A 60,948-nucleotide genomic window follows, 5' to 3' on the forward strand; every position below is an offset into this window, starting at 1 on the left:
ACGCAGCACTTTGAGCTTTCTCAAGAACCAGTGAGGTTCATTCTCGTGTTACGCAGCACGTTTGAGCTTCAGCAAGAACCAGTAAGGTTCATTCTCGTGTTACGCAGCACGTTTGAGCTTCCTCAAGAACCAGTGAGGTTCATTCTCGTGTTACGCAGCACGTTTGAGCTTCAGCAAGAACCAGTGAGGTTCATTCTCGTGTTACGCAGCACGTTTGAGCTTTCTCAAGAACCAGTGAGGTTCATTCTCATGTTACGCAGCACGTTTGAGCTTCAGCAAGAACCAGTGAGGTTCATTCTCGTGTTAGGCAACACGTTTGAGCTTCAGCAAGAACCAGTGAGGTTCATTCTCATGTTACGCAGCACGTTTGAGCTTCCTCAAGAACCAGTGAGGTTCATTCTCGTGTTACGCAGCACGTTTGAGCTTCCTCAAGAACCAGTGAGGTTCATTCTCATGTTAAGCAGCACGTTTGAGCTTTCTCAAGAACCTAGTAGAATCTTACTGATTCTATGTCAGAACGCCGCCTCATTATTGGCCAGCTCCTGCGTCAGCATCACACACATGCTTCATGGTGCTCACATGAACAGCATCAGCCAATACAGAGCTGTACTGTAATTTTAACATAAACACAGGGCTTAAAGTGAAAAAAAATCCTGAGCCTGAACTTTCTGTGGCTCAACCAGGACTTTTACCAAGCCCGTTTTTCAGGCATGAAAACGGGTCAGAGGTGAAAAAGGTGAGAAGGATATTACCCCTTTAGGGCGGTCCGGGGGCATGATCCCCCAGGAAGAAAATTTTGAAAATTCCATATTTTAAAGCATCAATCTGATGCATTTTGAGATGCATTTTTTTTGCCAACCTTGGGAGAGCTGGAGAAACTTAACTTCAGCCATGAGTCAAAAATATTATGGCCTCCTTACTTAGTATTATGCAAGCCATTTCATGCCAGCCTGTCACTGGGTCTAACATTTACAGTATATGAGGCACAATGTGGTAAGGGCACCACAAATGGCTTAATCCAAAACCCCCACAAGATATGGTGGACATGCTGTAACTCGTCTACTCTCCCATCGTGATTGACAGCCAATACAATGTTATGTAATTCAGATTTGAATACATTTTATTGGCAAAGATAACACCGCGTGTCTTTCCCGTGCACACCTGTCTCACCGCGCGCACGGCTGCAGAAGGGAGGCACGTAGCGGAGGGGGGATGGTCCGACACTGTGCTCTCGTGCGGGGTCCCGGGGATGGACAGATCCGATGCACCGGATGAATTCATGAGCGCCGGTGATAAGCGCGGCAACGCAGCGTCCCCGTTCGCCCGACTTTACTCCACAGAATGAGCATATAAACTCTACACTCACTGTGGATCAGTCGTAGAACTTGCTGCTCTTCGCCTCTTTATCCGATGACTCGTCTGGTCCAGAGCCATAGAGAGAAAGAGTTGCGACACTCCCATAGACCTCCGTTGTAAAAAATGGCGGCGCTTTTAACCGCCTACTTCCGGGATTTGAAGATCGGATTAGTTCCAAACACTGTCATTTGGGCGTTGGACACCATTCATTTACATTGCTGCGCGTCGAGTTGTTCCAGAGTTAAGTTGCTGAAATATCGACCTCTTTTGAATTGTCAACTGTCTATATTGTATCAGAGGCCCTTTGCTATGCTTATACTGGTCTTCATTTGTATATGCACAGCGTAATTATTTATATTTTATGTTGGTTGTTTCAACCAATTTTCAAGCACTGCCTGCTAGCTAGTGCGACTTCGTCAGCTGTGACAGTAAGAGTTCGGTAATGGATCGCTACCACCTTTATAGCAACTTTTATTTAATTTAATTTTTTGGGATATACTAACTTTTCATTATGTTTTATTGTCTTGAGTGAAGCGGCTTGTGAGAACAATGCTGGACCTCTAGGATTGTTATGGCCATCACCAGTCCTGTCTGTTTCATGGATCACCTGCCCCTGGTTTTTGTTTTTCTTGTTCACACACACTCACACATTTTTGTTGTCTGTCATTTTTAATAAAAAATATTTAAGCGAACTCTGAACGGACCGCCACGGCAGACCTCTTTGCGTGATCACGAAGGTAGGCTAATGGCTGAATTCATAAGCAAAATCAGGGGAATCAATAGTCTAATACAGCCCAGTTGTGCTAAAATAAATATCATGAGACGTCCATCATCAGATGAGTGATATGGAAAAGTTAAGTTAGAGCCGCTAAAGCCAGTGCTACTACCCATGCGAACATGAACAATAAGCTTTTCCCTCCAAAAATATAGCCTAAAACTTATCTCCAAATGCAAAACTGACATTAACAAAATGCAATAGTGCAATAACAGCTGAAAAAGTACTTGGGTGTGTGTTTTATTTTATATTTACCGTTCAATAATGCAATCGCTGCTGTCTGTCCCATAGAAGAACATGACAGCCAGCGTATGTTTTGGAACTATTGGGGCTTACATGAACCACGTGACAGCCATAGCGGCGACATCAAAGAGTGTCGCAACTCTTTCTCTCTATGGCTCTGGTCTGGTCGATCATTAGCGTCCATTTTGCAAAACTTCTTTTGCATAATCCACAACAACAGGCCTGTCTTCCACCTGCCCTGCGCCCATCGCCGCTTCTTTTAGATGTTTAAAGTTGTAAATAAGCCATTAACACTAGCTACAGCATCCGCGTTCATTGTTTTGGTTTCCGAGAGAAGCACGTTAGAGCGAGGCTGCGTGTGAGATGCATTCAGGGACCGTAAGAAGTGCGGGAAAGGCAAGGGGTTTTTTTTCACAAATGCGCGGAAAATCGGGACAAATATATAACAGTCGAGTTCTCCAGTGGGTGGCAATAGTGGTGACAGGTAGGTTGAAGGGGACCGGTGTGTTATTCAAGTCAGATTAAAGTGCCTCCGACTGTAATTTGCAGCCTGATAAATAAATTTTGCCTGCCCTCAAGCCGGAAATCCGACCCCCCGCCGGAATACTTTAACCCTGTAAACAGCATAGGAGACTGAGGTAGATGAGAAGAAATAGTTGAATAAAGTTGTTATTTTTGTTTGTTTTTTGCGCACAAAAAGTATTCTCGTTGCTTCATAACATTAAGGTTGAACCACTGTAGTAACATGGAATATTTTAACAATGTCTTTACTACCTTTCTGGGCCTTTAAAGTAGTAATTACATTGCAGTCTATGGGAGGTCAGAAAGCTCTATGAAAATATCTTCATTTTTGTTCCGAAGATTAACGAAGGTCTTACGGTTTGAAACGACATGAGGGTGAGTAATTAACGACATCATTTTCATTTTTGGGTGAACTAACCCTTTAAGCCCATCTATGTTTTTGTATGAATACTATGTAAATCAGTTGGTCTCCCAGCTGTATGTTCTTCTCCCTTGATGCTGCTTATCTTGGTAAGAGTCAACATATCAAGTGTATAAAAAGGCAATATAGATTGTAGAATGTCTTTGTTGTGGAGCCTCCAGGACGGACTGTTTCAGTGAGGAGCAGTTCAGAGCTGCTGGAAAGACAAACAGCATCTTCAGAGATCTTTATCTGTAGTTACGCATGTGGTTATATGAAGGAAGTCACAGGGAACAACACTATGTTTAAGTGTTTTTTCCAAGTACTTCAGAATGAATATTATAGCAGTGAACCAAACTGATGACTGTCAGGAATATTTCTGTCCAGAGAGATCTGTTTCTTTCTCTGTCTATGTGATTCTGTATGTGGCCGCAGCAGCTGTGTCTCTTCTGACCGTGTGTGGAAACCTGCTGGTCATCATCTCTGTTAGTCACTTCAAGCAGCTCCACACTCCTGCTAACATCCTCATCCTCTCTTTAGCTGCGTCTGATCTGCTGGTCGGAGTTTTTGTGATGCCACTTCACTTGATTTTGCTCATTGAGTCATGTTGGATTTCTGGACCAGTGATGTGCTCGGTTTTCAATTTTTTTACTTTTCATGCAACATGCGTGTCTGTTCACACTGTGGCTCTAATAGCAGTTGATCGGTTTTTGGCTTTACATTCTCCTTTTTTTTACTCAGAGAAAATCTCACCCACTGTGATCTACATAGCAACTTTATTTAACTGGCTGTTTTCACTCCTTTATAACTTCACTCTGCTCTTCATTAATGGAAACTTCACTGTCATGTGTCCAGGAGAATGTTTTTATATTGTAGTTGGGGTTTCATCCTTCATTGATCTCTTGATTGTGTTTCTTATGCCATGTACACTCATCATAATATTATACACTCATGTTTTTGTCATTGTTAGGAAACATGTGACTGCTATAAGAGCCCTTCAGGTTCACAACAGCAAAGAATCCTCTAAAAACAGAGTCAGTGACAAATCAGAGCGAAAAGCTGCAAAACTGCTGGGGATTCTGGTCTTTGTGTTTCTCCTGTGTTTACTGCCATATTATATTTGTTCTTTAGTGATTCCATATGATCAAGCTGACTTCTTTTATGTCAGAGATGTTACAGTAATATTTTTCTTCCTGAACTCCACCATTAATCCCATAATTTACGCCTTATTCTATCCCTGGTTTCAGAAAAGCTTAAAATTAATTTTCACATTTAAAGTGTTTAATGAAGACTCCTCTCTGATGAATGTGCAGTAAGTCATTGAATGTAAGACAGAATGTTTCTCCTCTTTTTTTTCCTATAGGTTAATGTAGCTACATTCTTTTTTTATATAACATGAGTCCTGACTACAAAACAGCTATTGTATCTTTTCTCAAATAGGCCTATTGCCGAAATACATATCGCCCTTTTTTGGCAACAGACTGACTGACCCAGAGTAGCCTATACACGTGATTGCATTTGTTTGTCTATAAACCTGTTGTTTGCTGGCTGTGCATATGCCAATACAGACTGCATTTACTGCGTGTTATTTGTTATTTTTTGTGTTATATTGTGTTATTAAATGCTTACAATTAAATAATGAATACTGTAAGAGCAATTGTATTGTATGTTTTATGGTTATTTTCATAATGTTTGTTGTAGTTATTTTTTTGTACATTGAGTGGAGTGTGGGACACATTGTCAGTCTAGTTTCTATCTATCGCAGATATCAGGCATAATGCAAATTCAACAAATCCCCATATTTTTGCAGCAGCTTGCAATTTTTTATTTTTCTAACGCAAATTCTCACCAAAAAAGGTTAATCTGAGGGGGAAATCAACATTGGCTAATCAGAAAAGTTCAGACAAACTGATAAATATGTGTTTAAGTGTAAATATGTGCCACTATACTGCCGTAAATTCTAAAGAGAGCTGGGCTGGACTGGCCATTAGCGTGTAAAGAAGATCCGCGCGAGACTCACTTTTCAACCTGTGTGCTCCCAAACCGGGAGAGAGAGACGCTACTGTGAAATGAACAAACGCTTTTGTGTTAAGTCTAAAACGAAATAAAGGTTTAGAGGGCCCTATCTTGCACCCAGCGCAAATGACTTTGTACACTGACGCATGTATCATTCCTATTTTGCACCTGCGCACAGCGGACTTTTCCCTCCACAGACGCACGTCGGTAAATTAGGGAATGAACTTGCGCTCCCAGGGGCGGTTCAGCGAAAAGAGGAGGCGTGTTCCGGCGCAAACGTTCCCTGGTGCTATTTTGTAGTTTCAGAAAACAATTCCGCCACTGACCAGGAAAAACCTAGTCTAAAGTCAGTGGCGCGTTATTCAGATGCTATTTTAAGGGCGCATGCTTTGCCATAATGTAGCGTGTGCACAACGCGCATACACTTTGTTTATCTACTATACACAGACGCAGCAGTTCACATTTTTGCAAACCATACATAATTACAAGGAAAAATATTACCACACAAGGGAAATCATCATGGTGTCCATGAAGATGTGAAAAAATAGGCATAAATCTAGCTTACACATTTACCCAAATTATCATACTCCTGATTAACCGAAGCTAATTTGGGTGGGTTTCTCCCATCCCATTACAATGTCACTTCTCTGTCTTTTTAAAATCTGCAGTTATAATAGCAATCCGCCATAGAACAAGTGCGCCTGCTTTTAAAGGGAATGTGAGATGACGCTCTGATTGGTTTATTTCACGTTACGCCCAAACCACACCTATGAGTAATGCAGCTACTTCAGACCAACCCATTTTAGATTTGCGTCAGGTGCAAGAGTCATTTATCCCGCCGGTATAATAGCAACGCGCTCGAGATCCGCCCACAAAGTTACTTGCGTTTCACGTTTGATACTTGTGTTTCAGATCGTTAAAATAGGGCCCAGAATCTTTTCCGTTTAAAGTCCAGATTCTTTCTTGTCTAGTTTAGGCTACATGCCTTCATTATAAGAATAAATGCATTTTCAATGTGTAGGCTAGCCTATTTCTGTGTGATTTCATAAAATAATATTAAAAGAAGGCTATATATCAACATCTTAAAACGTAATGGCCGGGTTTCACAGACTGGACTAGATTAAGCTAAGATTTGCCTTAGTTCAATCAGGACATTTAAGTTGCTTTTATAAATGGTAAATGGACTGCATTTATATAGCGCTTTCAACAGACCCATGGCCACCAAAGCGCTTTACATATTGCCTCACATTCACCCATTCATACACAGACGGCGGTGTCAGCCATGCAAGGCGCCATCCAGCTCGTCGGGAGCAGCTGGGGTTAGGTGTCTTGCTCATGGACACCTCGACACTTGGTCAGGTGGAACCGGGGATTAAACTATCAACCTTCTGGTTTGTAGACAACCTACATGAACCACTGAGCCACTGCCGCCCCACCGGCCTAAATGTGCCTTAGCAAAAACATTACTGGTGCATCTTAAGACAAAACAGTGGCACTGACATATTTTAAGGTATATCAGTGCAAGTTGCTTTCAGTTAAAACAGCTCAAACATATAGCCCTATTCGGACGGGACTAGTTTCACAGGGGGACGTTGGAGAAATTTCTGTTTCACAGACGTACTTTGAGATTTTAATCCTGTCCGAATCTGCCATGTCTGTCTTTTTCTCACACGACCTCTGTAAAAATTCCAGAGCAAATTACCTACTGTTTTTCGTCAAACTCGGCGGTCCTCAGAGAAATCTAATCCCGTCCGAATGCGAATGTCTGTGATTGCCGAAAATGTTTTTTTCCAAAACGCTTTTTCTTGTCTGTTTTGGTCAACGTGAACTACAGAATAGAACTACAATCTCTCGCTATCGCGCCGGTATTCAAGTTTCTGCTTTTTGCGCACCGATAATGAATGTAGATGTGTTCAGTACACTGCGAAGAAATAAAAAAATGAAATCAACAAGAAGAGCCAAATCACGTAAACTGTTAAGATTGGCTACTGTAATATCAGTTTTAGGTAAGATTACTTTAATTTCTGCACTTAATTACATAACGTGTAAATTATATAAGTTAAAACTTATATATTATGTTTATATATTACTGTTTATTATAAGAACCCAGTTCTATAAAATCATGATGATAAATGTATGTTTAGTTTTTTATACAAAATTTTTTATAAAATGTTTACAAAACACTAAATACGTTAGGACGTTTTACTTTATATTTCAAAGTGCTTAATTTTAAAAAGTACTTAATTTCAAAATATAAACCATACGCAATCCACGCATTCTGAACACGTGATCTTCTGCAATGGCCACATGTAAAACACAGACACTCCTACCTAGGTAATAAACACGGAGATGTTAGTCCTGTCCGAATCCGTACATGAAATCACAGACGTAGGTTGTTAAGAATTGTAAGTCAAGCGTCGTTTGGAAAACTAGTCCCGCCCGAATAGGGACTAGTTTAAGCCAAGTCTGTGAAACCAGGGGAATATGTTCAAATGCAACTTAAAGACAGAGACGGCCTATAGAGATGTGCAGGTATGATGTTACTTTGTTGGCCAACCGACAGTTAGCATCCCTGATAGCACACGTACATCATTGTGACGTTGATGTCTTATTAAAGCAGAACTCGGCAACTTTAGCGAACTCTAGTCACTTCTTCGCTGATTTTCCCTTTTGTTGTCGCACGTTTTCCCCACGAGCTCCCCATACACTTGCGGCGGCCTTCTCCCCCTCTCTACCGCTGCTCATGTGCGTTTGTTATGATCGGAGTATATATAATAATAATAATAATTCGTTACATTTATATAGCGCTTTTTCTGTGACCTCAAAGCGCTTTACATAGATGGGGGAATCTCCTCAACCACCACCAATGTGCAGCATCCACTTGGATGATGCGACGGCAGCCATATTGCGCCAGAACGCCCACCACACACCAGCTTACTGGTGGAGAGGAGACAGTGATGAAGCCAATCAGTATATATGGGGATGATTAGGAGGCCATGATGGACAGGGGCCAAGGGGCAAATTTGGCCAGGATGCCGGGGTTACCCCTACTCTTTTTCGAAGGACATCCTGGGATTTTTAATGACCACAGAGAGTCAGGACCTCGGTTTAACGTCTCATCCGAAGGACGGTGCTCTATATATGTGTATACAAACTTACTGACACTTCGTGTAGAACTCAGGTCTGCTCTTTATTATCAACATTTACATGTGCCTTATTTCCGCACCTGCGCTGCTTCACTTTTTCCAGGGCTCCTACGTCATCAACATAATCTACATCCCCCTTCTTAATGATGGGTATACATAGTAACAGTTAGCCCTAACCTTTTCTGCTATGTAAGTGCAGTAGAACTGGGAGCAGTGTACGACCTGACACACAAAATAAGGTAAAACATTTAACATCGTTCCAAGCATTTAACAGGGTTTTTTATTTTATTTTATTTTTTAGCCACACGGAACAGGGCTGCTGCAACAGAGGAAAGGGACCTCTCTACACTTAAGTAGTGTAGTCCTTGTACCGGGTGTTGGGCTTTGATATTCTTCCTGAACGGGTGACAACTACGGGTGGTTCCTGCACCTGTTCTGATTGTGGCTGTTCACCATTAGGCTAGGGTTCTGGCAGAGAGTCACTGTTGGTGCTGAGTGAGGCCTCTGCTGTTGTGGGAGGGGTGTATTGTTCAGGTGTGTGTAGTAAATGGCGCCTGTTTCTCACATATGTGGCATCTCCAGACTGAACCTGGTAGCTGTTTGGCTGCGGTGCTCTTCCTATTACCGTTGCCAATCTGTCATATCCCCTGTTCATCTGCATTCTCACTGTCTGCCCAGCTTGCAACGAAGCCAAAGGTCTGGCTGATCTGTCGTAATGTTTCTTTCCTCTCTGTCTGGTCCGTGTCAGAGCTGCCCGGATCTGTGTTTCTACCTTTGGCACATACATAACCTTGGTCATGGGAATGAGAGTCTTAGTGCACCGAGAAAGCAGGCGCTGGGCTGGTGAGGGCAGCCCTTCCCTTGGTATGTTACGTAAATTGAGCAGTGCCGCATATACATCCGTACCATCACGTGCACACTTTTCCAGCAGGTGTTTGGCTGAGCGTACAGCCCTCTCAGCTAGCCCATTTGATTGAGGGTAATGGGGGCTGCTGGTGACATGGCAAAAGTCCCATATGTGGGCAAATTCTTGGAACTCCCTGCTTGTGAAATATGCTGCGTTGTCAGTCATTAGCTGTTGGGGAGCTCCATGGGTGGCAAAGTGGCGCTTTAGCCTGGTTATAATGGTTGCGCTGGTCACGTTTGGTAGTTGGTCTATTTCAAACCAGCCAGAGTAAGAGTCGACGAGTACCAGGTGTTCTTTCCCCTCCCACTCAAAAACATCCGCTGCTGTGAGGGCCCATGGCAAGTCTGGTATATCATGCAGTTGAAGGGGCTCCTTTGTTTGGTGTGGTCTGAGGGCATTACATGGAGCACATCTGGAGATTTCATGTTCAATGTCCTGGTATATGCTGGGCCAAAACATGGTTTCTCTGGCCCTGCGTTTTGTTGCTTCTAGGCCCGGGTGACCCTGATGCAGCTGTCTGATATAATAGTGTTGCAGTGAGTGGGGAATGATGAAACGCTGACCACGGAGCAATAGGCCATTATCAACTGTGAGTTCATCTCTTAAGGCATAGAACTGCCTGAGGTCATGTGGCAGCTTCTTTAAAGAGTCAGGCCAGCCTTCGGCAACGACCTCAGATAGGCGCCTGCACAGATAGTCTGCCTGTGTTTCCTGTCTCAATTCCACCATTCTCCTGGAAGAGAGAACTTCCACTGTCATCACATCGTAATCCTCACTAGTTTCAGCCCAGTCAGTGGAGGGCAGGTGTGCACGCGAGAGCGCATCTGCTAGGTATAGCTCTTTCCCTCTCTTGTAAATGACGTTGAGGTTATAGCGCTGCAGCTTAAGCATCATCCTCTGAAGGCGTGCAGAGGCTGAGTGCAGTGGTTTTTTTAGAATCGTGATGAGAGGCTGATGATCAGTTTCGACAGTCACTGGACGGCCATATATGTAGTCGTGGAACTTCTGACAAGCATAGACAAGGGCCAGCATCTCTTTCTCTATCTGAGCGTAGTGTGACTCAGTCTCCGTAAGTGCTCTTGAGGCAAACGCCACCGGTTTGTTGTTTTGGAGGCAGACCGCACCCAGGCCATGCTGCGAAGCATCTGCAGACAATACCACAGGCTGATGCACGTCAAAGTACTGAAGTACAGGGGGACTCGTGAGTAGCTCCTTGAGTCTGGTGAATGCTGCCATGTGGTGCTCCTGCCAGCATCACTCTACATCCTGAAGCAAGAGTTGACGCAGGGGTGCTGTAGTTTCACTATAGCCTGGGATGAATTTTGACAAATAGTTTGTCATGCCCAAGAACCTTTGGACTCCATGCTTGTCTTCTGGGGTTGGCATAGTATAACCAACAGTTACTTTGGGTAAATGCTAATTAATAGTCTGTTAATAGGGAGGGTCATAAGCATCAACATATGTTTAAACCAAAGAGCAAACAAAAACAGCAATGAAATGATTTTATATATAGACCCCAAAATATATTCAAAACAAAGAAGCTACATTCCAAAAGTATTGCCAAAACACCCAGTACACAAAGAGATATAATAGTGTGGTATAAGAGTTGAAGTTTCCAGCAATATATGAATCAGTCTTTATAACGTTCACTGTTGTAAACGGTTAAGGTGATTTATGAGAGTCAGATACAAGTCTTAATTCTCTTTAGAAAGTCAAATGGTGTGGAGGTTTGGATGGTAAACGAGCGACGGTTGCTGGCCGTCATCAAACATACAGATTTCCCACCAAAGTAAGTCCATAGCAGTAATCCAACTATCCAAGGTAACTACATCCAACCAGAAACCTTGTTGCTGGACTCAGTGTAGCAAAATCTCAGCCAGGACCACAAAGTTGGCACAAATATTCGTTCAGTACAAACAGAAAAGTCCTTCTACAAGACACAAAATGCCTCCTGTTAATTATGTGCAATCCATTCACTATATTCAATTAGTACAAAGATAATCTTTCATCAGTAAATAAAACATCAACATGAACATATACATTTTACTTACAGTTGAGCATGAAACAGAGCGTTTCTCAACCAGGACTTTGTTTGACAGGAGACCAAGGAGGTCAGCCATGCTAATTTCTTCTACTGCTCACCTGTCTCTTTATCTAGGCATAGAGGTCTCACTAATACCTCTAGTGGTGAGGAGTGTAATTGCAGTTTTAAAAAACTGAGTAACTGACAGATGTTTGTTACAATAGAACGGACTGCATCTGTTTTTGTAGGATCGGGCTTTATGCCCTGGTCAGTTAGAAGGTGACCCACATACGACACCTCAGACACCCGAAAACGGCACTTGTCAGGGTTAAGCTTAAGGTTTACGGCACGTATTCTGTCCATGACCTGGCGGAGGCGCTGGTCATGCTCTTCTCTTGTGCTGCCCCAGACGAGGATGTCGTCAACGACGATCGCACATGGTTGTCCTTCAAAGAGCTGCTCCATACACCTTTGGAAGACTTCACTACCCGTTGATATCCCATAGGGTATGCGCAGGAAGGCATATCGGCCCACTGGGGTCATGAAGGTTGTCAACTTTGATGATTCCTCACTGAGTGGCACCTGCCAGAACCCACACTTAGCATCAAGGATGCTGAACACCTTGGCTCCTGGCATGTCAGCGATCACCTGTTCGACTGTTTTCATGGGATGATGTGGCCTGAGGAGGGCCTTGTTGAGGTGGACACAGTCTTACGGCACCGTCTTTCTTACGTGCAGCCACCATAGATGAGACCCACTCAGTGGGCTCCTGAACTGACTTAAAGCTACACTGTGTAACTTTTTTAGTTGATTCTTAGCAAAAAACACTTAGTTCTTTCAAAAATATATGTGCTCATTAATATATATTTACTTCTTTCAAGTAATAAAGTATTCTCTTAAGTTTATAATCTGCCATTGAAAGAACATACGGGTGAGGGGTTCGAATGCCGGTCGCCATGTTGCCCCTCCATCTTGAAACTACATTAGCCAAAGAGGGACATGCCTGTAAATTCAAGCTTCGCCTTTTGCGTTTTTCACTCAGTGACACAGAGACGAATGCGAGGGGGAGATTACTCGCGAGCTCGCGAGTGCCGGCAGATTTGAAAGATAGTGTGGTGTGTGTGTGTGTGTGTGCGTGCGTACTCACATTTGAAAGAGAGAATTAAAACGTCAACGCGACAGACAAATCAGCAAGACCATAGTCAATATTGGAGTAACTTTTCCCAGATGGAAAGAGCTCATGAGGAGAAAAGATTTTAAAACGGACGCCGATGTTGCCTGCTTTCTTCTCGACAGGTAATTCAGCCTGTTGTAATTCATTTGTGTAAATTCGAAGTTTTATAGTTGCTTGTCTAACCATAGCATGGTTGTGCATAACGCCAGAACGACCTCTAGTATAACTTCATCCTCGCGTCAATGGTGAAAAAGTATTGTTTACCTTGTAACATAAATCTGTGCTGCGACGGATCACAGGTGATGAATAGTTTTAAAGGCGCAATTTTTTAAGCTATATAAAAAAAAGGACACTGTAAATTTTTGTTATTTTTAATTGCTTTTACTTTGTACACATTGTAACGAGCCTAATCTGATTATGCTGGGATAGCCGATTCCAAGGGTGACGTTTACCTCCTGACATCTGTCCTGTAGTTTTATTCATTTTAGACGTATTGTTTATTATTGTCATGGACGAAGTGATAACTGGAAGCCATGTTAATCTTGGAATAATACGGCCACCGTAGGAGTTAAAACGCCCTCGGAATTGAGAGGAACAGAAACTAATTTTCACTGGGTAGTCATATACAATTTCACCGCTAGATGGGGGTAAAAATCACACAGTGTAGCTTTAATGACACCCAGTTCAGTCATTCTGTTGAGTTCATTGATAATTTTGTCCTTCATTGCCAATGGCACTCGTCTGGGAGCACATATTGTAGGGTGCACAGAGGGGTCCAAGCGCATGCATCATACATGCGTGTGTGTTTATGTCGAATTGCCGTAAAGCAATTTGTGTTTCGCGCTCGCTCTCGTTCTCGCTTCTCACAAGACTTCCAATTTCTATCTTGCCGGGACGGTAGTCCCCAAGTTGCAAGGTTGGTTTTCCGCCTGGGAACGCTGTTACGCTGGGGGGAGCGGGGAAAGTCACCAATATCACCAGAACAGGTTGTTTAACCATCCAAATGATTTCTAGACAGTTTTATTAAGTTAAAAAAGTTACCAAGTTCTGCTTTAACATCTGCAAGATGTATTTTTTAGAGTGTTTGCTCATCTGCAATATGTCTCTAAGTCTTTTCCAGTCAGATGTTAAATAAACATTTAGAAAATGTCTTTATAAGATGTTTATGATTTAGAATGTATTTAAAAACTGCGTTTTTAAAAGACGTGAATCAGATGTTTAGATGTTTTCCAGATTTAGCGCGATTTTAGCAGACATCTTAGAGACTTAGAGATTTTTGTCGCAGGCTTTCGGATTATCGCATAAAACAAGCTCTATGATCAAAACAACAACAAAACAAAAGTTTATGATACATGTTTTGTCCATCAAGATAATTTTCACAGATGAACACAATTTTATGAATATTTCAAGACACTTAACAGCTTTAACAAAAATCACGAGTGGGATAACACTGATGTATTTTATGTCATAGAATAAAACTTGAAAGTGTCTTGAGCTTGTGTTCACCACAGACCTTATTACAGCCATTTAACCAATTCCACTGAACCCTTTTCAAAAAACCCTTTGACTTCGGGACGATGAAACCGGAAGTGCTAAAATGCTAACTCTTTTCCGTGTTTTGGTCAACAAATTTACATCATACCTGTACCACTCTGTAGATGCTGTCCTGTGTTTTTATTTTGTCCACCTCCAGTTTAGCTCAAGGTGAAGGTTTGGTTGTTTAGTGTGGCTCGGTCAGCCCCTGCTGGTAGATGCTGTAATTACAGCATTCTGGGGTCAAAGATCATCTTCCTCTAATGAAGGCCTTTGAAAACTAGCTGTGTGTTCAGACGAAGATTTGTTTGCAGTTAAAATAGCAGAACACTTAAAATGCTTCATATCCACATTTAGTGTGACACTCTTTAGCTCTTTTCTTCTGGATGAACAGAATCAGTTGATCTCCCAGCTGTATGTTCTTCTCCCTTGATGCTGCCAGTCTCGGAAAGAGTCAACATGTCACGTGTATAAAAGGCTGCGTGGGTTGTAGCCCATATTTATCTGGTATTGTGGAGCCTCCAGGAGTGACTTGAGTTTCGGTGAGGAGCAGTTCAGAGCTGTTGGAAAGACAAATGGCATCTTCAGAGATTTTTATCTGTGGTTACTCATTTTTTATGTGAAGGAAGTCATTGAAGGAATATGAAGGAAGTTGGATGTTTCTTCTAGAATGAATCTTACACTAGTGAACCAAACTGATGATTGTCAGGAATATTCCTGTCCAGAGAGATCTGTTTCTTTCTCTGTCTATGTGATTCTGTATGTGGCCGCAGCAGCTGTGGCTCTTCTGACCGTGTGTGGAAACCTGCTGGTCATCATCTCTGTTAGTCACTTCAAGCAGCTCCACACTCCTGCTAACATCCTCATCCTCTCTTTAGCTGCGTCTGATCTGCTGGCCGGAGTTTTTGTGATGCCACTTTTTTTTTCTTGGCACATCGAGTCATGTTGGATTTCTGGACCAGTGATGTGCTCGGTCTTTAAATTAGTGAATTTTCAAGCAACAAGTGTGTCTGTTCACACTGTGGCTCTAATAGCAGTTGATCGGTTTCTGGCTTTACATTCTCCTTTTTTTTACTCAGAGAAAATCTCTCCCACTGTGATCTGCATAGCAACTTTATTTAACTGGCTGTTTTCACTCCTTTATAACTTCACTCTGCTCTTCATTAATGGAAACTTCACTGTCACGTGTCCAGGAGAATGTTTTTATACTGTAGATGGGGTTTCAACCATCATTGATCTCCTGGTTGTGTTTCTTATGCCATGTACAATCATCATAATATTATACACTCATGTTTTTGTCATTGTTAGGAAACATGTGACTGCTATAAGAGCCCTTCAGGTTCACAACAGCAAAGAATCCTCTAAAAACAGAGTCAGTGACAAATCAGAGCGAAAAGCTGCAAAACTGCTGGGGATTCTGGTCTTTGTGTTTCTCCTGTGTTTACTGCCATATTATATTTGTACATTAGTGGTTTCTTATAGTAATGCTGATGTGTTTTTTGTCAGAGATGTTACTGTAATATTTTTCTATCTGAACTCCACCATTAATCCCATCATTTATGCCTTATTTTACCCCTGGTTTCAGAAAAGCCTAAAATTAATTTTCACATTTAAAGTGTTTAATGAAGACTCCTCTCTGATGAATGTGCAGTAAGTCATTGAATTTAAGACAAAATTTTCTCCTGTTTTTTATTTATACTTTGTCAAGGTTAATGTAAGGCCTACATTATTTTGTTATATTAAACATGAGTCTTGACTACAAAACAGCTATTGAACATTTCCTCAAATATTGCCGAAATACAGTTCAGTTATCAGTATCACACATTGATCTTTTTTGACAACAGGTTCAAATATGGACCCAGAGTACACGTGATCGCATTTGAAACCTCTCATTTGCCGGCTGTGCATATGCCAATACAGATTGCATTTTTATTGTGTCATTTTTAAATTTTTACAAGGAAATAATGAATAATGAAAGATCTATTTTATTGTATGTTTTATGGTTATTATCATAATGTTTGTTGTAGTTCATTTTTTGTACATTCGGTGGAGTGTGGGACACCTCGTTAGATAGTAGTTTCTATCTATTGCAGGAATCAGGCATAATGCAAATTCAACAAATCCCCACGTTTTTGCAGCAGTTTGCAATTTTGTATTATTCCATCGAAAATCCACACCAAAAAAAAGTTAATCTGAGGGGATAATCAATGTTGGCTAATCAAAAAAAAGATCAGACAAACTGATAAATACGTGTTTAACTGTAATGCCATTAATTCTAAAGTTCTTTAAATGGAAGAAAATATCTGCACGACACTCACACTTTTCAACCTGTTTTCAACCTTATTTCAGCCATTTAACCAAAAACCCATTGGCTGCATCTGAAATAGCATAGGCTTACTAAACATCCGAAAATGTGACAAAGAAGTATGTCTGAGTTCACAGTACTCATAAAAGAGTTGACAAAAAGTACCTGGATGACCTACTTCAGGTGAGACTCTGAAGTGTGCATGATGGACTCTTTACTATCCCATGAGGCCACTGGAGAGGATTTGTTAATGGCAGCCCTTACGAAAATGAAGTTTATTCAAGTGTTCTATTAGTATACTTCTATTAAACTAAAAATAAGGAAGTATACTTTCAGTCTACATTATACTTCTCAGAAATATACTTTATGTACTTCTCAGAAATATAGGCTACTTAAAATTACACTTAAGTGTACTTGACTTATACTGAGAGAAAAGTCCAAGTATATTTGGCCTGAACTTGTACTCAATCTTTTGATCGAGATATACTTAAAAGTATAATTAAATATTCAAAGTATACTTGGCTTGTAGTTGTGTTAACTCTTCTGATTGAGTAGCCTATTAAATATAGCCTACTTTTTTTTACATAGTTTTTCATATACAGTCTTATGAAACTTACATTGTTTGAAAATAATGATTAGAATATTGATATAAAACAGATATGTTTCTAATTCTGCGTATCTGAATTTGTGTGTAGGCTAGTCCACTGGTAGTGTGTAGGAATTTACTCTAAAGCCCTATTCGGACGGGACTCGTTTCACAGGGATGTTAGAGTTAGAGAAATTTCTGTTTCACAGACGTACTTTGAGATTTTAATCCTGTCCGAATCTGCAATGTCTGTCTTTTTCTCACACGACCTCTGTAAAAATTCCAGAGCAAATTACCTACTGTTTTTCGTCAAACTCGGCAGTCCTCATTCTACTTTTCCCCACCATTGGAATTTTCCAGCTATCAATGTTTTCACTGTTATACGGTAGGGGGCGCTAGGACATATCTTCTTCTAGTACAGAATCTAGATTCTCCGGATCAAAACTCAGAAGAAGAAGCTGAAACAAGTGATAGAAGATTGCTCACTCAAATGTAAAATAACTTGATCATCAAACATTAAACATAGTGTAAATCAAACCTGCTTAATGTTACTAAATGAAATGAAGCGTAACCCGTGAAGAGAAAACGACAGTGAGGCTTTGGGGGTGTTGGACTCGATCTACTCCATCTGTGTTTTGATCATCGTTCTGAATATGATCAAGGCGTAGTCTTTGACAAAAATGGGATTTTCTCAACTTTTTTGTTTAAAATGTTGCCTTTCTTTATGAAACTTACCGACAAAAAGGATGCATGAAGCTAATAAAATGTTTTTAAAAATGAGTTAAAGTACAGTTTAAAGTAGTTTTTAAGTATAAAAAATAATATCTACATTTGAACATAGTAGTAGGCCTATACTGCAAGTGCAAAAATAATATATAAATAGTAAACTATATGTATAATGTTATGTTCACTTAAAGAAAACTTACAAGTATACTTGCAGTAAAAACTACTAAACTATAGTAGTTTACTGAGAGTACACTTCAGTGTGTACTGTCTAAAAAATGTACTACTTGTATTAAAAGAGTAAACTACTAGTATACTTATAAGTTCACTTGTAGTACAGATGCATTACAAATAAGAAAACTAGTTTTTTTGTAAGGGAGTGATGCAACGCAACTGACGCTGTAGGTCAAATGATGATGACAGCATGGCAAATGTAGTACCTCCAGATTATATCCATACTATACACATTCATACCAAATAGAACCTACTTTTTAGTGGTCGTGAAGTAATTACTTATTCAAAATAAGTACCTCAAGAGAGTATGCGATGATTTTGGACGCAGCCACTCTGTTTGAGTTCAGTTTAAAGGGATAGTTCACCCAAAATTAAAATTCTGTCATCATTTACTCACCCTCATGTCGTTCCAAACCCGTAAGACTTTCGTTCATCTTCGGAACACAAATGAAGAGCTTTTTTATGAAATCTGAGAGCTTTCTGTCCCTTCATTGACAGCTACGCACCACTTTGACTCTTCAAAAAGCTTGTAAAGAGATCGTATAACTAATCCATATGAATTGAGCAGTTTAGTCCAAATTTTCTGAAGAGAATCGATCACTTTATATGATGAACTGATTTAATTTAGTCTTTTATTCATATATAAACATTCATCTACACACACATCAGTTGTGGTAAACGGAAGCTCAATCATGTTCCACAAGAACCAATAAGGTTCATTCTCATGTTACGCAGCAACGTTTGAGCTTCCGGAAGAACCAATGAGGTTTCATTTTGTGTAACTGTAATAATTTTGTGTTGGGGCTACAGGATTCATTTTTGTTCACATAACTAAATGGACAGAGGACCTGTAGTTCTGTAGTTCCCTTTCGTAGTCACTCCGAGTTACGTCGGATGACGACGAATGGGGTTTCGTTTAGAAAGCCTCTCACCTTCGAGTATATAAAACGAGCCAATGGCAATGAAATGCCATGGGTCTGCGGAATTTGCATAGCGTATCTCCGCCCCACCCTGGGGGTATATAAGGAAGTACGCCGGCAACATGCAGATATGTTTTCGCTTCGGAGCCAAGAGTTCTCTTCACTCCTGCAAGCCATTCTGAATCATCTTCACTCTACGAGACGAGCGGCTCTTCAGTGTGTTGGAGTGATGGCGCGTTCTAGCGAGATCGCATTGCCTGCTGCTGATCTGTGCAGTGATCTGCCGACAGTGTGTGTGTTTCTCCCTGGGCGCTTCAGCACTCTGCTGAGCTTTTTCCTCTCTCTAAAAGAGCTGCACGCGGCACGTCTTTTTCAAGACGGCTCGCCCGTGTATTTACTGGATGTGTGCGCGTGATTCATCTGCCTAACGGTCACGAGCGCTGTTTCGCGTGTTGGGCTTAATCACGCTCGGCAGCGCTCGTGGATGAGTCATGTTTTCATTGCGGGAACATGACCATCACGATGTTTATAGATCGAGACTCAATGATCTCTGTGTGAGAGTCCCCTCTGCCACTCCCCAATCTATCTCTTCCTCGAGAGGGGATGTTTTGGCTGGTGGCCAGGGTGATCTGAGGGTTACGGTGTGGCATAATTCCGACGAGCTTTCCTCGGGCCACGCCCCCCTCCACATCGCAAACCGTGGGGATTCCGTGTGTGCCTGGTTCCTCTCGGGGACCCAGTGTTTTCATTCGGGACTCCAGCAGATGGTGTCATGTCACACACAGCATCACAAGGCGGGCTTGATTCCTCTGGAAATAAGGATTCGACTGCGTTGCCTCCCTCGGGAGTGTCAGTGTTAGTCGAGTCAGATCCAGAGCTGATGGCCATGCTTTCCCGGGCAGCTGAAAGCATCGGTTGGAGGGCCGCTCTCCCCCCGAGCACTGTAGGCTTACGATTGGTTTCTGGGCGCGTGTTGCTCTACAGCACTCGCTCCCAGTGCCTTTCTCCCGGACGTGCATCAGGACGCCTCCAGCTCGCGAGGGTCCCCGTGACTTATCGCGGGCCGCGGGCGTCCTCCGCCTTCGCTGCACTCGATCGCGTGGCGATCATGGGCTGTATGTTCTCTGTCACTATCGTGGCACAGGCATGCAGTGCTGTGCGTCGCCTTCGAGGCAGTGCTGACTCGGGAGTTCTGTCAGACCTGGCCCCCGTGGAACGCTGGTCCATCCCTGGCCAACACTGACAGAACGCGGAAACTCGACCACGCCCCCACGCAGGGACGCTATGCCTCCCATGTCCGGGCTGTTCGATCCGCCATGCACACTGCTGACCTCGCTCTACGGGCGACATCGGTACCTGCGTGATCCTGGGCCAGGTGATGTCCACAGGTGTGGTCCAGGAATGGGCTCAGCCAGGTTGATGTGAGGGGGTCTGAGAATTCATTTTCTCAGCTCCCCCATGTCCCAGGCTGGGCCCCTCGGCGGTGGGGTTGAGGACTGTACCCTACAGTCTTCGACCACCCCAGAAGCAGACTGAGGCCTTCTGCATTAACGGTCATCCGTCCGTGCGGTCTCCTTAGTCTGCTTCCCGCCGAGGCCGCCTCCCTGCGGCCCCTCCCCTCGAGCCTTCACTGGCCCCGAGCAGGAGAGGGTTGTAGGAGGGCGGCACCGCCCGTCTCCGCCCCTTAGCCGGCCAAACGCCAGGCTAAGCAGCACTCTCGAGACGGGTGGCTTGCTCGGCGGTGTGGTTGAGGACTGCGCCCAACAGTCTTCGACCCTTCCCTGAAGTGGTCTGAGGCCTTCTGCATCAATGGTCATCCGTCTGTGCGGTCTCCTTAGTCTGCTTCCCGCCGAGGCCGCCTCCCTGCGGCTCCTCCCCTCGAGCCTTCACCGGCCCCTGGCAGGAGGGGAATGCAGGAGGGCGGCACTGCCCGTCTCCGCCCCTTAGCCGGTCAAACGCCAGGCTAAGCAGCACTCTCGAGACGGGCAGCTTGGAGTTAGGGCTCAGTTCTTCTCAGGAGTTAGTAGCAGGGCCACTCCGTCCCCCGGTGGAGAGCCGGGGTAGAATCTCTTGTTTCAAGAACTGATGCCCCTTCCTCCGAGCCCCAAGAGGCTGTGGATGACAGTGCGCGCCGCTCACGAGCCTCGCCACTCTCGTCCTCCTCTGTTGCCAGACCCCTGCCAGAGCACGCCCCCGTGGAACGCTGGTCCTTCCCTGGCCTCCTCTGGCAGGATGCGGTTAATGACCGTGCCCCCACACCGGCCCGCTATGCCACCCATGTCCGGGCCGGTCATTCCGCTTCGCTGCACCACCAGGGTACGTTTGTGGTTCGCTTGACCCCGCTGGTACAGCCTTTGGGAGTCTTCCCAGACTGTCCCGTTGGGTCGTGAGAACCATCAGGCTCGGCTACGCGATTCAGTTCGCGCGGTCTCCTCCCCGCTTCAGGGGAGTCCGCTTCACTATGGTCAGTGGCTATGCCCCTGTCATGAGAGTGGAGGTCGCCACCCTACTGGCGAAGGGTGCAATCGAGACTGTCCCTCCAGCCGAAATGAAGTCCGGCTTCTACAGCCCCTACTTCATTGTACCGAAGAAATCTGATGGGTTACGACCGATCCTCGACTTGCGCGTCTTGAACCGCTCCCTTCACAGGATGCCGTTCAAGATGCTCACGGCCAAACACATTTTCGAGTGCGTGCGGCCACAGGATTGGTTTGCAGCGATCGACCTGAAGGACGCCTTCTTCCATGTCTCCATTCTTCCTCGACACAGACCGTTTCTTCGGTTTGCTTTCGAGGGGCAGGCATACCAGTACGCGGTTCTCCCTTTCGGGCTAGCCCTGTCTCCTCGCGTCTTCACGAAGGTCGTTGAGGCAGCCCTTGTTCCTCTACGGGAACACGGGGTTCGCGTCCTGAATTATCTCGACGACTGGCTGATCCTAGCTCACTCTCGAGACCAGGTTTGCGAACACAGGGACTTAGTGCTCCGGCACCTAGCTCGTCTGGGCCTTCGGGTCAACTGGGAGAAGAGCAAACTCTGCCCCGTGCAGAGGATCTCTTTTCTCGGTATGGAAATCGACTCGGTCGCCATGTGCGCGCAGCTTACGAGCGAGCGCGCGCAGCCACTGCTGACTTGCCTTCATCAGTTCGAGGGCAAGAGTGCGGTTCCACTGAAACTATTTCAGAGGCTCCTGGGGCATATGGCATCCGCAGCCGCAGTAACGCAGCTCGGATTGCTTCATATGAGACTGCTTCAGCTTTGGCTTCGCGATCGAGTCCCGAGGTGGGCATGGCATCATGGCACGCTCCGAGTTCCAGTGACTCCGACCTGCCATCAGACCTTCACCCTGTGGTCGAACCTCAGTTTTCTTCAGGCCGGATTGCCCTTGGAACGAGTTTCCAGGCATGTTGTGGTATCAACAGATGCCTCCACCACGGGTTGGGGCGCCATGTGCAATGGACATGCTGCCGCGGGCTCCTGGACAGGACCCCAGCGCCTTTGGCATGTCAATTGCCTCGAGTTGTTGGCTGTACGTCTTGCCCTGCACCGCCTCCGTGCGTTGCTCAGGGGTCAACACGTACTAGTCCGATCAGACAATACCGCGACCGTAGCGTACATCAACGTCAAGGTGGTCTGTGCTCCCGCCGTATGTCACAACTCGCCCGCCACCTCCTCATATGGAGTCAGAAGCATCTGAGGTGGCTTCGAGCCATTTATATCCCGGGAGACCTGAACCAGGCGGCCGACGAGCTGTCTCGGCCTCGGCCTCTCGCTGGAGAATGGAGACTCCATCCCCAGACGGTTCAGCTGATTTGGGACCAGTTCGGGGATGCAAAGGTAGACCTGTTTGCCTCCCACGACTCGTCCCACTGCGACCTGTTTTATTCCCTGACCGAGGGCACGCTCGGCACGGATGCACTGGCGCACAGCTGGCCGCGGGGCCTCCGCAAGTATGCGTTTCCCCCAGTGAGCCTTCTTGCGCAGACTTTGCGCAGGTAATTTTGGTTGCCCCGTTTTGGCACAACCGCACCTGGTTCCCAGAACTAGTACTCCTCGCGACAGCACCTCCCTGGCCAATTCCTCTGAGGAAAGACCTGCTTTCTCAGGGACGGGGCACCTTATGGCACCCTCGTCCCGATCTTTGGAACCTCCATGTGTGGCTCCTGGACGGGACGAGGCAGGTTTGAGTACCCTACCACCAGCAGTGGTGGCTACCATCACTTCCGCTAGAGCATCGTCCACGAGACATGCCTATGCGTTGAAGTGGAACCTCTTCGTCAACTGGTGTTCTTCTAAACATCTAGAACCCACGAAATGCCCAAACAGTGTCGTGCTTTCCTTCCTGCAAGAAGGGTTGGAGCGAAGGCTGTCTCCCTCCACCCTGAAAGTGTATGTTGCCGCCATTGCCGCACATCACGACGCAGTTGATGGTAAGTCTCTGGGAAAGCACGACCTGATCATCAGGTTCCTGAGGGAAGCGAGGAGACTGAATCCTCCTCGCCCTCCCCTCGTACCCTCTTGGGACCTCTCAGTGGTTTTAACTGCCCTGCAGAGTGCTCCCTTTGAGCCTCTGCAATCAGTGGAGTTTAAGTTCCTGTCAATGAAGACAGCGCTCCTGGTTGCATTGGCCTCCATCAAGAGGGTAGGGGACCTGCAGGCATTTTCGGTTGACGAAGCGTGCCTGGAATTCGGACCGGCTAAGTCTCACGTGATCCTGAGACCCCGGCCTGGATATGTGCCCAAGGTTCCCACCACTCCCTTTCGAGACCAGGTGGTGAACCTGCAAGCGCTGCCCTTGGAGGAGGCAGACCCAGCCTTGGCACTGCTCTGTCCAGTACGCGCACTCCGTGCTTACGTAGACAGAATGCAGTGTTTCAGGACATCAGATCAGCTCTTTGTCTGTAATGGTGGGAAGCTGAAGGGAAAGGCTCTCTCCAAGCAAAGGTTGTCTCACTGGATAGTGGACGCCATTGCTTTGGCTTACCAGCAGCAAGGTCGACCGTGCCCCCTTGGTGTGACGGCTCACTCCACCCGGAGTGTGGCATCCTCTTGGGCTCTAGCGCATGGCGCCTCGCTAACAGACATCTGTAGAGCTGCAGGCTGGGCGACACCTAACACATTCGCGAGATTCTACAATCTCCGAGTGGAGCCAGTTTCTTCTCATGTACTCGCTTCAACTAGCCGGTACTAGATTCTGCTCAGGTGTCTTCGCTTGCTCGTCATTCCTCTCCACGGACGGAATACGTGCGATATTCCCTCAGGTGAGCCTAATAAGCCCTGAGTTATGCCACCGGCAGCTTTCGCGCTTGGCTAGGTGCCTCCATGTGCATGGTTCCCCCTCTGGGTGACCCCCACATGTGTATTTCCACTGTAAGCCTCTCTGAGCATGTGTCTCTCCCTTGGCAAGCCACCTTGCCACCCCTGGGGTTGAAATATTCCACCTGCGGCTGGACACCCCAGTGATACTCCATATGCAGCCCCCCGGGGTCATATGTGTATTCCAAGTCCCCCCCTTCGGGCTGGGCATAATTGCATATTTCCACTGAGATATGCTTCCCAGTGTACCTTGGTATTCCTGAAGTAGGACTCCTTCGTCCGTGCTAGTCTCACGACAGGGAGCTCAGACTTACGCAGGGCACTGGAAGACAGTCGAGAGGTGGCGTGATTAGACTGGGAACCCCATTCGTCGTCATCCGACGTAACTCGGAGTGACTACGAAAGGGAACGTCTCTGTTACGTATGTAACCCTCGTTCCCTGAGAAGGGAACAGAGACGTTACGTCTCCCTGCCACTTCCGCTGTACCGCTGGAACGCCTGAGTTCAGTCTCGGCTCCTCAGCAAAGACATATCTGCATGTTGCCTGCGTACTTCCTTATATACCCCCAGGGTGGGGCGGAGATACGCTATGCAAATTCTGCAGACCCATGGCATTTCATTGCCATTGGCTCGTTTTATATACTCGAAGGTGAGAGGCTTTCTAAGCGAAACCCCATTCGTCGTCATCCGACGTAACGTCTCCGTTCCCTACTCAGGGAACGAGGGTTACATACGTAACCGAGACGTTCTGAGACTGAATTAGGAGAGTAATTTGTTGTGTGTTTTACAGTAAAGAGAAAGACTTACTGTAGTGCTTAATGTTCAGCTGTGGAAGAGTTAGTAAAGTTTCAGTTGTTGGAGAATTTTGTGTGGTTACCATTATACAAGAGTGGCGCTTGTGCTCAAGCTGTGGGTTATAACAACTGTGATGTTTGTTGCTTCACTGAATGATCAACTGTTGCTTCTCTTTTCTACATCAGGATGTTAAAGAATTTTTAACAGCTTAGTTTTTGATTTAGATTTTTCATATAGGCTAAGCCCATCTATGTTTTTGTATGAATTCCATGTGACTGTAAATCAGTTGATCTCCCAGCTGTATGTTCTTCTCCCTTGATGCTGCCAGTCTTGGAAAGAGTCAACATGTCAAGTGTATAAAAAAGCAACATAGATTGTAGCACATCTTTGTTGTGGAGCCTCCAGGAGTGACTGTGTTTCAGTGAGGAGCAGTTCAGAGCTGCTGGAGAGACAAATAGCATCTTCAGAGATCTTTATCTGCTGTTATACTGAACTTTATATAAAGGAAGTAACAGTGAACAATACTACTTCAGAATGAATCTTACAGCAGTGAACCAAACTGATGATTGTCAGGAATATTCCTGTCCAGAGAGATCTGTTTCTTTCTCTGTCTATGTGATTCTGTATGTGGCCGCAGCAGCTGTGTCTCTTCTGACCGTGTGTGGAAACCTGCTGGTCATCATCTCTGTTAGTCACTTCAAGCAGCTCCACACTCCTGCTAACATCCTCATCCTCTCTTTAGCTGCATCTGATCTGCTGGTCGGAGTTTTTGTGATGCCGCTTCATTTGTCTTGGGTCATTGAGTCATGTTGGATTTCTGGACCAGAGATGTGCTCTGCTTTAAAAATTGTGAATTTTCAAGCAACAAGCGTATCTGTTCACACTGTGGCTCTAATAGCAGTTGATCGGTTTTTGGCTTTACATTCTCCTTTTTTTTACTCAGAGAAAATCTCTCCCACTGTGATCTGCATAGCAACTTTATTTAACTGGCTGTTTTCACTCCTTTATAACTTCACTTTGCTCTTCGTTAATGGAAACTTCACTGTCACGTGTCCAGGAGTGTGTATTGCTATTATTGATGGAGTTTCATCCCTCATTGATCTCCTGGTTGTGTTTCTTATGCCATGTACACTCATCATAATATTATACACTCATGTTTTTGTCATTGTTAGGAAACACGTGACTGCTATAAGAGCCCTTCAGGTTCACAACAGCAAAGAATCCTCTAAAAACAGAGTCAGTGACAAATCAGAGCGAAAAGCTGCGATACTGCTGGGGATTCTGGTCTTTGTGTTTCTCCTGTGTTTACTGCCATATTATATTTGTTCTTTAGTGATTCCGTACAGTAATGATGACTTGTTTAATGTCAGAGATGTTACTGTAATGGTTTTCTTCCTGAACTCCACCATTAATCCCATCATTTACGCCTTATTCTATCCCTGGTTTCAGAAAAGCTTAAAATTAATTTTCACATTTAAAGTGTTTAATAAAGACTCCTCTCTGATGAATGTGCTGTAAGTTGCTGAATGTAAGACAGAATTTCATTATTACATTATTTTGTCATCTATTAAACATGACTGCGAAATATTGTTTTCAATCATGTATTTCACACCTCACTGATTTTTCTTTTTGTTTGTGATATACTATGGGGCGCTGTTTGTAAAGCGGCTCACGCTGAAAATAACAGCAACATTTTGTCACATTTAGCTTCAAACAATGTTTAAAAAACTGGTATGAATTTTTGACGGTCACTTTTTAGCACATTTACAACAATATTTGTCAACTTAGAGATATTTTAAATAGTTAAATCTAAATATTAAATGTTACACCTAAATGTTAAATCTAAATCTAAATGTTAAATCTAAATGTTAAATCTAAATGTTAAATCTAAATCTAAATGTTGACCGTCAAAAATTCATACCAGTTTTTTAAACATTGTTTGAAGCTAAATGTGACAAAATGTTGCTGTTATTTTCAGCGTGAGCCGCTTTACAAACGGCGCCCCATAATAAACAGAAATGTTGAAGATCAAAAAAATGATTAAAGTGTACCAAAGTAACAAAAATAGCTTTGACCAACAAATATAGCAAATGATCAAATGGGTTAGGCTACACTTTATTTCGATAGTCCACTTTAGACATTCTACAAACTATAAGTAACTTTTCAACTACATGTCAACTAACTCTCATTAGAGTATTAGTATGCTGTAGTAGACTGTCAGTAGAGGTTATGGCTAGGTGTTAGGATTCGGGTTAGGAGAACAAGTTGACTTGTTGCCAAGTTACTTATAGTCAATAAAATATCTGTTGGGGGACAAACAAAATAAAGAGTTAGCAGATATTAAGCAGACAGTCTACTAATCCTCTAATGACAGTTAGTTGACATAGCTGCAAAGTTACTTATAGTTAGTAGAATGTCTAAAGTGGACTATCGAAATAAAGTGTTACCATCAATTGTTTTAAATGTATAATTTATAAAGAAAAAAGGCCTAGACAAACTTCACCAGTAGCCTAACTCCAGCCTAACAGAGGGCGCCTTCTCCGCTTTATCCGCCACAAAACCTAGATGGAGGCATTAGAGGAACTGTTTTCTATGCGATTAATGTTGTTTCGATGCGACTAACTGTGTTCTCCTCCAGGAGGCGCTCGACGGATCGTAAAGTAGAATGATCGCTCTGAGTCGCATTCAAAGGTCAAAGTTTTTTTTATTACCTTACTGGGGCAAAATTATAATGATAATCTTAAATATATTCATTTAAAGGATTGGTAACTGGAATAAAAAGCGAAATACACACCAGGCATTTCTGTAAAATAATTCAATAAATTACTCTGCCCTAACAACCGACTAGTTCAACCTGACGGCGCAGAGAAAAATAACAGATACCACGTGATATTCTAGATGCTGTTTAATTTGTTAAACAAATGGCACATTTTGCTGTACCTCCAACAAGTACTTTTTTATATACCCATTGTGATGTGCGCTTAGATTTGGCTTCATCTGTGTATTCGTGTTTAATAAAATTGCTTAATAATTCTTCATGTCCCTAACTCGGAAAGAATTTAAAAAAAGTATGTTTAGTCTTCACGAAAGTAACGAGTTCCCCTCTGAACAAAACTTACAACTTCAAGCTGGTGCTCATGTGCCAGTTATTATCATATTTACATTCGTTTCAAGATGACTTGAACAAACCAAAGCCGCTGTGTTGGTTTAAAACTATTAATTTCTTTAATTATTTTTGTTTTTAAATGCTTTCTTTTTATTTGGTCGTATATTTACAACTAGAAAGAAAGAAAGAAAGAAAGAAAGAAAGAAAGAAAGAAAGAAAGAAAGAAAGAAAATATTTAGGGTAAGTTGTTCTACTTGTCACATGACAGCGTTACAGTTAAGCTCCGCCCCTTTCTAGCTTTTCTTCGTTTGTAATTTCTCATCTAGTCAGTTATCGTTCTACGTCAGAAGCTTCATCACTGTGGCGAAACTTTCAACGAATGTTGGAAGAGTTTCTCGTGCGAGAGCAGCGGATGAACATACATCGAAGTATTATGGGAAGTTTATCCACTAGTATTTAAACTCAGGTGATATTTTATTAGTATGTTATGTCAAGTAAGTATTAAATCAGAACAGAGTTTGACATGACTTATAGAACCGCACTGAGTTCCAGTAGATTGACAGGCGTAACGTTAACTATCCTCAACATGACATTTGTGATTCAACTTGAATGAATGAATATTAACTCGAAAAAGTTCTGAACGCGGTTGAATCGAGTGAAAATGGGAGATGAATCAAAGTCAAAGGAAGGAGAGGTAAATGATAATATATATTTCTCAAAAGCAGCCGTGACTGATGCTGAGGTGAGTCTTGAACATCACAACCCACCGCCGGAAACGCATTTATATAGAAAGAGATGGATCATGGTGTTTTTATTCAGCTTATATTCGCTGTGTAACTCGTATCAATGGATCCAATACGGAATCATCAACAATATCTTCATGCGCTTCTACGGCGTGGACTCTTTCGCCATTGACTGGATGTCCATGATTTACATGTTGACGTACATTCCTCTCATTTTCCCCGTCTCGTGGCTCTTGGATAAAAAAGGTCTGAGGGTCATCGCGCTCGTGGCCACGGCTCTGAATTGCGCGGGCACGTGGATCAAGGTGGCCAGCGCGAGACCGGACCTTTTCCCAGTGACAATTTTGGGTCAGTTCATGTGCTCCGTGGCTCAGGTGTTTATTCTCGGGATGCCCTCGCGCATCGCATCGGTGTGGTTCGGGTCGAATGAGGTGTCCACTGCATGCTCCATCGGGGTCTTCGGAAATCAGGTGGGTTTCAAAAGAATAATGTCATTGCTCATTTATCTGTACTGTACTGTGAAAATTAAAGCGGAATTTCTGCGCCACTAGCGGCATTAAACGTAACTACAAAAATAATGACTGTTTCCACACAGGTATCCTGAACACGCCTCATATGCTATTGGTCAGCAAACAGAGAGTCCTTCCCACAATCTTTCGTCATTGGTTGAGCCAATGATTGGCCAAGTTGAGATTTCTCATTTGAGTCTAAGTTGAGTCTTTATTATTAATCAGCTAGGGGTTTTCAAACTTTTTAATAACATGGACCTTCAGATGATCCTCTTGCGAGGGACCCCCTTCCTAAAATGTAAAAGACAACTATATATTTTCATATATAAAGACTCAATTTATACTGTAAAAATACTATGAAATATTACTTGGAAAAATACTTAAAATGTTTTAATATATGAGGTTTTTACATTAACTTTTTTGTCTACCCAACATTAGGAGTACTGTTAAATGTATGCAGTGTTTCCCAACCACTGTGCCTTGGAAATTATCCACCAAAAAAAATCACCATCAACATCATATAGCTACTATATGACCTTATTGTGTTCCTACCTGTCTTAAACTCAAGTTTCACATTGTATGTGAGTACTACTTTTAATATAATATCTAGCTTTAATATGCCATTTGAAGCAATGCAAATTCAAAACTGTTCTGTGGCAAAAAAAAAAAAAAAAAAAAAAAAAAGGTTGGGAAACACTGGTATAATGTATACATACTGAGAAAAAATATTAAAAACTACAGCTGTCAATAGAAAGCAGAATATAACTTCACATCACATCATGCGTATGCCCCTGAATTTGTCCTTAAACTTGTTCTAAGATGCAAGGTCCCAAGGTCATTTGCCTAAAACACCCATATAAGGGCTATCCTCACAACCTTTGCTTTACAGTCTTTCATCACTGTCAGCAAACATATGATGCTCTCTAAAAGACACACTGAAACACAAACCTTGAAGCTTGAGCTTTACTGAAGCTTATCTTACTCTTTCAACTGTATATGATGAAATATATTTAAGATTAAATAACTATGTCTAACGTGTAATCTTAACACAATTATAAGGCCACCTAGAGTATGTGATTTTTGCATACCTGTGGTTTCAGTTTTTTCTACGTTTTGTAAATTAAGAATGCTTTTTAGTACGAAAGTTATTGGTAAATCCGTGAGAATGTGCATATGCACACTTAATGAATGAGACCAATGCTCAAATTAAGTACATTTAGGGCCAGATTTACTAAACAGGGCAAATTAGCGTGAGAACACAATTTTAAAAAAGCGATGTAAAAACCAGTAAATTGACTATAGTCAAACCTTAGTAATTCATCTTGCATGATTAATTTAAATACTCTCCCATAAGTTTTGCGTCTGAATGGGAAACTCCTACAAATGCATATGGCAATAAGGTCAGCCGCAAAAATAACCCTGTTCACACCTTTTCGGCGTTAATTTTTCACTGTGTGTCTTTAGTAAATCCTGACAGTAGTTTTTTAACGGCAAAAGAGGGTTTGTGCTGGCGCAAGTTGTTAGTAAATCTGGCCCCTAAACTTATATATATATATATATATACAGTGAGGAAAATAAGTATTTGAACACCCTGCTATTTTGCAAGTTCTCCCACTTAGAAATCATGGAGGGGTCTGAAATTGTCATCGTAGGTGCATGTCCACTGTGAGAGACATAATCTAAAAAAAAAAATCCAGAAATCACAATGTATGATTTTTTAACTATTTCTTTGTATGATACAGCTGCAAATAAGTATTTGAACACCTGAGAAAATCAATGTTAATATTTGGTACAGTAGCCTTTGTTTGCAATTACAGAGGTCAAACGTTTCCTGTAGTTTTTCACCAGGTTTGCACACACTGCAGGAGGGATTTTGGCCCACTCCTCCACACAGATCTTCTCTAGATCAGTCAGGTTTCTGGGCTGTCGCTGAGAAACACGGAGTTTGAGCTCCCTCCAAAGATTCTCTATTGGGTTTAGGTCTGGAGACTGGCTAGGCCACGCCAGAACCTTGATGCTTCTTACAGAGCCACTCCTTGGTTATCCTGGCTGTGTGCTTCAGGTCATTGTCATGTTGGAAGACCCAGCCTCGACCCATCTTCAATGCTCTAACTGAGGGAAGGAGGTTGTTCCCCAAAATCTCGCAATACATGGCCCCGGTCATCCTCTCCTTAATACAGTGCAGTCGCCCTGTCCTATGTGCAGAAACCCCCCCCCAAAGCATGATGCTACCACCCCCATGCTTCACAGTAGGGATGGTGTTCTTGGGATGGTACTCATCATTCTTCCTCCAAACACGTTTAGTGGAATTATGACCAAAAAGTTCTATTTTGGTCTCATCTGACCACATGACTTTCTCCCATGACTCCTCTGGATCATCCAAATGGTCATTGGCAAACTTAAGATGGGCCTTGAGATGTGCTGGTTTAAGCAGGGGAACCTTCCGTGCCATGCATGATTTCAAACCATGACGTCTTAGTGTATTACCAACAGTAACCTTGGAAACGGTGGTCCCAGCTCTTTTCAGGTCATTGACCAGCTCCTCCCGTGTAGTTCTGGGCTGATTTCTCACCTTTCTTAGGATCATTGAGACCCCACGAGGTGAGATCTTGCATGGAGCCCCAGTCCGAGGGAGATTGACAGTCATGTTTAGCTTCTTCCATTTTCTAATGATTGCTCCAACAGTGGACCTTTTTTCACCAAGCTGCTTGGCAATTTCCCCGTAGCCCTTTCCAGCCTTGTGGAGGTGTACAATTTTGTCTCTAGTGTCTTTGGACAGCTCTTTGGTCTTGGCCATGTTAGTAGTTAGATTCTTACTGATTGTATGGGGTGGACAGGTGTCTTTATGCAGCTAACGACCTCAAACAGGTGCATCTAATTTAGGATAATAAATGGAGTGGAGGTGGACATTTTAAAGGCAGACTAACAGGTCTTTGAGGGTCAGAATTCTAGCTGATAGACAGGTGTTCAAATACTTATTTGCAGCTGTATCATACAAATAAATAGTTAAAAAATCATATATTGTGATTTCAGGATTTTTTTTTTAGATTATGTCTCTCACAGTGGACATGCACCTACGATGACAATTTCAGACCCCTCCATGATTTCCAAGTGGGAGAACTTGCAAAATTTTCTTCACTGTATATATATATATATATTATTTTTTACATTGTTCATGCTATTTTTCTCTAAACTTTTCCATGGGTTCCTGAAACCCATTTGAAAACCTCTGTTTAAAGCCAAGAAAAATGGAGAATGAGCGCAGGTTGAAACAATTATGTTGATAAATGTGATGTTAATTGTGCAACCACATATAATTACATGAGAGTCTTTAGTGTCCCATGTGTATCAAGGCCTTGCTAGCGAGTGCAATTTTAAAATCACAACTATGTTTGAAATCAAGCAATTTATTTACTTGTTCAGTATGTATGTCCTGCACTGCTTCATTTTGAACCTCACAGATGTTTGTGTTTTTCAGTTGGGGATTGCAATCGGCTTCCTCGTTCCACCAATACTGGTTCCAAATGTGGACGATCTGGACAAGTTAGCGTCTCACATCAGAGTCATGTTCTACATAACTGCGGGTGTGGCCACGTTCCTGTTTGTGTTGGTTGTCATTGGTAAGTGCAAACGTTAGTTATACTATTGCCACAATATTGATCTATTCCAAAACATAGTGAGCTGTTTACCGAGGGAGTATTTTAAAACGTGTTCCTGACATGAAGGTTGTTCCAAAAGATATAGAAATTAAAGGGATAGCTCATCAAATTTTTTTTAATTATGTCATCAGTTTCTCACTCTCATGTCGTTCCAAACCCATTAGCCTTTTGTTCATCTTATTAACTTTTTAATGCTTCTGAGATATTTCTGTCCCTCTATTGAAAGTCTATTCACCCAAAACTGACAGTTCAAAATGAAAGTCTGTTCATCATATAACTTTCTTCAGAAGACTCGTATAGATTTCTTTTACGATCTCTTTATGGACATTTTGAAGCTTCAGAGTTTTGGGTGAATAGACTTTCAATGTAGGGACAGGAATCCCTCAGATTCAATTAAAAATATCTTAATTTGTGTTCTAAAGATGAACAAAATTTGTATGGGTTTGGAACAATGTGAGGGTGAGTAAATGATGACAGAATTACATTTTTTGGGTGAACTATTAATTATAATGATGCCTTATATCTTCTTTTAGCCAAAATAATGCATGTGTCCTTCACAGAAAAGACAATCCCACAATGCATTGTGATGAATTCAGTGAAACATAAATCGAAGATTTGCTAGAAAAATGTTGATTATAAATAAATCAAATTAAAATTGATTATTGTTTGATTATTGAAAACTTAGAAAAATGCTTAAATCAAACTTGATTAAAAAAAAGTCTATTTGCGTGGCACGTGGAGTTGCTCCCTATATAGAGTGTTTCTGTGAAGATTAGGGTGCTATCTTAAAAGGCAGAAGCCTGTGTGGGCATTAGGCAGCGAGATCGCTCACTAGGTTGGTGTGTTTATATTTGACTGTTTTTTTAGTGTGTGTCTGTTCCTCTTTTTCTTTAGTGTGTGTCTGTTTCTGTTTCTCTTCTGTTGAGTCTTGCTGTGTTTTTCCTACATGTACAAAAACATAAATTTGTTAATAGTTATGCATACTAATATATAAATGATCAATGTGTCTGTAGCCTGCTTGTACGAGTGTAAATGGAGCATGTTAGTGCTTGATGATTATCTGACCTTTAGCACAAATGAAGGGGAAATGAGATTTTTTTCAACATATTTTGCTCACTCTCACTGCCTTTGTGTGGTCTTTAAAATGCTGAGCTTCCGATTTTTATCATGACGTGACCACAAAGCCTCCTGTCACATTTTGAGCAACACTCACGTGCATTCAGTTCTGTTCTCACAAGCAAAAATGTTTGCCTAGACAATAAAAAGAAGAAAATCACAAGATATTTGCATGCCAAAAGCGTATTCGCCCTCATGTCATTCCAAACATGAATGACTTATTTTTCCATGGAACACAAAAGGAGGTATTTTAGAAAATGTTACGGCCTGTTGAAAGTTCAACAAAAGTAGCATATAAGTTTTCCTTATGACTTGTGCAATATATTCAAAGTCTGTTGGTTAAAGGGTTATTTCACCCCAAAATGAAAATTATCCCATAATTCACTCACCCTCAAGCCATCATAGGTGTGTATGACTTTCCTCTTTCAGCCGAACACTATTGGCGTTATATTAAAAAAATATCCTGGCTCTTCAAAGCTTTATAATGGGAGTGAATAGAGTCCGAATTTTTGAATCTTCAAAAAAGTGTATCCATCCATCATAAAACTAATCCATATGGCTCCAGGCTTCTGAAGAAAAATAACCATATTTATAACTTTATAAACCATAATAACTGGCCTTAGGGGTGTAAATCGGACAGTTCATCTCGATACGATATGATATCGATTCTCTCAGCAAGCGATACGATATTTGCCGATACCTCAAAAAAAATTCTGCGATACGATTCGATTCGATTCAGGGCTATATCGATTTTTAGATATTATGTGCCAAGTTTACACAACCAGTAACTCACAAATGCAACCAAAATATATAACATTAACTTTTTATTAAACTTTTATTAAACTTTTAAAAAACTTTTATTAAAAAGGCAGATAACTCCAATAGTCATTTTTTGGCAAAAGTAGATAACTCCACATTTCATGTTTCAGAGTTAAACAAAACCAAGTAATTGCTATGATAAGTAATAAAACACTCAGTTAATCTTTGTAACGTTAATCTCCTCAGCTGACATACACGCCTGACAAACTTTGTTGTTGTGATTAATGTACACGCACTACAGGGAGCTTTTCCCTCACCACTAACTAACCACGCTTTAGCAAGGTTCTGTGAAAACGTTTCAGCTTTTAGATATCATCAAGTTCATTGAAATTATCCATCCTCGATCACTTTTAGTCAGCTTTGACGAAACTCCTCTCAGCCTCTCAGTGCGTCTTTTCGAAGTGCCTAGCAGTCTTGTCACCTGACCTGAATATTGTGCGCTGATTCGCTAAAACAGACTTATCAGGATGTGTTCACAAACACCAAGGGCGCTTGTTTGTTTCTGCTGTAAAACATGAACTCGCGATCCCTTGACAGTGGACAATACCGGCCTTTGTGACAAAATGTGTTTAGGGTTCAGTCAATCTTGTCAGGCGTCTATTTCAGCTGAGGAGATTAATGTTTCAAAGACACACTGGGGAAGAAATGCGTAGACAGACGTTATGTGAGGATGTGGAGAGTGTCAAAATAAAGGTACCTTATATCGATATTTTACGTGTGGCGTCGATGCATCGTATCGTTAGACGTTTGATCGATGCATCAATCCATATCGATATATTGTTACACACCCCTAGGCCGTATGCAAGTCTAGCTCCGGCAGAAGAGTGACCTTTGACCCGACGCATGACATATGTAGGATGTAGGAGTAGCGTAATCTTAGGTGAGAGTAGACCGCTCTCACGGTTCAAACTAATAGTGCTGGGCAACAAACTCAAGCTCCTCGACATTTCTCTTTAAAAAAAATAGTTTTAGACTTGTTTTGCTCTATCCTCTGCGCTTTCGCGTTCGTCAATACATCGTGCAGAGGTCAGAGGTCACTCTTCCGACTTGCATATGGCCGTTGCCGGAAGCCAGTGATCATAGTTTATAAAGTTATAAAGATGGATATTTTTCCTTTATTAACCCACTGGAGTCGTATGGATTACTTTTATGATGGATGGATGCACTTCAAAAACTCAGGCTCTATTCACTCCCATTATAAAGCTTGGAAGCTTGGCTATTTTTTTAATTTTTTTAATATAACTGAAAGAAGAAAGTCATAATCACCTAGGATGGCTTGAGGGTGAGTGAATTATGGGATCATTTTCATTTTTGATTGAACTAATCCTTTAATTCATCATATTGTGCTTTTTGTAATTTTTGGAGCTCCCTTCCTTATTTTGATTGTATATCAATGAACACCTGGGGTTATTCTGCTAGCATTCCCTTTTGTGTTCCATGGAAGAAAATAAACTCATGCAGCCTGCAACAACATGATGGTGAGTTATGATGACATATTTTATTTTTAGGTGAACTGTTTTCTTAATTTCCCTTGAAATAAACAGTTTAGCCGGTCTGTTATTTAATTCTTTAGTCAATAACAAGCCTAACAGATTTTAGTGTTTCTGTCTAATATTTCTACAGTTTAAATCCCACTGCAGAGTTTTTAATGTCTAGTGCATGTTTAAAAAAAGCAAACATGACAGAGTTCAGTCACCTGCAGTTTTGGGGACAGCAGGCTAAATTTTTACTCAAACACAAACATTCCCAGATGTTATAACATGGTGAATTCATTCGCTTTAACACACTGACACAACTGACCATCATTTCATTCTTTAGTATTTAAGCATTCACTTCTTTCAAACTTCTTTTCTTTTTAAACTATTTAAATTAGCAAACATATTAGCTTTGTGTCAGAACCTCGGCATCTTGGATGAATTTTTTCCAATGCATTCTGGGATTGCCTGAAAATGCATTAATCCTGTCTTACATTTTCCCCAAAAAGGCTGCCTATATTTTGTTACAGCCTTCTTCTATTTTATATTAAACAGCCTTGCTGTATGATGTTGTCTAGGTCGCGGTGTTGTTTTAGTATTATTTATTTACTATTATATTTTTTATTAATATTTTGAATTAGTTTTTATTTAAAAAAATGTTAGGTTTTGGTTTAAGATTTCATAAATTTGTGATTTGCTCCTTTACATAGTTTTATTATGCATCGTTTTTATTTATTGTTTTAGTCATTTTAGTACTAGGAACTTATTTAGTACTTTACCTTATTTATTTACCTTACCTTTACCAACTTATTTGATTCAGTTAGTTTTTCATCTAATATTTAATTTTTATTTCAGATTTATTTTAATTACCAAAAATAAGCTTGAGAGCTGTAGTGTGTCCAGTTACACAATGAAACTGGACTCAGATCAGTGCTGATCTACTACATGTAAATGAAGAGTTTTGGTGATTGGATGAGTTTGTATTTTGTATTTTATGTTCCTGTCAGTGTTTCAGGAGCGTCCGGAGATCCCTCCCACCCACTCTCAGGCCGCGGCTCGGCAGATCTCTCCGGAGAGCTACTCCTATACAGCTTCCATTCTCAGGCTGCTCCGCAACAAAGCCTTCATCCTCCTCGTCATCACTTATGGTGAATATCACTCTGAGCACAACAGAGCCATTCAAGACCTCAAACTGGGGTTCATTATGCTTGCTGCCATTTAAACACAGTCATAGTTTGTTACTGAGAGCTTTAACATGAATAGTTCTATAGTCAGTGCTGTTTGCTAATGTAAGCATCTCTATTACTGTTGCTCATACTTGGGGTTTGTTATTCAACTTCCGCACATAATTTGTCCTGCTACAGACATAAATGATTCCTCCAATCACGCACGTGCTGTTATTACAGTCATAGTCACATGGTGCACTATAAAATGAAAAAATCTATAGTCTAAAAAATATAAAATATCCATAGTCTTACACTGAAGGTACTCGATCCATAATATCGTAAACAGGGTGCTGAGGTTAAAAATGCCGTAATGTTAAAATTGTTTTCGCACCAGTTCCTTAAACCTGCTAGTCCCAAACCAGACAGCCAAGGATTACACTGCAGCTAAAAATAAAATATTAAAATAAAATATTATTTATATCATATTTTAATTATTTGCTGTGAATTTGACTTGAAAATATAAGTGATATACACTAATATAAATATACAAATATACACTACCATTCAAGTGTTTGGGGTCAATAAGACCACAATTAATTTTTTTTTTTTTTAAATAAATAAATAAATGAATACTTTTATTTTGCAAGTACACATTAAATTGATCAAAAGTGACAGTAAAGACTTTCATAATATTACAAAAGATTTCTATTTCAAATTAATGCTGTTCTTTTGAACGTTTTCAACATTGATAATAATCAGAAATGTTTCTTGAGCAGCAAATCAACATATTAGAATGATTTCTGAAGGATCATGTGACACTGAAGACTGGAGTAATGATGCTGAAAATTCAGCTTTGATCACAGGAATAGAATAAAATATATAAAAATTGAAAACAGTTATTTTTAATTGAAATAATATTAAACATTATTAGTGTTCTTACAGATTTTTTTATCAAATAAAGGCATCCTCTGAGATCTTTCTAAAACATTAAAAAACTTGAATGATATATTATATAAATATATTATTTATATATTTGATTGATTGATTGATTGATATGCTTATGTCTAGCTCGTGATGGCATGAAGATTAAAAAAGTCCATTTTTTTACTGAAAAGTAAAAAGCTAATGCTGAACAGAATGAATTGTCATCTTTGCTTTGCTTTCATGGTGAGCATATACTACATTAACGCTGCACACTGAGTTTATGATCCATCTGCACACACACACACACACACACACACACACACACACACAAACAGCTGTGTAACACTGGCACGAAAAGCCTGTAGCTGCATATGACCTGGCTGAACATTGACAGAAATAAACCTGCAGGAATGCAGAGCTCTTTATGTCTTTACAGCTGCTTCAGAAATGTGAATACGTTTACTGCTTACTAGATACACATCAAATCTATAGTCTGAAACCAGATGTTCTGTGTTAAGTCTTTTTTGGCAGGCTTTTTAAAAATGCTTTTTTTATGTTTTTGACTTCATCTGTCTTTCCTCAGGGCTGAATGTTGGCTGTTTCTATGCTGTCAGCACGCTTCTCAACCGAATGATCATTGAACACTATCCTGTAAGCCCCTCCGCCTGTCCAACCAATCATGAGCGCCCATGACCTACACTCAATTTACATAACTGAATTGATTCCAGTGAATTTTAACTTCATCATTAGCATTACTGGTGGAAGTTAGTGTTTGTGGGTTTCCATTTTTCCATGTATTCATTAATCCAGAAGAACTGATCTCAGTCTGACATATTGTGGTAAAACAGAGAAAGTTTGCTCTGGTTTTAACAGGGAGAGGAGGTGAATGCCGGCAGGATCGGCCTCACCATCGTGATTGCTGGCATGGTGGGTTCCCTCATCTGTGGAATCTGGTTAGACCGATCTAAGACATACAAGTAAGAGGCTGGACTTTAATCCTAACCAATCTTCAAATGTCATTCAGGCAGTGACAGTGCTTGATAAACATTTGTCTTCATTCCTCCTTGAAGATAAGTGTATTATTGAGTCCTTTCCCCCCTGTGAGTCTGTTCATATGCTTTGGTTTAGTGTGTTTTTCCAGGTGTTTGCCTCTTTGATCCATGAACCTAGGCCTCGGTGACCTTTTGCTTCAGTGCATTTGACCCCATTCAGCATGTCTTCCCCTCCTGGGCATTGTGATGTTTCTTTTATTCAGCTTTGTTTACACTTACCACCACACTCACACTATTGAACTGAAATATCAGATTAATAATACAATTAATGGCCGTTTTGTGTCAATGGAATTCATTTAAATCAGTTTTGCTTGTTTTTTTTTTTTCAAATGCCTTTTCCATACACTGTCATTCAAAAGGTTGGGGTCAGTACACTTTTTTTTTTTAATGTTTTGGAAAGAAGTCTCTTCTTCTCACCAAGGCTGCATTTATTTGATCAAAAATAGAGTAAAAACAGTTGTATTGAGAAATATTATTACAATTTCAAATAACTGTTTTCTATTTGAATAGATTTTTTTATATAATTTATTCCTGTGATGCAAAGCTGGTTTTTCAGCATCATTAATCCAGTCTTCTGTGTCACATGATCCTTCAGAAATCATTCTAATATGCTGATTTGCTGCTCAAGAAACATTTACTATTACTATTAATATTGTTGATAACAGTTGTGCTGCTTCATATTTTTGTGGAAACTGTGATACATGTTTTTCAGGATTTCAATTCAATTTAATGCATCCTTGCTGAATAAAAGTATTAATTTCTTTAAAAAAAAATATATGTATATATATTATATGAAAATCCATTATAAAAATATAGCATTTTTAAAGCAAACCCATGATCTAAACAAAGTGTAAAGCAATCATAAATTATATAAATGTGAAAATTATATTTTGTTACACAAATTACGATTGTCCCACAGTTGTGCTATAATTTCCACCAAAACCAACTACTTTAACCATCCAAAAAAATTATAATTTTTAAAAGTACTAATAGTTGAAGAAATGGCCAGATATCTAGCAGATGCTATTGTACTAAAGCAACTGAAATGGTATTTTTCTGGATCTACATGTATTTTCAGCTGCTATTAATAATATGATCTCAATCGTTCAGTCATACTAGGACATGTTGGATCCTGATGAAGGATTTGTCCCATGTCTCTGTTATGTGATGTCTCCACAGACAAACCACTCTGGCTGTGTATCTGATGTCCCTGGTGGGCATGGTGATTTATGCTTTTACCTTGAATTTGGGTCACCTGTGGGTGGTCTTTATCACAGCGGGAACCCTCGGGTATGAGAAGATTTTTACTGTCGTTCATGCTGTGCATGGTCAGATGAAATTTGCAACAAAAAAATACATATATTTTCTCCTTTTAAAAAAAAAAGTGAAAAACGCAAAAGTTTTGCCCAAATTATTTTTGTTTGTGTGTTACTGACGCAGGTTCTTCATGACGGGTTATCTTCCCCTCGGTTTTGAGTTTGCCGTCGAATTGACTTACCCAGAGTCTGAGGGGACGTCTTCAGGACTTCTGAACTGCTCCGCACAGGTATGTGTGTGATATTTATTAAAAAAATTACACAAAAAAAAGGCTAGCCAAATAAATATCCATATGGATTACACAAGAAAATCTAAATTAAAGGGATAGATCCCCCAAAAATGTAAATTCTGTCATCTTTTACTCACCCTCATGTCGTTCCAAACCAATTTTATGCAATTTTATCTAATTTTCTGAAGTGATGTGAGTGCTTTATTTGCGCAAAAAACATAATTTGCCACTTTATTTGCAAATTATTGATCTCCGAGCCGTTTTCACGCAACAGCGTACGCTCTCGTGTCAACACAACACTCATGCGCGCACATGAACGCTGGTTGGAGATTAATATTTTGTAAATCGCGCAAACAAAGCACTTAGATGCTTCATAAATTGAGGTTAAACTACTGGAGTCACATGAATTACTTTAATGATGTCTTTACTACCTTTCTGGTTCTTGAAGCGTTAGTTGTGTAGCTATCAATGGAGGGACAGAAAGCTCTCAAAAGATCTTCATTTGTGTTCTGAAGATGAACGAAAGTCTTACGGGTTTGGAATTACATGAGGGTGAGTGATTAATGACAGAATTTTCATTTTTGGATGAACTATCCATTTAAAGGTGAATGATGGTACATAACGTCTCTCATACTTCATTAAATAAAAAATAAACAGTTATTTTTGCTGAAATACATAAACAAACAATATACTGTGAAAACTTCTTTGTATTATGTTTCTAAAGACAGGCTCAGACTACAGGAGTTTTTAAATCGATTATGAAATCTGGTTGCATCACGCATATAAGGAGGATTTGCAAACCATTCAGTTTTACTCATTTTGAGGGTCTGTTACTCTCTCAGGGTTTGCATGGTTGAATCAAACACAAAGGAGTCAGGAATAATACTCAAATAGTCTTGAATCCACAAACAGAATTACACCGGAGAATAAACATGTTCACAGCATTTAAGCAACGACAGTAACTGACAAGGAACAGAACAAAACAGGGAGTACTTGTACACAGAGTTGACAAGCAAAACAATGATCGACAGCTGAATGTAATCAGTTACCAAGGAGAATAACTAGGAAAGAATCAATGCTAAACTGAACTCAAGCACAAGAAACAAACATAGGAACGAAAAAGACAACTAAACAAAAAGTAATCCTGACTCCAGGGTCCTGAACTCCTGTAGTCTCAGCTTGGCTTAAGAGCGTTGAACAGTGATACACAGATCTTTTCAGTGAAGCGGTCATAGTCAAGCTTTATGTTAAATAAAACACTGCTATTGACCAATCAGCAGCAAACTGTTTATAAGAGGCTCCAGTTGTCTTATTTTTGGAGTTTTATGTTATTTTATAGTTTATATAAAGTTGCCAACAACCCTAATGAGCATTATGTTTCTTACTGCAGGTATTTGGGATCATATTTACGATCTGTCAGGGGAAAATTATGGACTCGTTCAATACGCTGGCTGGAAACCTCTTCTTATGTGCCTTCCTGCTGATAGGAACCTTCATTACAGGTGCAGATCGCTCAATGCTCGTCTACCTGACTAGTTGTTCCTCTTTAATCCAGTACAGAGTTCACACTTGAGGAACTGCTTTGTATTTTTTACTCTGGTCTTATGAACTGTAGTTGCTTTCAAACGTTTTGATTCCCGGTGAAATCCTTTTCCTTCTTGGAAAGCATTGTATTAACATTCATGCTGCATGAGTGACATTATGAAAGCTGCAGTGTCCTCTAATGTTTCAGTTAATATATGAGCTATTAAACACACAGAAAAAACACTGGATTGTGTAAATATAGAATAAGCGACATTGTTTTGGGACAGGTACAGCCAAACCGGATCTCTGTACCCCTTCAGTGACTCACCTGTCCCATTAGATTAAATTTGAGGTAGATTTTAGTCAGATGAACTGTGTTCTCAAGACAAGGGTGGAAAGTTGTCACATGTTTGAAATGTTATAAAATTATATTGTACAATCAAATATAATTTCAATAATAATGTTCGCTGCAGTTATCCAGATTGTTGTTGTGGATAATTTAAAGACTTCCTAGTTAATATTCAACACATTTTCCAGGCAATGAGAGTTCATGTGGAGAAATTATATAGTCCTTCATATAACATTGATGCGTAGAGGTACAAAGTTTTTACTTTCTCTTTGAACAATGACTTGTATCTCAAAAGTCCAACCAGAATTATCTTCCACGTAAACTTAGCCAAACCCATTGATGGATCATCATGGATGTGTCACCCATGGAAATTATTATATTTTGCCTAATTAAAATTACATCTATTTTAGGGCCATTCAGGAAATATTTAATTATTTTGCAATGCATAAAAAAATCTTATTTCTGTTGATTTTTGGAATTAAATATGAACTGGACATGTTCTTTGAGGGATTCATCCATTTATATACACAATTCAAATAGACTAGAGCTCACAGGATAGATGTGAATGTTAAAGCCATCGTAATGTGTCTCGTGTTTCTGTTCTTTATCTTAGCCTTTATTAAGTCAGATCTGCGCAGACAGTTGGCAAACCAGCAAGCACTGGCAGCTGTAAGTATCAAACCAAACCTGCAAAACAGTTACACAATAAGATTTTATGAGATATATTTGAGATAGAAAGCAGATTACGGTTAACATGACCTCCTCATCCAGGAATAAGTTCATGTTTTGTGTTTTCTGCAAATGTGTGTCTCTTGTTTGGCCACTAACATGTACCCTGGATGTCCCTAAGATGCACCAATATGAAAATATTGGCGGATACCGATAAGCGATGAATCTTTATATTTGAAAGCCGATAACCGATATATTGGCTGATAAATCTAAATCCTAATTTTTACATAATTTTTGAGTGCCTGATTACAAAAACAAAGTCTCGTAATGTCCCAATCACACAATTATAATGATGTTCTCATTATAATTGTATGTCGCCTATATGATAGACTTGCGCTGCACATGTTGCACTTAACTATTAACTACTAACTGCATTTTCCTTTTCAAAGTGATTCCAGTCATATTTCAAGCAATTCAAAACCATCATGGTGAACAGTGCACATCTGAAGCATAGACTGTAAAAAATATGGACAAAGCGTCTGTGACGTCACCCATAGACTTTCTGAAGAACGGTTTTGAAGCCGTTTATGGAGGGTATGGGCGGCGCCATCTTGGAACATCTTGGGAAATCCTAACCCCGCCCACCTTCTGGCCAATATGGGTAAAGGACGCGAGTCCGGTTATTCTGCAAATGGAACAGCGCGCGTCACTCAGCTCGCTCTGCTACTCCAGTTATCTCTGTATGTATATTTTAGGCAACAATAAAACGAAATAAGTTTTAAAACACCACACTGCCTCTTTTCGTTTTCATTTAAAGAAATCTTAAACATTATAGCCACACAAATGTGGTTCAGGCAACGCGTATTGATTATGTTCACTGCATATAACGTTAGCCTATTTATAACAAAACGAAATATAAAACTAACCCTGCCTCTTTTCGTATAAAAATAATATAAAAATATTAAACATTTTAATATGGTCCAGGCAATATGTGCATTTGTACTAAACAACAGATGTTGCAGTAAACAACATTACAGATCATCTTCGTTGTATTAAAATTTAAAATGACAAAACTCAACCCAGTCTCTTTTTGTTAAATTTCAGTTTTATCAATATTAGCCATTATAAAAGTATAAGTAAAAGGTACAAGAAGCTATACAAATAAAGCAAACAATTCAGTCAAACATACAAAGTCAGCGCTCTAGTCTAACCATACAACGGTAAAGTTAAATAGCTTATAAAGTTATGAAATTTCACTTAACTTAGCCCTCAGGCAAAACGATTGGCCAGGGAACAAATTATAGATTCACGAGACCAAAAATCGCCCGTTAGATATTCACAAGACGAATTATATCTCATGTGTAACCACTACAGAGACGCCAGAGTCAGCGGCAAACGTCAGAACGACTAGCCGAGGAAAGGCTGTTCCCGGCGGGGTACATGAGTGCCGAGCGCCCAGTGATCGCCTGCATCTCACAACCTGGATAAAATTTTCATAAATCTTTATAAATAAACCACAGATTTGAGCTTTAAACAACTACATTCTCGCCTGAAAAACTCTTAAAAATACATTTCACGATACAGAAACAGTAGTATTATATTTCAACTGTATATTAAAAAATGGCGCTTTTTATGTTGTCATTCTCCTTGGCGCAGCCTATGCTCGTTATCAGCTGTCAATCAAGCTGTCAATCAAAGTTAACCACGCCCTTATTTGGCATACATTTTATATCTAAATACTATCTAAACTAACGAGTTAGAAAAAAATTCACCCCCCTCACAGTTGTCAGGCACTTGGAACCTATCGAAAAATACAATAAAAGTCCATGGGACCAACCTGTAAAAACATGAATTTATGCTGTGAAAATAGACATTTTAACATGGGGTCTATGGACATTTGCTCCCTTTTGGGACCTGCCCCTAGCGGATTTTCGATGTATTGCAGTTTTTCGCACTTCCGGGTAGGCTTCATTTTTCAAATTAGAATGTTGCCCATTGAGCTGAAGTGATTATTTATCGCTTTAATATATCGGTCAAATGTTCTTATTGGGCTGATAACATTAACATTAAAAATCAACATACATCTGCCCATACCGATATGGTGGCCGATATATCGTGCATCACTAGCAGATACTAGAGAAAATGAATCCTGTTGTTTCTTCCTCATGTTTCCGTGTTGTTGTGTTTTAACTTGAACTCCAGTCTTTGCAATTGGACTGTTAAATGTGTTTATTAGTTGGTCATTTTGGTTTGTTAGCTTTTGTTTCAAAGGTTCACAGCAGGAACCCAGCCGTTTCTTTGAACTTTTTATTGTGTTGACATTCCAGCGCTGTGATTGGATGAAACGTGGGAAATACCAGCCCTATAAACACACTTCAATCCTGTTCTTCACTATCACTCCTGCTCATCTTTACACGCTATATCATGTTCCCTTGTTTCACGCATCCCATTCACACTCCAATTTCCCTGTAATGTATGTGTAATGATATTACAGTAACTATAACCATTTTCTATTTGAATATATTTTTTTAATGTAACTTATTTCTGTGATGTCAAAGCTGGATTTTTTCATGGATTTTCAGTTTGTTTTCATGGACTTTCAGTTTGTTTTCACCTTCATCACTGTCTTCAACTGTTTAGTTAATTATCAATATCATCATTAGTTCACTGTCTAGTATAATCAGTTCATTTGTAATCATCGTCATCACCTGTTCTGTTCTCATCATCTGTGTATTTAAGTTCTCCTTTCTCACTCTTCAGGTGTTGGTCAATGTTTGTGTTAGCACTCTGTTTGTCCACTTGCACACTGTTCCGTGTATTCTTCAGTTTAAATAAATATTGAGTGTTTTGGATCTCTGCCTGGAGCTTCATCTTCTTCTACCCTGAGACGTTACAGATTGACCGACCCTAAAAAGTAAGAGGAAAGCTTTTAAGATGGGAATTCTCCTCACTCCGCTCACCCCAATTCACTCACTCCTCACCACCTTCCAAGACGGACGCCTTATTGAGGATTACGTCGCCGAATTCTTGGAGCTCTCTGCTGGGGTAAGCTGGGCAGATGATGTCCTTAAGACTGTCTTTTGGTACGGACTTGATGATCATCTGCACCAGCGAGCCCCAGCAGCCACTTTCCCGGGAACCTTTGTCGCCTACCTGGATCATGTGCTGTGGTTGAGTGGTTCAGCCTTCACCGTAGGTGAAGCTGAAGATGACAGCACCACTCAACCACAGTCACCAGCCATCTTCGCCACGCCACCCATCTTTATCCCGAGCACCAGTTTAGCCAAGCCAGCATTACACACCAGCACTATCAACTCTGCACAGCACGCCAGTCACGCCGAGCCCGCATCTAACGCAAGTTCCGCAGAAGCCAATGCCGACAGCGTCATGCCCGCCGTGCGAGAAACTGTCAGCATTGCACCCGCAGAGTGGTTCTTCACGCCGGTCCCGCCTCGCTTGGAACTCCCTCCATCGCTGATCCCATCTAGCTCAAAGCCCTCTTCGTCGCTGGTCCCGTCCATCTCAAAGCCCTCTTCGCCGCTAGTTCCGTCCAGCTCAAAGCCCTCTTCGCCGCTGGTTCCGCCCAGCTCAAAGCCCTCTTCATCGCTGGTCCTGTCCAGCTCAGAGCCCTCTTCGCCGCTGGTTCCGCCCAGCTCAAAGCCCTCTTCATCGCTGGTCCTGTCCAGCTCAGAGCCCTCTTCGCCGCTGGTTCCGTCCAGCTCAAAGCCCTCTTCGCCGCTGGTTCCGTCCAGCTCAAAGCCCTCTTCGTCGCTGGTTCCGTCCAGCTCAAAGCCCTCTTCGCCGCTGGTTCCGCCCAGCTCAAAGCCCTCTTCGTCGCTGGTCCTGTCCAGCCCTGAGCCGCCTTCGCCGCTGGTCCCGTCCAGCACAGAGCCCTCACCGCTGGACCCGTCCAGCACAGAGCCCTCACCGCTGGTCCCGTCCAGCACAGAGCCTTCACCGCTGGTCCCGTCCAGCATAGAGCCTTCACCGCTGGTCCCGTCCAGCACAGAGCCCTCACCGCTGGACCCGTCCAGCACAGAGCCTTCACCGCTGGTCCCGTCCAGCACAGAGCCTTCACCGCTGGACCCGTCTAGCACAGAGCCCTCACCGCTGGTCCCGTCCAGTACAGAGCCCTCTCCCCTCGTCCCGTCTGCCCAGCCAGAGACTGTTCACGTCCCGTCTGCCCAACCAGAGACTGTTCATGTCCCGGTCCCAGTTCCTGTCCCAGAACCTGTTCCAGAGCCTGTCCCAGAGGCTTGTCTTGACGCCGTCACTCTCCCCAAGAAATTTTGGGGGGGGGGGGCCATATGTCCTCGCCGTGGCCACCCAAGAGCCCACGGCCACCAGAAAAGTCCTCTCCGCCGTGGCCGCCCGAAGGGTCCTCACCGCCGTGGCCGCCCGAAGGGTCTTCACCGCCATGGCCGCCCGAAGGGTCTTCACCGCCGTGGCCGCCTGTTCAGCCTGCTTCGCCATGGCCACCTCCTCAGCCTGCTTCGCCATGGTCACCTCCTCAGCCTGCTTCGCCATGGTCACCTTCTCATCCTGCTTCGCCATGGTCACCTCCTCAGCCTGCTTCGCCATGGCCACCTCCTCATCCTGCTTTGCCATGGTCACCTCCTCATCCTGCTTTGCCATGGCCACCTCCTCAGCCTGCTTCGCCATGGCCACCTCCTCATCCTGCTTCGCCATGGCCATCTCCTCATCCTGCTTCGCCATGGTCACCTCCTCAGCCTGTTTCGCCATGGCCAACTCCTCATCCTGCTTCGCCATGGTCACCCCCTCAGCCTGCTTCGCCATGGCCACCTCCTCATCCTGCTTCGCCATGGTCACCTCCTCATCCTGCTTTGCCATGGCCATCTCCTCAGCCTGCTTCGCCATGGCCACCTCCTCAGCCTGCTTCGCCATGGCCACCTCCTCAGCCTGCTTCGCCATGGTCACCTCCTCATCCTGCTTCGCCATGGCCACCTCCTCATCCTGCTTCGCCATGGCCACCTCCTCATCCTGCTTCGCCATGGTCTCCTCCTCAGCCTGCTTCGCCATGGTCACCTCCTCAGCCTGCTTCGCCATGGTCACCTCCTCATCCTGCTTCGCCATGGTCACCTCTTCAGCCTGCTTCGCCATGGTCACCTCCTCATCCTGCTACGCCATGGTCTCCTCCTCAGCCTGCTTCGCCATGGTCTCCTCCTCAGCCTGCTTCGCTATGGTCTCCTCCTCAGCCTGCTTCGCCATGGCCACCTCCTCATCCTGCTTCGCCATGGTCACCTCCTCAGCCTGCTTCACCATGGTCACCTCCTCAGCCTGCTTCGCCATGGCCACCTCCTCAGCCTGCTTCGCCATGGCCACCTCCTCATCCTGCTTCGCCATGGTCACCTCCTCAGCCTGCTTCGCCATGGTCACCTCCTCAGCCTGCTTCGCCATGGTCTCCTCCTCAGCCTGCTTCGCCATGGTCACCTCCTCAGCCTGCTTCACCATGGCCATCTCCTCATCCTGCTTCGCCATGGTCACCTCCTCATCCTGCTTTGCCATTGCCATCTCCTCAGCCTGCTTCGCCATGGCCACCTCCTCAGCCTGCTTCGCCATGACCACCTCCTCAGCCTGCTTCGCCATGGTCACCTCCTCATCCTGCTTCGCCATGGCCACCTCCTCAGCCTGCTTCGCCATGGCCACCTCCTCAGCCTGCTTCGCCATGGCCATGGCGAATGGTCACCTCCTCATCCTGCTTCGCCATGTCCTCAGCCTGCTTCGCCATGGCCACCTCCTCATCCTGCTACGCCATGGTCTCCTCCTCAGCCTGCTTCGCCATGGTCTCCTCCTCAGCCTGCTTCGCCATGGCCACCTCCTCATCCTGCTTCGCCATGGTCTCTTCCTCAGCCTGCTTCGCTATGGTCTCCTCCTCAGCCTGCTTCGCCATGGCCACCTCCTCATCCTGCTTCGCCATGGTCACCTCCTCAGCCTGCTTCGCCATGGCCACCTCCTCATCCTGCTTCGCCATGGTCTCTTCCTCAGCCTGCTTCACCATGGTCACCTCCTCAGCCTGCTTCGCCATGGCCACCTCCTCAGCCTGCTTCGCCATGGCCACCTCCTCATCCTGCTTCGCCATGGTCACCTCCTCAGCCTGCGTCGCCATGGCCACCTCCTCAGCCTGCTTCGCCATGGTCACCTCCTCAGCCTGCTTCGCCATGGTCACCTCCTCAGCCTGCTTCGCCATGGTCACCTCCTCAGCCTGCTTCGCCATGGCCACCTCCTCAGCCTGCTTCGCCATGGCCACCTCCTCAGCCTGCTTCGCCATGGTCACCTCCTCAGCCTGCTTCGCCATGGTCACCTCCTCAGCCTGCTTCGCCATGGCCACCTCCTCAGCCTGCTTCGCCATGGTCACCTCCTCAGCCTGCTTCGCCATGGTCACCTCCTCATCCTGCTTCGCCATGGCCACCTCCTCAGCCTGCTTCGCCATGGTCTCCTCCTCGTCCTGCGCCGCCGGAGTCGGCGATACCATCCTGGAGTCTCCTGTCTGTCATCTCCCTGTCCACCCTCCTGTCCCGGACTCCAGGATGCCCACCCCCCCTCCCAGGTTTCGCCATGGTCACCTCCTCAGCCTGCTTCGCCATGGTCACCTCCTCAGCCTGCTTCGCCATGGTCTCCTCCTCAGCCTGCTTCGCCATGGTCACCTCCTCAGCCTGCTTCGCCATGGCCACCTCCTCAGCCTGCTTCGCCATGGTCACCTCCTCAGCCTGCTTCGCCATGGTCACCTCCTCAGCCTGCTTCGCCATGGTCACCTCCTCATCCTGCTTCGCCATGGCCACCTCCTCAGCCTGCTTCGCCATGGTCTCCTCCTCGTCCTGCGCCGCCGGAGTCGGCGATACCATCCTGGAGTCTCCTGTCTGTCATCTCCCTGTCCACCCTCCTGTCCCGGACTCCAGGATGCCCACCCCCCCTCCCAGGTTTTGGGGGGTTATGTCACGTTTTCATGGATTTTCAGTTTGTTTTCATGGACTTTCAGTTTGTTTTCACCTTCATCACTGTCTTCAACTGTTAAGTTAATTATCAGTATCATCATTAGTTCACTGTCTAGTATAATCAGTTCATTTGTAATCATCGTCATCACCTGTTCTGTTCTCATCATCTGTGTATTTAAGTTCTCCTTTCTCACTCTTCAGGTGTCGGTCAATGTTTGTGTTAGCACTCTGTTTGTGCACTTGCACACTGTTCCGTGTATTCTTCAGTTTAAATAAATATTGAGTGTTTTGGATCTCTTCTTCTACCCTGAGACGTTACATTCAGCATCATCACACACATCATTTCAGTGGTAGTGAAATTCTCTTCCTCTTCTGCTTTGGTTCATAACTTCCACTTATCTCATCTCTCTTTTCTACTTATCCTGTTTTCCCTTTCCAATTTTCCACTTATGCCATTCTCTTTTCCACTGTTTTTTTCTTTATTTTTTTAAATCAACCTGTTTCTCTGCTCGTTTTGTTCCCCAATTTCTACTCACCCTGTCCTCTTCAAATCTGTTCATAGATCAGTGTGTGTGTGTGTGTGTGTGTGTGTGTATACAGGCAGCGTTGGGCAGGTCATACGTTCAGGATCACAGTGGGACGTCTCTCCTTCCATCCACACACATGTGACCAATCAATCACTGCCTGATTTTATTGCGCACTGTGGTTCAGGTATGGGCGGCACATGTGATTAGCCCGTCTGATTCACACTTGATAGCTTCATTTTAATTATCGCTTATAAAATGATTCAGATGTGCTTTTGATTCTCAGTGTCCAATCAGAGTCCAATGTTAATGATTTTTATCTTCTCTATCTAAACGCTTCGCCCATGAGCTTTGTGTCTGTGTGTGTGTGCTTGTTTATATGATTTATGAGAACACTAATTTGTATAATGACATGGGAATTACACTGGTATTACAACGTAAACGTGGATTATGAGGACATTTCCTGTGTTCTCATAATTAAAATCTCTTAAAAAGCATACTAAACAATGTTTCATGTGTGTGTGTTTATCTATAGATTGTTTGTTTGGTCTGTACTAACATTTAACCCTTATTTAATCCACTGACACACTAACTGTCCTCCAGTGGATGTTTGCATGAATCTGATTTAATGCCGTCAGGGGGTGCCGTTTCACTGATATCTATTTCTAATGATGTGTTTTGTGTTTTTAGAGCCATTTGGAAACATCTCCAGCACAAGCTTTTGAAGCCAAACTCTAATGTGATCATAAAACGGATCATGTAGCATTTAACTTTTTTTTTTGTGACACTGTTTATGTTTTATAGTTTGTAACCTGCCTTGAATTTCGATTTATTTTGCCTGAGAATGAAAGTAATTTTGTGACATTTGAATCGGGCTGTATTATTTTTGTTTATTTGGATTGTGTCAAATGTCTATAACATCCAGGGACTAAGTGTTTTTTTTTTTTTTTTTTTTTCATATGGTGTTCATTAATTGATTAATCATCTCAATATGACATATTCTAATTTTAAATTAGTTTATCAATTTCTGTTTTCAATTTAAATTATTAATGTAAAAAAAAAATTCTTGCACATTTTTTTTTAATGGAATATAGGACAAATTCTTCAATGAAACCTATTGGAGCGAGGAATGTTTCAGTATTATTTGAATTAGGAAACAGGAATAGGAACTGAATCCGTTTCCAGATAGAAACCGAAGAACAGTTAAATATGCAATGATGGTTTCCATCTGTGCAGTAATATGTATTGAAAAATGTTTCAATATTTTTATAGTTGTTTTGTATTTTGACTCTATATTTAAAGTTCTGTAAAGTCCATCTGAACAAATTGTAATGAATAAAACAACTCTAACATCTAAAGCACTTTTCTGTTATATTAATTGTTTTTAAAAATGAAAACATTTGTAGCAGAATGTTTATATAAAATCACAAATAGAGCTCTCAAATGAGTATTCATAAATATTTTAATGCAGTAAACATTGCAGAAAAAGTGTCAGCATTTATATGACAGCATTTATGATATATGTAAAAAAAGACATCTTATTTCACAATTTTATAACAGCATTTCATATATTTATCAAACTGTATAATTATTTGAAGTAACAAAATTAAAAAAGAACCAGCAGTAACGTCCCGTACACATTCCAAACAAAGTAAAAACAGCATAACATATTTTACTCATTTGACGACAAGTGCATTTGAAAGGGCATTTCAGATAAATGAGGCAGCAGTCGCAGCCTGATCTCTTTGATAGTCTGAGCTCCCTGTGGTTTGTGTGGAGGTATTTACTCATCCAACTGCAGTACGTGTTCTCTTATGTGTTCACGTGTTTGTTTGGGTGCTCGTGACTGAAGCCCAGTGTGTTGGTAACATCAAGTCCTCAATTGGCCTGCTGTTCTAAGGCACCTTCAGCTGTTTGATTGTCTGCAAGTGTCATCGTTCCCAATACACAAGCATTTGAGGCACGCCTGTCAGAAGAACAACAATACATCACAGCACTGGAACATCACCTCCGTGGAATGTGGTGAGGAAATAAAATGGTCTGAAATCGGAATCATGTGGATTTGTGGACTCTGACAGTCTATTCACACCGTCTTCATGGTCTCCAACACTATACTGACGACATTACGTTATAAAATCTATCGATAATGCACAAGCAAACCATGTTAAATTGTAAACCGCAAAGTACAGGCACCTCAGTAGATTGTACCACGAAAGAAAGCATTTAAGAAACCAGCAATGGAACGATATCTATCTTTATAACTTAAATTATTTATCTTATATTTATATTTTTACTTTACAATATGGGTTTACAAATATATAAAATAAATTCCCCCGCTTTATCGCACACCATATACAAACTCTTAAATATTCATATAAGCGCCAGATCATGAGCCAGTCACGTGATGCGATCTGGCCGTCTCACTGGACATTTCAGTAGAAATCTACAGGTGTGTTGGACTTGAAGCGGCGCTGAGCAGTCAGTCCGATTAGCGTATGACATCAAAGTACCGCGAGAGCGATTCGAATTTCAAATAGCTTTCGAATCTCTCTCGCGGTAACTTGATGTCATACACCGATCGGTCTGCAGCGCCGCTTTAAATCGAACACACCTCTGAGTTCATTATTGTCCTTATCCTTAAAGGGACAGTTCACTTAAAAATGCAAAATCTGTCATCATATACAAACCCGGGCAGGCGTCGTATAGAATTTTACGCGGATGAAACGAGTTTTGGCATGCACTATATAAAAGTCTTATATCACATGTAATTTTCAAAAGATTTTTCGTCGTTTGTTCAATCCCTCACAGAATGTTTTTATTCGCGCCAAAATTAAACTGGCGCTGCCCTGCAGAAAATCGATAACATTTTAGCGACGAAGAAAGAAAATTACACAGGAATGTTCGGAATGACATGAGGGTGAGTAAGTGATGACGTAATTTTACTTTTAGGGTGAACTATCCCTCTAATTAAAGCATTTTTTTGCTATTTATAGGACACTTTCCCTCTTAAGACATTAACAGTTATAAAAACCTCTTTATAATAACTATTGATTGATATACATACTAACACAACTCTTCCTAGAGCTTTGATTAATTGTCATTATGTAACTTGTATATTTGTTAGATATTATTGATTGCATTTATCGCTTGAGTTGAACTGTAAAAGATGATTTGGTGTATTGCTCTTTGAGCACATTTTGATGATCACCAATTTCTATAGAGATGCTTTAAACACTGATATATAAAGTAGGCTAATACTTCAGTGCCTGAGAGAATTCATGTCATTATGCAATGTCTGTGATACATGACAGCAGAATAGCAGAATTAATTCATTAAGGCAAACTAATCTTTCGGAAAAGGTAAAATTGGAGAATTGATTTTGTGGTACATTCTCTCTTAATGAGAAAACATGATCCTCTTCATCATTTTAAAATCACAAAAATCATATCTGTCTTCTTGTTCTCAGAAATGGCTCATTATTGATATACAGGTAGTACAACCTGATGTTCAAGTTGTTTTTCTGCATTTTAACAAAACTTTCTTTCTGAAGCATGTTACTGGCCTCTGGATTACGTATCGTCACATCTGTTCTGTCCTTCAACTCTGTCGCAATAACACTGATAACAGCAGTGAATCAAGCACTATCCGTGATACACCAGCAGGGAAAGATCAAGATTCAGTTCTGGGATGCGTCAGAGTTCAGAAGTTGTATTAAAGTCAGCACAAATACTCAAACGCACACATAAGTGTGGACCTTGAGTATTCTCACAGCTCGTTGCCTAGTAAAGCAGTTCTTCCTTCTTCTGAGGGTTTTATTAAGGCATTCACTGTGCTGAGATCCGCTCATATGTGAACGTAGGCTTGGAAAACATAAGGCAGAATATGAATATCTTTATATTGATATGCAACCTGCAGAAAATTTACTCCAATGCTCCATTTTGAGAATGGCTTCTTCGGGAAAAGGAGGGAAGTCTCTGACCAGCGGCAATCTTCTTTCCACAACAGTTTTTGAGCCACATAAATCCAGATCTGCGATCTTACAGTGCTGTGTAAAACTCATTTGGGTCCTGAACAGTTGGGCTGTGGCCTCTCATCTCTGGGCTCTTGCATTTTGGGCTCCTTCTTGAGGAAAAAGTAAGTTGTAGATCGATGTCACAAGCTGGAACAAACCCAACTGGCCCCTGTGAGTGAACTGCACAAAAATAGAACAAAAATGATTATTCATCAGGTGAGTTGTAGGTGAAATATAACAACTGAATTGACATTCACAACCCATTTTTCTTCAATAATTTGACATATTTCCAAGTGAAGGCTGCATTGCTTACATCAGTTGCCTAAAACAATGACTTAATTTTCCCTTTCAGTCAAAAAGCAAAGTTGTTTTAAATAAATAATGCACAATAAGAGGAGCGTCTATTAAAGGGATAGTTCACCCTCAAGTTGTTCCAAACATGTTTTAGTTTCTCTCTTCTGTTGAACACAAAAGAAGATATTTTGAAGAATGTAGGTTATCAAACACTTGACGGTAGCCATTGATTTCCACAGGAGAAAAACAAAAAAAACAATGGCTACCGTCAACTGAACATTCTTCAAAATATCTTCTGTTGTGTTCAGGAGAAGATAGATACTCATACAGGTTGTAAACAACTTGAGGGTGAGTAAATGATGACAACATTTTCATTTTTGGGTGAACTAGTCCTTTAAGAAAGTAAATAGGGTGAATGTTGATTTCATGTTTGTTTTTAAATTGCAGGTATCTGCCATGAGATGGCGCTGTGGCCTCAAGCTTCACTTCAAACTCCTCCCCTTCCCTCTAAATCCCCCTGATGGACAGTTTAAGCAGCCAATCAGCAGTTAGGCCATCTGTGTTGTAAGTAGGTGTTGTAGTTCAGCCTTGAGCCTTGACTATTGCAGTACGTTGCATAAGCGACTACTCTTACTGAAGGCATGCTAGATGCAAAAGAGTTAGCAAAGCTGTCATTTAGATGAACTTATTTAAATTATTCTGACCCATTTATTTTTAATTGTATTGTCATCTTTCAAGTTTTTAAGTTATTCAACCGCCCTTCGGGCCATCTGTGAGAAAATGAAGTTTCAGGTTTTTGATTGTATCTGAGCTCATGACGGCATTTCCGTGGTCTATAAAGCGTACAATCTGCATGTTCATTAAGACATCTCAGTTTTAGCGGCTCAGCATTTAACACACATACACACACACAGTGTTACTAAAGAAGGTGTTACATTTGAGATTGTGGTCACATGTCCGCTGACGTGGAGTTTTAGTCTGTCTAAATTTAGCCTGTCGTATAAACACACTTCACATCCTCTTTCTGAGCTCACACACAAGCTACAGCCAGCCTGGGTAGATGATGAACTTGCCAACTTTCAAACCCTTGATAAATCTAAAATCATGTAGAGGGTGTGAGTTAATATGCCTCTCTTATAAATGTAAAAGTCACTTTGGATAAATGTTAACTTAGATAAGTCTCACACATGGAAAATGTTTACCTCTAAAAACAAAAAGTCACATATTATTAAACAAGACCACGTTGTCTTAATCTGCTGTTTGTAATTTAAATGTACTTTTTAAAATACATCTACAACAAAACCATTGTAAAAAAAACCTCCGATGGGTATATTTACATGATAAAATCTGGCACTTCTCAAAATTATATAATAAAAAGTTAATTTACAAAACTTTTTTACATGTATCTCCCATATTGTTCTTATTTATTTACTTACCCAGATAAACACTTTAATCAGATTTTACCACAAACCTTAATTAAAACCAAATAATAATGTTTCAATAGCCATGCAGCCTTTATAAATAAGTTTGCTATATCGACATAATCTAGTAATTAAACTCCTCCATCATTACTGAAAGGTTATTGGTGTACTGTATATGTATATGTATTCATAGTTTTAAGCAAAACTGATAAAATCTAAGAGAACTTGAGTAAACAGGATGAGCAAACCAATAATGATGTCATTGCTCCCTCTGAGCATTTGCATGAGCGGCATTGAAATAACAACAGACGATGGTGTCATTGCACATTGTGACAGAAACCACTGCAATGAAACCACTGACTGTCACACACCTGTGCAACTCTTTTACCCATTCGATTCACATCGGCCGTGAGGAAAGGAAACTTGACTAGTATGATCTGAAATCACTCTTACCAGCTGAAGATGTTCCTGCTGAAACTGATCCCCCATTTCACGCAATTTACGTCCAATCTGAATCTCCACGCTAATTCCCACGTCACGTTCGTCTTCTTTTTCTTCTGGTCTCCCTTCGTCGGCCGCCCTTTCTTCGACGTTTTGTACGCCATCCGGGACAGGTTCGAACAGCGCGGGGAAATGTGCACGAAATCCAGCATTTCCTTCAAGAGAAAAGCCATATTTTATATTATTATTGTATAGTGATATAATTATTATTATTATGGATATATTATAATATTATATAAAATATTTAAATAATACAGTTTAGTACTTTGGTCTAATTTTTAAATTCAGTTTCAACAAAGTTTACATGCGATCCAAGGTCAGTAAATAAAAATGCACAGGGCAAAAATGCCACTGAAAAATGGCATTAGGTATAGTTTTTTATTTATTATTCAATTTTTCTCTCTTATCTAATTATAAAGTTATCTAATTTATCTGTTTTTATAATCTAATTTAATTTGCTATCCTATATAATTTATCTGTGTTATGTTATATATATATATATATATATATATATATAATAATTTTTTTTTATTATTTTTATTTTTTAAGGGATGCACGATATATCGGTATCGGCCTACATAGGTTTTTTTTATGTTATCGTTATCGGCCCGAAAAGAATATTTGGCCGATATCTTAAAGCAGATAAATAATGTATTAGTTCCTTCAGTTGAGACACTTCAGATGTGCACTGTTCACCATGGTGGTTTTGAATTGCTTGAAATATGATTGGAATCACTTCAAATATGTTGAACATCATTATAATTGTGTGATTGGGACATTACGAGACTTTGTTTTTGTAATCAGGCTCTCAAAAATTATATAAAAATGTGGATTTAGATTTATCGGCCAATATATCGGTTATCGGCTTTCAAATATAAAGAATTATCGGTTATTGGTATCCCCCAATAATTTGCATATCTGTGCAAATAAATCCCTAATAGATATATACATATAAAGAAATGGGGGGAAAAATAGTTCTGGCACTATAATGTGAACGAGGTTAAATTTGTGTTGGGCCATAATACAATCTCATAATCATGTGATATAATCATATAATGATATGATGCATATTATGTATCCCTACCATGAAAAAGTGCTCTTGGCCCTGGAGCCCCAGAGGCCATAGAAAGTGACGCAAGGCCCCTGGATCTACAGTGAGCTCTGAATGCAGTCCTGGCATCCACAGCTCCACAGGGCGATGATGTGTCTCTCCCTGAACCCTGGAACGGTGCCATATCTCCGACTCTCACTGAATTCAGGACAGAGCTCAGTGTCTGCGTGGATCTGTCTTCAAAGCGTGTGTGTCTGTCAACCGCTCGACGGTGGGCGTCTCCGTTCTCTGAGCTCTTGATTCTTAGTGGTGTTTCACAGCAGCGAGGAAGCTGTTCCTCCTCCTCATCATCCATCGGCGGAGTCAGCAAATCTGCCATGAAATATAACACAGACTGTCACTCAGTGCCATAATGGCATTCACATGCTGTTCGTTTTTTTCCGTATATTACACAGGGCCTCAAAAAAGTTTGTTTGTTTCTGTTTTTCTTACTAGTGCAGTGGTTTTGCTCCAGAACCCATATTTTAACATTGGATATTAAGTGGCGACCAAACACAATGGCGAAAATTTTAATTTGTTACAAAAGTAAACAAAATAAAACATTTAAATATATTGTTTATTTATTGGTTTACTACTAAGTGACAGATGAATTTGTCCCAAAATTTGATTGGACGCACAGTTTTGGACATAAACAACATAAAACATGGCGATTTATCTTCCCTTTTAAAAGTATTTGTTTTCTAACCTAAACCATGTACAGTTATCATATTAACTTAAGCCTTTTATAATTTGCATTTAGAGCATTGTTTTCCTCCCTCTCCTCTCCAGTGCATTTTAGGAACACTTGGCCTTATGCAAACACTGAATCTCACAGAGAGCTCACCCACGTTCACAAGAACAACCAAACACGCCCGACCTAAATAGGTTTTAGTTATTACGTGCATTTTTATTTGGTTTAACAATGAATCATTACGATCAGACAGTTGATCAGCACATAAGTGCAACTTCTGGCATCAAAGTGCAGTGAGATGACTAAGATAGTCACAACCCAAACCGCTAAAACGTCAACTGGCAACATTTCAAAGGAGCCTCATAGAAATGAGAGGAAGTTTAAGGCTTGTGCTCAAAAGAGTTTTCCCAGAAAACAATACATTTCAAATCTGTACCATCATAACAAGTCAGTTTATGACTTCATGCATAATCTGATCAGTTGAGAGTTAAGAGTACAGATACAGTTACAGTGAAATTGGTCAAATTGACAAAGCATAAAGAGTTGCATGAAGAGTTTTCAGAAATGCATAGCTGTGTACTTTGTTTGCAGTGTAATAATAAATAATAAAATAAAAACCCAGATATTTTATAATTGTGTTAATAGATTGATTATCACATGGACAGATACATATCAATGTGAATAACACTCTTAATCCCTGCTGTGAACCAGCCCAATATGGTTTGCTGGTCTTTGCTTGGTTAGCCTGGTCTGTTGGCTGGTGGTAGGGGGGGTTGGGCTGAAAAACAATTGAAGACCACATCAATCCCTCCAATTATTTAGAAAACCATTTTAGGCTGGGTTAAGGTGTTGTTTTCAGCAGGGAATACAAACCAAAATAAAACATATACCATAAGGTAATGCCAAAATTGAAAGCATCACGAAACCATGAAACTTGATGTGAATGTCACTCTTTGATATTTCAGATTTTTTCAAGTTTAGATGGACATCTGATCAGACCATCATATTGGGAATATTTCATTGTATTAGATTATGATCTTTATTCTGTAATTCAACACTTTCTTTCACAGATCAAAACACTGAAACTTTGTTTTGTTTGTTTTTTACTGACAAAAACAGTCACTTCAGTTCTTCTTTCAATAACCACCAAAATCCAAAACTACAGAATGAAACTGGAGCAAATGAGACAGAAACAGGAGACACTCACCGCCAGCGCTTGAATGTGTCTGTCAGTGCTGTTTTTATTCCGCTTTTTGTGTCAGAGCTCTTTTATTCCGTCTTCACTCTGATTGTATTTACTAACACAGCTCCGTTTTCATTCTGCGCCCTCCGCTCGAGTTGTTTGTATCGGACACGAGCGCGGCGAAAGTCCCGCCCATCTCCGGTGACGTAACGTGATATGATAATTAGCCCAAAGAGGCGGGAGTCGGTGTGTTGTTGGTGCCCGAGGGAAAAGGTCAGTTTAGGGTTTGTGTGTTGACTCTGTCAGTCTCTTTTTATGTCTAAACGGAGCATTTCAGCAATTTTATCACATTAAACCATTCAAACTTTTGAGATTAGTGGTCGTGTTAAAAAAAAAATAATAATTTGATGTTGATTTATTGAATAACTTTAAAGTGCTTTAAACTAATCAAAATTTGAGAAAAGCGTGCTTCCATTGACAGGCTTATTGTGACGAAAAGTTTTTCAACTGGAAATTGCAAGTAGACTATATTTCATTTGTATTACTGCAGATGTTTAACAGCGATAGAATATTTTTGGAGGATTTGTTAATGCTTGAAATTACATACTTTTTGCTGTGTTCGGCAAGTTATCAGTCACATGACAGATTGCG

The 60,948-nt window shown here is 41.6% G+C and overlaps 5 protein-coding genes across 7 annotated transcripts; 4 read left to right on the forward strand and 1 right to left on the reverse strand.

Annotated features, from left to right (window-relative positions):
• Positions 1-3,628: 3,628 nt before the first annotated feature.
• Positions 3,629-4,612, forward strand: LOC307168697 (trace amine-associated receptor 13c-like; the record flags this gene model as incomplete). Its single annotated transcript, XM_079888865.1, has 1 exon — positions 3,629-4,612. The coding sequence occupies one exon, from the start codon at positions 3,629-3,631 to the stop codon at positions 4,610-4,612; it is 984 nt and encodes a 327-aa protein (XP_079744991.1).
• Positions 4,613-14,765: 10,153 nt separating this feature from the next.
• On the forward strand, positions 14,766-15,749 carry LOC307169043 (trace amine-associated receptor 13c-like; the record flags this gene model as incomplete). The annotated part of the gene is made up of 1 exon (XM_079889432.1): positions 14,766-15,749. One exon carries the CDS (start codon positions 14,766-14,768, stop codon positions 15,747-15,749), a length of 984 nt encoding a protein of 327 aa, XP_079745558.1.
• Positions 15,750-25,505: 9,756 nt separating this feature from the next.
• On the forward strand, positions 25,506-26,489 carry LOC307168881 (trace amine-associated receptor 13c-like; the record flags this gene model as incomplete). Its single annotated transcript, XM_079889182.1, has 1 exon — positions 25,506-26,489. The coding sequence occupies one exon, from the start codon at positions 25,506-25,508 to the stop codon at positions 26,487-26,489; it is 984 nt and encodes a 327-aa protein (XP_079745308.1).
• A 1,945-nt stretch (positions 26,490-28,434) lies between these two features.
• On the forward strand, positions 28,435-52,465 carry flvcr2b (FLVCR choline and putative heme transporter 2b). 2 transcript variants are annotated; one of them, XM_079887957.1, is made up of 11 exons: positions 28,435-29,290; positions 32,808-32,949; positions 37,406-37,546; positions 39,072-39,139; positions 39,362-39,465; positions 40,720-40,830; positions 40,981-41,086; positions 42,477-42,588; positions 43,573-43,628; positions 51,182-51,292; positions 51,796-52,465. In XM_079887957.1, the coding sequence occupies exons 1-10, from the start codon at positions 28,739-28,741 to the stop codon at positions 51,248-51,250; spliced, it is 1,461 nt and encodes a 486-aa protein (XP_079744083.1). In that variant the 5' UTR covers positions 28,435-28,738; the 3' UTR covers positions 51,251-51,292; positions 51,796-52,465. The 2 variants fall into 2 exon arrangements, with proteins under 2 accessions (XP_079744083.1, XP_079744084.1); XM_079887958.1 differs by lacking the exon at positions 51,182-51,292 and having other exon boundaries at positions 51,796-52,461.
• An 815-nt stretch (positions 52,466-53,280) lies between these two features.
• On the reverse strand, positions 53,281-60,469 carry bmf2 (BCL2 modifying factor 2). 2 transcript variants are annotated; one of them, XM_079887959.1, is made up of 4 exons: positions 60,322-60,469; positions 58,418-59,892; positions 57,286-57,488; positions 53,281-55,297 (listed from the first exon to the last, which is right to left on the reverse strand). In XM_079887959.1, exons 2-4 carry the CDS (start codon positions 58,761-58,763, stop codon positions 55,196-55,198), a joined length of 651 nt encoding a protein of 216 aa, XP_079744085.1. In that variant the 5' UTR covers positions 58,764-59,892; positions 60,322-60,469; the 3' UTR covers positions 53,281-55,195. The 2 variants fall into 2 exon arrangements, with proteins under 2 accessions (XP_079744085.1, XP_079744086.1); XM_079887960.1 differs by having other exon boundaries at positions 58,418-58,756; positions 60,322-60,436.
• Positions 60,470-60,948: the final 479 nt, after the last annotated feature.

The sequence above is a fragment of the Squalius cephalus genome (genome assembly GCF_949319135.1).
Source record: "Squalius cephalus genome assembly, chromosome: 12".
In the NCBI taxonomy this organism is placed as follows: Eukaryota; Metazoa; Chordata; class Actinopteri; order Cypriniformes; family Leuciscidae; genus Squalius; species Squalius cephalus.

Excerpts from the sequence above, each read along its gene's own strand:
- flvcr2b (XM_079887957.1), top strand. The coding sequence starts at position 28,739 with ATGGGAGATGAATCAAAGTCAAAGGAAGGAGAGGTAAATGATAATATA. Across the intron at positions 29,291-32,807 it reads TCGGGGTCTTCGGAAATCAG|TTGGGGATTGCAATCGGCTT; the intron begins GTGGGTTTCAAA and ends TGTGTTTTTCAG. Across the intron at positions 37,547-39,071 it reads CCTCCTCGTCATCACTTATG|GGCTGAATGTTGGCTGTTTC; the intron begins GTGAATATCACT and ends GTCTTTCCTCAG.
- bmf2 (XM_079887959.1), bottom strand. The coding sequence starts at position 58,763 with ATGGCAGATTTGCTGACTCCGCCGATGGATGATGAGGAGGAGGAACAG. Across the intron at positions 57,489-58,417 it reads GCCAAGAGCACTTTTTCATG|GAAATGCTGGATTTCGTGCA; the intron begins GTAGGGATACAT and ends TTTCTCTTGAAG. Across the intron at positions 55,298-57,285 it reads AGCAGGAACATCTTCAGCTG|TTCACTCACAGGGGCCAGTT; the intron begins GTAAGAGTGATT and ends ATTTTTGTGCAG.